We start from the raw sequence: 51,586 nt of genomic DNA, 5'->3' as shown, positions 1-51,586 counted from the left end.
GCGCCATAATCAGGTACTGTACAGGAAGTAGGGGATCGAGATGGTGCGGGGGCTAACGTACTGGCTTCCCACCCTGAGGGCGCGGGTTCAAATCCCGGCGGTGTTGAATATTTTTCAGAGGTATCTCGATCCCTACTTGAGGTGCTTTGTGGAGGGCACTTTGAGTGAGTACGCCGTCCGTCGGATGGGATGTTAAACTGCGGACCCCTTGGCGCCTTTCGTAAAGAGCAGGCTAATGCCGACGCCGGGTTTCTCTCCACCCTTCATCCTTTCCTGTCCATCCCCTATGGCGCAAATGACCTTAGCTGTCGGTCGCCTCCCCTTAAAACTACTACTACTGTACAGGAAGTACCTGATGATTACATGCAAGCATTGAAACTAGTAGGACCCAAATAAAGAAATGGTGAAATATATTGTTCTTCTTTCCATGTTTTCTACATGCATATTCCTTCCATCTCTCCGGCTCAATAATTTTCTTCCAGACTTCTATTTTATGGTTACCACAGATTTTCCCTTCTTACTTCCAGAGCTTTAATGTTCCTGTACAGTTAAGTAGTTGCACCATTCCCTGTAAACTTTCCATATCCTTGCATTTCCACCATGCTTTTTTTTTGCTATTTCCAGCCTGTTTATGATTTAACTTTAGACTTCCTCCCATATAGCTCTTGTATTTACATTCTTCCAATCTATCTTTCTGATCATCTTGTCCATAAACCATGGCTGCCTTGTCCCTCACTTAATTACTGTTCCTATAGTTTCATTTGTGTCTGTTTGTAACCTCATTGATGATCCAATTTTTCATCAGCAATACCAGCACACTTCCCTTAATCATGATTTTCTCTGAAGTGTGTTGGTAGTCTTCTACCACTGTACCTTATTAGCACTTCTAAATTTCATATCCTCAACCATTTTCAATTTTTTAATTATATAAAATTATGAAGCTACAAATCATGATTACTAAATCATAATCAGAGCACATCTGATCCCAGGAAATTTTGCAAATTATTCACTGTTCCTAACCATAATTTAGTCAAACTGATGTTTTCTAGATTCCCCAGACATTTTCCATGAATACCTATGCATTTTGTGATACCTAAACCATTATGATTTCGTGTAGAACTCAATTGCTTTTTCCCCTGAAGTAATTTCTTTATCGTAATACCCCACCACCTCCTTCATAACCCAATCTCCATAAAATTTCTCTCCAGATATATACTTGTTCACTGATTGAATACAATCATTTACTACCTTCCCATGGCAGCTTCACAATTATACTCAGAAAATGGTTTGGCTTTAACTTACACTGATAAAATCGGTTGCTTGCTGTTTTCAAAGAATCTTAACTTTTTCACATTATTGTCTTTCCTCACTGGCAGTCTTACACTCGACTGAGCATTATGTCACTCCAGTAACCCCTGCTAATCTACCATCTCCCGAGTGATCCTACCCGGAGCAAATTTCATTGCTCCAACCCACACAGCTGTAAGGGTCATCAAAATGCACAACCCCTTTCCACTTTCAATGTCAGGCTTGAAGGTAGGCGGAATTGTTTTCCACAAAATATTTTGCAGCAATTTTTTAAATAAAAAAACAAATGCCCTAACCAGGTGATATGATTAATGAATGCCATCAGAATCTATTGCAATACATCTAAAGTAATTGGAATTGAAAGTGGCTGTCAGCGTATACTTCAGATTAGAGATATTTATGGAAGTGAGAGGAGATTGAAAGTTCCGTACAATACTTGGACAGCCAAATTTGCATTTATAAAATATCATATGGAAGCTACTGCAAGTGCACACACATGGATACTAACACCCCAGTGAAAGCCACAAGAGGGATGTTTGTGTTGAGTCAGTTAATGAAACTTGCATTATCTGGGAATTTGGAATCGTGCAATCAGCAGTTTTGAAAGGGAACACTAATCTAAGTTATGTATGAACACCACATTAGAAATCGGAAAGGTATTTTAAAGCTCTAATAAATTCAAACGGAGGTATTTCCACTGCACCCTATCTAAATTAAGCTTCCACGCAACTTTTAGTCGATCATTATAGTTTCTTAATTTTTGCTGGAAATTTCACTAACTGACTTGATTTCTTGCCTTTAGACGATCACAGGAGAGAAAAGCCAAAAAATATATTTGAATTTTTTGGCTAAGACTGACAGTATCACCTTACCTTTGATTATAATTGTGAATAAGTATTCATTGATATCTTATCTAGTAGTTCTACTATTCTTTAAGTGCTCCTTTATTTTTATCAGTGTACAGCAATCCAACATACACAGACAAGCAGGAGTGGTAACAAGACCTCAGGGGTAGAAGAGGAGATAAAAAAAAAAACAAGCTGCAATCCAGGTTTTAAAAAGATTTTATTTTTACAGCAGATGCAATAACTCTAATCATCACCCTTCTTGGCATCGGTTTTACCTCCACGAATCCTACCAGTACGTCTGGCTGCAATGAGACCAACCTAGAGGAAGATAACATGCAATTAACATCTGCCAATTGTAATTTTATAAAACCATCGAACAGCTTAATTGATAATGGCACTCAAACGTTTATGCTTTTCTTAAATGAATATTCTTGCCTGAAGAATACCACCAATATTACCTTTGTGAGTGAAGGCAAAATTGATAAACCATGACTACTAACAATATTGTCAACAAACCACATTATTGAACACATTTGCCACAGGAAATGTTGCCCAAGAAATTCAAAATATTACAAAAAAATTCTAAATTAAGTTGAAAGTAGCATCTAACTTCTCCAGCTTACTATATTCCTAATTCAAAGCCAACGGTACGGTATTAAGTTTGGTATATTATAAAAAAAGATCTAAATTATAAAGGTCTGGGCATGAACATGACTTAATGGGTATATTTCAACATGAATGTGGGTTTAGCATACAGTTTTATTTGATTTAATGCGTGGTGACCTAACACTCCCCACCACATACCCTTGTGGTGGCTTGCTGAGTACTATGTAGATGAAAATTTAATTATTTGTTTTGTAGGAAGTCTACTAACTTAAAAAGTAGATAGTTGCCACCATTACATAGCAACATACTTTAATCCCACTAAAATCAGCTTTGCATAAATTTTACAATAGTAAAATTAATAATGTGTATCACAGTTTCATTTGTACTCAACCTTTGATTCTGAAAGTCATTTTCCATCACCTCTATAACAATAGCAGGCCACAACAATATTTGACATAATGATAGAAAAGGGGAACGTCAAGGTTTCACTATCCATCAATCTGCATTACTGCACTATATTAGTTTTCTTTACAACTGTTACTAACTCCAAAAACTGCAAGTAACTCCATTGTTTTTAGAATATATATTGGATGAATCGATTCATGCATGAAGATGTGTACAGAAAAAATTCAGAGTTTTTAACCCTAAAAATATCAAAGGTAGAATATTAGATCAAATTTCTCCAAGAAAATTTGTGAGAAAATCCGCAATAGGGACACAAGTAACACATAAGAAGTTATGACTAAATCCAAGTTATAGGTTCAAATCTCTACAAAAAATGAAATATTGGTGACACAAGGAATATAAAATCCACCTTCTCTGGCGTTTAATTGATCTTACAATCGGTCAAATCCAATGTATTTGAAGTTCTTAATCAATAATATTCCCTAGGATGCCACCCCTAAGGTTTTTTCAAGAGCTATGTGAGTGGGATGTGGGCGTATCATCGTATAGATATCTTGATTAAAAGTATTGATCAGACCACATGACAGGTAGAGCAAGTCAGATTTCGACATTCAAAGAAACTATGACATGGGGCGAGGAGTGACGAAATGTCTACTCGCATGGGGCAAAAATAGACACCACAACCAGGAATTTGATCTATGCAACAAATCAAGAATCAAAACAAAAGTAATAGCATGCGCAGGGCGTCATACCAAACATCTCATCGCAAAAACGAAGATTTGATTCAATGTTTCCCAATAGGCCAATTAAACATTAGTTTTTAAATCAATTACGGGATTATCAACAATTTATCACCCGTCTATCAAGTGATACCCACCTTTCGTCCAGCACTTGTTCCTCTCTTGACAGTTGAAGCCTTTCCAATATGCTGGTGGTTACCACCACCGTGAGGATGCTCCACGGGGTTCATCGCCACACCACGAACCTTAGGCCAGCAATTACGTTTGGCCTTGTACTTGAAATAGGCACGACCTGCCTTGAGCACTGGCTTGTCCATACGACCGCCCCCAGCTACTACACCTGCAGTTAAAATTTCCAATGTAGTTTCTCTAAAACCCGAGTAATTACGCACACTCAATCACGGCGATAACTTACCAACCATCGCGCGGTTCGCCGATGGCATCACTTTCTTAGCTCCAGACGGAAGTTTCACACGGGTCTTCTTCGTGTCAGGATTGTGGGCGATAACAGTGGCATAATTACCAGAGGCACGAGCCAATCGACCCCGATCCCCAGTTTTCTCTTCCAAATTACAGACAATAGTACCCTCAGGCATGGCGCCTACGGGCATTACATTTCCTATGTGTAACACAGCTGAAATTGATAATTTTAAATTGAAATTACGAATTCCAAAATATAATATTTAACTACACTTACAGTGAACATTTCAACGAAACAGGATTAAAGAAACTTACCCTTCTTCCCACAATACAAAAACTGCCCAGTAAACATTCCTTCTGGTGCTATAAAGAGCTCTTTCCTAGTTTTAAATCGGTATGGGTCGCGAAAATGAACCACTGCAAGGGGTGCACCACGGCCAGGGTCGTGGATTATTTCCTTAAAAGCAATGTATCAGTCAATATACACTACTTTCAACATGAATTACCAGACATTCAGCAACATACTCAGTATTAACTTAAAAAAATATCTTCACAATAAATCTGTTCAAATGTCTGCAAGGCATCATTGTTTGCTTCAAAACTGACGAAGATAAATATGTGTAGTACCTTAACCACTCCTTTAATATAACCATGTCTTTCAGCAAAATCCAAGGCCCTCAATTTTGGTGCGCCTTTCCTATGCTTAGAATGGGAGCGAAATACGCTCCCTGCACCTTTTCTCTGGGCACGGATTACTCGTCCCATTTTTAGACTGAAAGAAAAACAACAATTTAGCAATACTTCTAGCAAGATTGATATTACACGATTCCGGTACTTAACACTATATTACTAACTATTCACGTTGAACCACGAAGAGATAGATAAGAAGCCTTAATTTATTTGGCTGAAAATAGTTACATGCACGGATGATGAGTAATAAACACGATATTTAAGGATTACTTATACGTAATCAAACAACTAACACATACCTCTTTCGCCAACGTGGTTGAAGGAAATCGAACACCGTCGACCTATCGAGATATCCACCTATCGCAACTGATCGATGTGTAGATCTACATTATATCGAATACTTCCATCGATCGCTTGTCCATGGCTCTTCGCTCAAGAAAATTAATATATACAATTATGAATTTGAAGTTTGTTAGCATGTGTAAGTAAATGTGCAAAATGGCATTTATTTAGAATAAAACTATTGGACTGTTAAAAAAAAATCTTTTAGTCCCATACATATTCCCGTTATATTTGATGAAACAAATAGAACACTTGGCTCAAAGTTAAGAATTTGCATGGAGTAACACATTTGCCATGCTATGAAAACATTTCATCAACTCAAACCATTAACCTCAAGTACGACCGTAATCTTGGTTGAAATGGTTTTCATATACGACTTCCAAGAAATCACAAAAATCATACTCATAATGGTCGAACGACTTAGATATAGTTTTTGAATAATTTAATAGATAAGAAAGTGGAAATATTCACACCATAATTTATTAATTGACACAAATAATAAATTCAATACAATTTATCTTGATTATATTTTATGAGTTATCAGATTTTTTTGTTCAACAGATGTGATTTGACTGACGTAGGTTTCTCTGACAGACCGTGTGACGTCACCCAGTATCCTTTGTGTAAAATCGACGGGGTCGGTAGACGTTTATAGGGAGAGCTCTCTAAAAATCGTTTTGTTTAGTAGTAATATGAGTAATGTACCCAACCAAAATGGCACAGGTCTAGAGCAGCAGGTAAGATAATTTTTATTGCATTACTTTTTGCGTAGTGGCCTTAAGATTTTCTATATATTCCCTGCGTGACGATATTGATTATTTCCATGATTGTTTCGATTAATAATGAAGTATTTAAAGTTAAACATATCCTGCATCTATTATTTACTCTGTTTTCGCGATTTTTATTATTTTTCAATCCCAGTGTAATGCTTCGTTAATTTTGCTAGGTTGTTTCCGCATAATGGCGGATCTTCGTAGACATTTAATGTGTTGAGATTACAATTCAATAAGAGTTGTTTTAAAGTTTTCAAACTACCTCTTGTTAAAAGTTAGTCTCAGATGTGGTATTGGTTGTGTTTTACCGAATTGAGGTGGTCGTTCGTGTTAATTTTGTTCAACTCTTGGCCTCCATTTTGTATTGATGTCGTGGACGTTACCGTGTATCAAAATTTAATTTCAAGGTATAACTTCCATATTTCTGTTAATGCTTCATGTTTTAATGTGCATTTGAAAAAATAAGCAGGTGTTTGCATTTCACGCGGATTTCGCTATAACTAATTTCTGGTCTAAACAATTTATTTCATCTTCTGCCGTCTTTTTGGCAGAATTTAAAGCGATAACGTTACTGTTAATTATTCGTTATCAAATATTTTAGTTTTCGTTTGGGATTACTCTATCTCGTTAGTTTTTCATAGTTGGTCGACGGTGTTTAAACTATTGAACAATCTATTTCGCAGTTTGCTGGTCTGGGCTTGCAGGGTGGCCACCAGAGAAGTGGTCGCTACATACCTCCTCATCTTCGTAATAAACCGGGAGGTGGTAAGTACCAATATAAAATAAATAATCAACGTTCCGTATACGCGGGGCTCTTTAGGACCATTTTATGCCGTATAACTATGTTCTTATTGCAATTTTGAATCTCATATAAATTTAGAACTTGAATTATCTTGTATGTGATACAGGATAAATTGGCATAGTGGTGCGAGATAGATACTCACTCGTGTAGTCGTTCAAAGCCAATTCATAATTTCATTTGTTGTATATCATTTACTAATTATATTGGCACTATTCTTTCTTAATTATAACTTTCCTAATTATAATTGGTTCTGCCCAACTTAAAGTTTTATCATGTTTTTCTTTGTATTTAGAACTTCCAAATTTGTCATTCCTCTCAATCGTGCGGCTCTTGCAATGAATTTTGTCATTTTTCGCCAATTTATTTAGATATATTCACAATAAAACTCCCTTAAAGTACCGATGTTGCGGATTCTGCTGAAATTGTCCAATTAGCATGCGGGTTAATGCATTAGAGGAACCCAGAAAACAGGAACCGTCGCTGCATCACAGTGCTATAAAAGCCTTCAGCAGAAGCCTCTCGCATAACTCTTACAAATATATATATCACACAAATTACTTTAATGTGTTCTGACCAGTTGGGCATAAATTGCTAGAGAAATATAAAACAAAGGTGATAATTTGATACAATTCAGTAACAATTAAGAAATTCTTCCAAATATTTTGATACCTGTATCTAAGCTGAAATCCACTACTCTACCTTCTTTGGGATTGCTATATGTATAATGCACTGTTTAACATTACTTAAGTTAAGAGTTATTCATTAGAAGCTAATGCTGTATGGAATTCAATGAGTTTATCCTGACCAAAATAGCAATGAATTAATCAAAAAGGTCATGAGGGTTCTGTTCATAATTGCTTGATGGACTAGTTTTGAATGAAATATCATCTGATTGATGAATATTGACAGAAGTATTTTTAGAGATCAAATACTATTTAGAATACTTTTTGTCAATGTAAAAATCCAAAATTCAGTAGGACCAAGAAAAAAAGATGATCAAAACTGGTTCACAATTCATTTGCGCACGTTTCAAATTGTCAACCAAGTAAAATTTCACACATTTACTTCCTGATCAGTACCAATTAACTTGCCCCAGAACTGCGTACATTTTTTGCATTTTGGCTTTTTGAATTAGTGTATATGAAGGGAAACTGGGTAATTCATTCGGTTTGAAAGATTTCGGCAGCCCTTAATGTCTCATCTGGCTGCATTAACTCTAATTTAAAATTAGCATAATTTCGTTTTCAATATGTGGAGACATGCTATAATGTGGTCGTTTACTGGTTTTTGTAATGTGGTAGGTGATTGGTGTTATGTGATAATGAATTGAACTTATGAAATTTTTCCCCTATTTTAAAATCAGGATCGACTTATTTCACTGTAAGTGATTTCAAAATTGAAATTGAAAAATAACCAACTTGGCTTTTCCACAACGAATTTCTATGTGGAAAAGTCAAGTTGTTTATTTTTCGATTCAATGTGTAGATTTTCCACCAAGTCACGCCAGAAACATTTCTTTGTAAATGATTTCATAAAATGTTCCATATCATTCCTTGGATTTAATATTTCTTACGTAGTTTTGTTTGAAGTGATAAAGTATGGCTTGCCCTTGTGACTTTTCTAGTACATTGGGTAAAGATGGTTTGTTGCCATAGCTGATCAACATGAATGAACACTATGAATTAGGAGATTGAGGCTCACAATTCTGGCCTAATCAAATGGCCATTTCATGACAAGTACTTCTACTGTTGTTTTATTGTTTTACTGATAGTATTTTTTAAATTCCATCCTCATCAAAGCAGAACCAATTGGTTCTATGGTGAAAAAGTACTGCTACACCTGTGAGCTACCAATGAAATCTTCTGATAAAAGTGTTGATAAGTTGATCGAAACTTATAATTTGGCTTTAACTCATTTGAGCTGATACTAATGTTCACTGTGACTCTAAACTTGTCTACCCTTCTATAATCATCTGCTTTTAACATGCCTATGTTTTAGTCCGTGAAGTGTGGTGTTCTCACTGTACATAAAATGCAACCTCACTTTTCAATCTCACTTCATGCATGGCATCAGCCCTTCTTACCTGATGCTACATTCATAATGGAAGGAAACCAGTTCTTTTAATCCATTACTGTAAATGGGAATATTTTGCATGTGGAAGGCTGGTGTTTCTATTTTAGGTACAAAGATATTTATCAATTTTCAATCCTACTGGTCCCCTGGGTTTATTTTGTAAATTACTAAGTTTCTGCAAGTCATGGCTCAAGGACAGACATTGATGGTAGCGAATTGTATTTATTGTTCTCAATTCTTTCCATGCCTACTATGGGCAGCTCAAGTGACCTGCAGCTCAGTAAAATATGTCAAATAGCCAGGGAAATGTATAAATCGTATTATTGATAAATAAAGGATAGGAGGAGGCCTAATTTAGCATTCTTTAACGTTCCTTTGTCCCTATCCTCTTCACTTACTGGAAAGATACTCAGGTTTCTATTTTTTTATTTTTCTAACAGTATTGCTAATACTTGTAATGGCTCTCCATTAGTGGCACTGTTTGGGTAAGGGAATCCAACGAATGCAAAATCTCATGAAAACCATCAATTCTATTAATTGGAATAATATGAATATCTACATTTTTCCTACTTTTAAATCAGCTGTTTCCAGCTCTACATTGTGGAACTCACGTGATTATGATAGAGTTAAACAATATTTAATGTTTTCATGTACTAATAATTGGAGACTTAAATTAGTTTACCCTATTATAACTTCCTCCACTCTATTGGCAGACCTGTTTTCTCTCCCTTCTCTCGAACAGCTAGTAATTGCTATTCTTCTCTATTTTGAAGATGAAATCCACTTTGATTGTGATCATTTGCAAATAATAGCTGAAAATGCTGCAGTTATTTTAAATTGTGTGCATTGTAAAAGTATAGCAAAGTTGCCTTGAAGTTAAGGAAAGTAGATTTGTAAACTATAAAGAGTGAAGTTTTGCCTACCGTTTTAAAGAAGTGCTAAAGTTTTAAGAGTTTTTGATATATCTCTTGAGCTAATTCCTACCAAAATTGCTGTGAGGGTTGGTTGAGTCACCAATCTACGACATTTGGTGGTACACAAAAAGTCAACACTAAAGAAAAGCACACTTCAACACTGTTTATGTGGATAAACAGATGATCAACATTTATGTGGAATAGCAGGTGTTTTTCTTTCTTACATATCATGGAGGAGTTCCACAAAATAATGGCATCCACAATTGCCTAAGTTGAAAACTCAATATATTGAAGGATAAGGTTAGCAATATTTTGGTGGGTCACACAATCACATCATAGCTTAGAATTCCACTAAGCATGTTTCAGCTACTCTTATGGTCATCATATATCATTTTTTTGCCTCTTTCAAATATACTGTTATCATAATTACGTCATATAAGAAGAGTTTTTGTTTCATTTCTGGGATTTTGTATCGTAATCAAGGTAATCAACCTTATGGATAGTTTTGCTCACACATTGAGGAAGAAGGCCTGCTCCTTTACCTTTCTCACAGGACTTTATTAACTAGGAAAATACTCATTCAGTTTTGGATAGGGTTGTCTAAAGGATTCACCTACGCTTTGAACCTGAGACCCTCTGGTCAGTAGCACATTGCTGTATCCATAAGGCCACAAAACCTCATTTTATTTAAATCCACGCTAATAAAATTCAGCATCTTTTAGCAGTGGCGAGAACTTAATTTAGTATGAGTACAATGAGTGTTAGTTGTAACGAAGTAGATCAAATTAAAGTTATATGATTCACATATGCACTGGCAGCTCTTGTATCTTAAACTTTCCTTATTTATGCATGTACCCATAGCTAACATATATCCGTATTTTTGCTTGGTTTTCCTTACTGGACTTCACAGTTTATATTCATAGTGTATTAAATATTAATGCCAATGCACTGTATTACCTTGCTAATGATAATATTTAGTGGATTTTCACCATTTCATCCCACAATTTAGTGGACTCGCTTATATGTGCCTGCTCCTTGTAAAAAGTCATCGATTGAGATTTACTAGAATTAGATGCTGATTGTGAGATAACATACACCTTAAATGATTTACAATGTCATGTTAAATTATTTTGCGACCTCTTCCATTCACTGAAAATGAAATTCATTTGTGGTCTTGTCATTTTTACGTTTGGACACTAGCATTTTGCCCTTGTGCCTTGCAAAAAAATATTTTTTTTATGGGAATGTGTATTCATATTGTTACATTATGGAGTATTATACCTCTTACCAGGCAGTGTATTATTTACAGCTTTATGATTTGTGATTTTTGCTGGTTAAAACTAAAAGATGGCATGGAACCTGAAAGTCTTTACTAAATGATAAGTTAATGCTGAAAATGGAAAAGCTTGCCACTCATTATTATGAGTGATATCATTGAGGATATATTTTAGTTTTGGAATTTGATAATTCTCCTAGGTTAAGATTAATTCTTTAAATGCCGACCCAAATTCGATTGTTTAATTTTGTTTTGTAAAATCGTTCAATTTCAATGTATGTACTAGTATTGCTTATTCGAAGCTTTTTTTTTAGTATTTCTCCTTGTCTGTACCAAATCTGAATATAGTAACAATGGTGCAAGGCAATAAGGCTAGATGACTCGTGCATTTTTTCATAATAGACCCAATGAATAAGTATCTGATAATTACAAAAAATGTATTGGAATGTGTAGCCGAGCTGATCCTTAGAAAAGTATTCCCTAAAATATGCTGATACTATTTTGTGCCAATTTACTTATAACTTGATGCTTTCCTTCTATCACACTGTAATGACTCCACCTCACAGCACAATACTTTTTATGCTCTCACATATCATCATAACAAATGCGTATTATGTATAAAAGGAAATTACTGTGATTCAATATATTTTGAAAATAAATTGTGTATTAGGGACGTATAACTTTAAATTTTGTGAGAAGAAAGTGTACCTGGTGTTTTGATTTTTCCACAAGTCTTGCCACTAAAGTCAATATAGTGTGAAGTGGCCATAGAAGTGGATTATTTTTGAGAAACTGAATGTCCTGCCAGTCACTTTTTGAGCATGTACGTGCATCACGTAGCTCTTGAATTAATATGGCTGTGTTGGGTCCTTTGCTCCATTCCCATGATGGATAGCCAAATTGAATGTCTTTTTTCTTTATTTAGGCATTTTAAAAATTTCATCTTTTTATATCAATTAAATGATGAACCAATTTCGTGTAATTGGCCTCACATGGTGTCTTTATATTGATATGATATTTGTTATCTCTGTTTATTATTCAATTACCAATGAGCTGAAATCATGGTTGTGGCTGGCTAGTCTGAACTTTCAGAATTTTTATCAAAGATTTGATGACAAAGTAAACTCTCTATTATCTGTGTGTGCATTATCCAAGCTTTTCCTTCTAGCACGTTAGAGGTTTAATAAAATTGCAATCGTAAAGATAAATAACTGCTTTGAAACTTGGATATACTTCATTTTAAAATACAAGTTTGAAATACTTGAGTTTTCTTTTAAGTTTTTTTAATTTCTCAAAATAAAAAGTTTTCAGTTGTATTTAATTTTTAAGTGTAAACAATTTTGTGCTATCTATACTTTCCCATTATTGTTTCCCTTGCATTTACTGGCCCTGAGAAATCCATATTCTTTTAAGGCGAGCAAATGCATAGCTTAGCTATGCAATAAATAAATCATAATCTATCTACATTGCATTATTTTAATCAGTATCATATGACAATTATGAATCCTCTTTAGCAATCCTTTTCAATATTTGTCATTATCCAGTAATTTGTTTTTCCTGGGTATGAGGTTTGTTTAGCTTTCTTGGGGAAATGCATTCTGCAATTAACTTGGTGATGATTCGTGTGTTATTGTATACCTATAATTCAACCCTTATAAAAATGGTTGAAAAGCATAAAATAATTGTACTTTTGATTGCTAAAAAATGCATATGAATCACTTGTAATGAAAAAGCAGTCTCTGTGTATATGTTTATATCACAGTCATAATTTATATGTATTTTGGTTATCCACGTATTTCAACTATCTGTGCTTAACCATGCATCCATTGGCATGGATAATCAGAGTTAACTGTTTATGTAATGAATGACCATTAATAGAATTGCCATGGTTCATACAGCACTACTGAAATAAAAATAACTTTCCACAATTGCCGGTTGAAAGAGTTTTGGACTTGAGGAACATTAGTGTTGTAGAATATCTTTTTGGAGTTTGGAGTCAAATTCTTATTTTACTGCTTTGATTTTTTAAATGTGTGCAATCAAGAATACAAATTTCCTTAGCCTTACCTTGCTAACTGTAATGGTGCTTCTACATCATTAATGCAACAATTGTTTTACCTTGTGCCAGTGGTATGCCTGAAGTGTGGTGCATATGTTTATACATTTAGTTCATGGAGTTAATGGACTTTTTTCATGAAATTTTGTAATGGCTTAATTATATTCAATTAATATTTTTACATTTCTAGTAAGTTCTAGTGACATTTCATTTTTTATAGAGGCTGAAAAGACAAAATTTATCTTCTTTGGTCAGAAAAAAACATTTCATACCTTAGTATGTGTGTTAAAACTAAACTTTTTCAATTCAGTTCATTTTCGAGTGAAATTTGCTCATGTGATTTATTGCTTCTATTGGAGAAGAAACTAAACTTCATGGTAATATTTTTCATACAGAAGATCACAATGTATCTAAAGGATTCTGGTTCATTAATGTTATCCTATCATTAAATGGTGCGAGGGGATTTCAAACTTTCCAACCTTTTAAGAATTAGCCATGTTTTGTCCTAAAAAATCTTGCTGTTTTCTATACTGTGATTCATTTAGGGGTTTCAATTGGTAGCCTTATATTTCAGGGAGTGTTTAACATAGTTTTTTTGTGAGGGAATTGTGTGGTAATTAAGATTTTTTCTTCCATCTTGGTCATACTTCTAACTACTAACTGCAGCCTCTCCTAAGCCATTATACTTGTCCATGTTGCTTAACTAGTCAATCTACCCCCAAAATATCTCAGCAATGCTCTGACCTGCATCCAAACTGGGTATATGCTATTTGAACTATCCATGATGGACATTCACCACTTCCTCTTGTCTGTTGTGGTTCATACTGTTATTGCATATTTCATGAAATAGGACCGTGTAACACATCATTTCTGTAAATCAATGCCATTAACCATGGTATTTCTCCCAGAAGTGAATATTTACAGATTTTTTTGACCTGCTTAAGTGTTTGTAATTGCTTTTTAACTTACTGATTGCACCTGTTAAGACAGTAAATTCTTTTGGCATTTCTTGCATGTGGTTTTTTTTTAAGTTTGTGAATATGGGATGAAGGGTATATAATTTGTGTTAAAGTGTACCATTTTATGATTGTCTTGTAATTGTAGTAATTATTCAATTTGTAAAGAGTTAGCATGCATCTCCTGTGCTAAATTTTTATGATCAGACTGCTGCAGCGAGACCTGTTTACTTTAGCACCTTTAAGCATCAATTGAATCCATGTTCTAAGTTATATTATTGAAGACTATTAAGTACCTTAAAAATCTTTGAATTTCCTTTGTTCCTTGCTAATATTTTCAAAATAGAACAATTTACGTTTCAATTTTGTAAGTTTTCAAGTTATGTATTTTCTCATAAAATGCATAATCAATCTTTGCACTTAGTTAAAGGATTATTTCATGCCCAGACACTAGAAAAAGTAAATTGTGAGCATATACTATGCTATCTTGTCTCAGTATAAATAATAGCAGATATTTTATGGCTGATATAGTATAAGGGTGTACATAATTGAAATTTTTTTGACAAATGAATTGATAGGATGATGATTGTGGTGGTTTTATGCTCTAACAAGTGTGATTCATTCATATCATCTCTGCTGTTAATATGTAAAACCAGGAGAAAGAAGACACATGGAAACAAAAAGTAAAGGTTTGCTGGGACATCCGTTTATATTGTTAAAGCTATTGATTCTTGATAGGAAAATTTAAAACTAGAGAAAGAAATATCATAATTTAAAGTACTATTACCTTTTACTATAAGTTACGTCATAGAGTTGTAGAATTTTTTTATAATGCATGGTTTTTTGTTTTCTCATTATGCCTGTTTAAAGTTATCTTTTGTTTAATAAATTGACCAAAGTATGTTAGACTTTTTCTTCATCGATTGTGAATACGGTAATGTTTTTCTTCTTGGTGCACTTATAAGGCTTATGTTTTAGGGTGTGGTATTCTTGTTGAAATCATTTATGTATGCTGGTATGAAAACTTGCTTTGTAAAGCATTATAGCTTTCATTTTGAATGTAGATATTGTAGTAGTATGCAGCCCTATCTACATGACTCGATGGTTGCAGGTGTTAAAATAGCACATTGTGTTTGAAACATTTTGGCCAAAATAATTTCAATAGTTTAATCAAATGTGTAATGTAGACTTTTAAGTTTTTGATTTGAAAAAATTCCATTGAATTATTGGTGCACATGACTCCTAAATGTGTTCACTTTTGGTGAAGCCACTTCTCATTAAAAATGTGAAAGTTTTGTCCTTTATAATACCTATTTTCAAGGCATTTTTATTTACAACATGAAACGTGTTAAATTAAGTGGAGTCACTTGACTACATTGACTTAAAGCCATGAAAATAAAGAGTTAGCATGTCTTTCATATAGGTGTTTGAATCACAATATTAAAAAGTTTGTGTACAAATAAGTTGGATTTTGGGGTTATTATCATCCGGGCCAATTTGACTTCACTGAAAAGCTCCATCAAATAGTAGTGAGAATTCACAATAAAGACATAGTGTGCCCTGGTATAGATAGCTTTTGGAACTTGGAGTGGATCAAAGAGGTCAGGGTGCGTAGTTTCACATTTAAAGGCTATTTTTGTTTCATTTCAGTAATTCAGCTAAATATTACTTAAATATTGAATATGGTGGATAAGTAGATGAAAGGCATGATTGTCGGAATATAAAATAAAAGTTGTTACAGAGCAAAAAAAGAGAAGGCATGCTAGGAGAAAAGAGGGGATGGAATGTTTGCTGATTGTGTGCAGAGTTTATTGTAATTTGAGGTGTTGGGATGTGTCAGAGATAGGAGTAATTAATCGTGGAGCATTTAGTCTTTGTACATCCAAAATCCACCCTAAACAGTAGATCACCAAATAATAACAGTAATTACATAATTATCTGACTGTACTTTTGAATACACTATCCTGGGAGCATAAAATTATTGACTTCACTGTTTTCTCTTCTATAAATTAGCATGGTTAATTTTCAGTTTTACATGATTACAATGTTTGTCTTTAGGAGAGATAATTATAAATCGTATTGTTTTCTTGCATGAAAATGGTCCTCTTGATAGAATTATTCTGGATTTACTACCACACTCTAGACAGCAAACAGTTCCTCTGGTAGAGCTGGAAAACGAAATAAGCTTGCATAGCTGTTAATCAATGAGTTTATACAATCTGTGAAGCTTCCACACTGCACTGTCTTATGGCTTAAAATACATACAGTTTGTTATTCTTGTTGAGGAGAGAGACTCAATCTGATGTTTAATTAAATGAAGACTATCATTCTAGACAGTAAAGGCAGCTTGAAATTTCATGATTTTTGATTCCAAGGATTGGGCAAGGCTAGGCATAGGCTAAAAACAACTTAGCCACAGGCCCAAATACTTTGATCAACTTAATCCTGAGTAAAGACATTCTTCCCTTAGAATTCTAGTTCAAGGTCAAGGGAATAGTCCTGTTTCCATTAACCTTTACTGCTGATGTGGAGTCATGTGCACTGGTGTAGGTTCAAAATATACTGTATTTATAGTATACTCGTGGAGATCATGCAGAATGAATTATGCGCAATTATTTTAATAATGTACAAACTATTCTATATTTATTTTATAAATTGTATTTGTTGTAAAAAAACTTAAAAAGGAAAGCTAAGATATTTTAAGGATGTTAGTCCATAAATCATATTGATATCATAACACTAGGCAAATGGATTCAGTAATTTTTGTTACTTTATAATATCTGGAGTCGACTTTATCCAAAAATATTGTGATTAATGTAGCAAAAAGTGATGGGACCTGTTATTCTTTTCACTTATATACATATTTTTGCACTTAAGAATTGTTTAGAGATAGTGGGAATAATTTCATCTAGTTAGATATTAAAGGCATTTTATAAATCCATGCAGGTGAATAGAACTTTTATTCTGGTTGTTAATTTGAAACTATAATTGTTTGTTAAAGTTTTTGTGTATATTGCACAATCATTGTAATTTTAAAAAATCATAATTTTGTTCTGAATTAATTTGTTAATTTAGTTTCTTTTGCTGATTTTTAACTTTTAAGTCTGTTTTCTACCATAAATATTCGATACTAAATAATAGTCATGAATAAGCATAAAATTAGAAACGACGTACAAAATGATGACCATCAGGTTATATTGGGACTTATGCATTGAAATGTGTATTCTCTTGGGCTGGACTTGTTCTAGGCACCTGTGATGCCTAATTCACTTATATTCTATTGTTTCAGGCTTCACTTCGTGGAAGTAATTGATATCCATTATTGAAATAGAAAGAAAGACTCGTACTTTTCCACAGATTTTATTACCTGATGATGCCGCAAGTCGGTGAAACGCGTTGTGCCGTTTAATAAAATCTGTGGAAAAGTACGAGTCTGTCTTTCTATTTCAATAATGGATACCTAATTCACTTTCTCGTAATTAGCTGCATTGTAGTAATTTGTTGCTTAATTATTCCTTTTGGTCCAATGCAATGGGCAGTTATTCAAGTTTTGGAAGGTTGTTATAATTGGGATGGAATTATTTAGATAAATATGGCTTCTGCTCTTTTGTTCCTGGTAATATATACAAAGTCCACCAAGAATGTTAGTGGGGAAACTGGTTTTATCTCGTTGAATCCATTATTTATTTTTATGTTTTCATTTGATTGTAACTTAAATTTTTCTGTCTTGGTGCAGAATATCGTGCAGAGGGCCAAGAGTTTGGTGTGTATGATAATCGGGATCAAAACTACCGAAGCTATAATTACTCGAGAGGTAACTGAGATTTAAATTTACATAGCTTTAACTAAGGAATGCTGTGATGTGACTAACTTACATATAAATTACCTCCTGGCTTCTTGTTTTTAATTAAATTAAGCTTTTCATTTGCAATTTTATTCATTTTGTATGCTGTTCACTTTTCAAGTAGTATAAATAATGCACGTCATCTTTGTCAATTGTTTCCTTAGCTCATCAGATTTATTGAGGTGTCACTGATTAAAAGTTCCTAGACCTTTCACTGTGTATTTTAATCTCTAATTCCTATCACTTTGATCATGAATTTGCTTAAGAGAACTTAGATTTTGACCCAATTTTGGTGCAATTTGTAAAACAATGTAGCTGTTTGTTCTATAATTATTGTGTTCATATCCCCAGTCCAGGGTCTAAAACTTAAAGACTAATGCAGTCTTGGCAGTGAATGAGTCAAGTTTATTTTTTCATATTTATTTTCAAAGAGCCATAAATGTAATAATAATTGATTGGTTAACAAGTAAATGTATTGCATTATTTACGATGCTCTTTCCGAATATATTCTTAAATATTGACTAACTCAACAGTATTAAGAATAAGGTCATTCATATGGTGTGAGTATTCTTAGAAAGCATTCCAATTTCATTTTCTCCCATAAATGTTAAGGTTGGCAATGAATTTTGGTGGTACATTACACCCATTGTACTTGTTGGGCCATAGGGCTGAAAGAACACTCGAGTTATAGATGTTAATCAAAAGGGTGTCTCATTAGAAGTGTGGTATAAACTTTTGTTACATTTATAATGCATCCGTACGTAATTGCATATATTTACAAATATTTAGTGACTGTATTTAACTAATGTATTGAATTCAGATTTTTTGTGCTATTATCATTATTGATGTTGTTTTAGCCCTTTGGGATTGATGTGAAGTTTCATATGTGATGCGTGTGTTATTATTCCAAATTGTTCTGCATCAAACTTGATGTTGTTGATTCTAACAGTTTTAAAAATAGATGGGTATTACTTATTGGTAGGTGTAGAAATTTCAAATTGATCATTGAATAATGTAGCATTTTAACAGATAAAGAAAATATATTGTAGTCGTATGTTTGGATATTTTTTATGAATAATTAAATTTTTTAATACATTTGTCAGTTTTTACATTCTTTCACCCCTGGGATATCTTCATTAATTTCCATGAATATTGGTGAATGTTATCTTATTAGGCCCTTGTGGTTAATGTGGTGTTTTGTACCATCTAATTGACAATTACTATTTTTAATTTGATTTGTGATATCTATGTAATATAGTGACCTAAGTTCATTTGTAATGATGGAGTAATACTTCAGAATATAAATGAAGAGACAATAGTCAACAGAAACAATTCTACCCAGTTTTTTATGCAAGTTTGTACTTTTTATTACATTAAATTGTGTGGAATCTGTAAATATGAGCAACCTTGTAGTAAAATCATTTCTAATTCTCACAACCACTTACTCCTGCAATATTTGAGGGCCTGTCCAATAGTTTTCTGTTGACCAATGCATTATCAATGTCATATCACTTTTTATGCAGCATTTCAATAATCCTTTTATTACAGATTGTGTCAGTACATGTTGTCATAGTGTTTCCATCCAGAATACATACAAAATAAGCCATCCAAGCTGTCATTACTTGTCCAAATATTTACGTTAAATTGTGTATTTTGTTCATTAAAACATGTAGAAATCCATATTTGTGTGTTCTTCTTTGTAAAAGAGTACATACTTTGCCATAAATACACATGACACCATACTTTTTCATCGTGCAAATACATCAATTATTTAAACACACCGCTCAATTCATATTCTTCATCTGTGTTGTTCTCTTTATTATTGGATGGATATGCCAGTAGTTACTATCGTTGAATTTTCTGGCATTGTACCCAGCCTACCTAGTTGACTATCATTAATTGTAAGAACTGTTGTGTGATAAATAAATAAAATAATAATTTTTGTAGTGTTCAGCAAGGTGTGGTGACTTAATAGTTAATCTCTGAACCTTTCTAACCATGCTTTGCAAAGGAAACCAAGGACGTGGAGGTGATTATGGTAACAACTATCCGCAAAAGAAGGCCTATGCTGACCCAGCTGGTGAGTGGCCCAACGTGGGAGAGTCGCAGGCACCGGCATATGATCAGCGTTCCCCACCCCCTCCTCTCAATGGGGCGGATAGATGGGGTGGAGACCGTGATGGCTACCGAAGGTTTGTTCATATTAATCTTAAAAGAGAAGTCCTACTCAACCTATAGTACAAGGGTCATCCGGAAAGTAGTACCCGTTCGTGAAATAAAGACACAAAAGTAAATATTAACAAACATAAAAAATTTTATTTGAAAGAGGATACTTTAAACTACTTCTCAACATAATCTCCAAGCAAATTAAGGCATTTGTCATAACGTGTGACAAGTTTCTGTATTCCTGCTGCATAGTCCTTCGCCGCCAGCTCATTGAGATACGCGAGGGACCCATCTTGCACAAATTTTTGCATAATGCAGATGGTGTTTAACAATTTCATGAACAATTGTTCGAGAAACATTGGGAAAATGCTCACAGATGTCATCAATTGTGACGCGCCGATCGTTCCTCACGAATTCGTCAACTGAGCTCACCAGTTGGTCTGTAATGACAGACGGTCTCCCCGAACGCTCATCGTCGTGTGTGTTCCCCCTCCCCATGTTGAAGTTGCGACACCACCGCCGAACAGACGACTCGTCCATTACATTGTCTCCATACACCTCCTTTAATTGGCGATGAATATCACATGGGCGAACGTTTCTTGCATTGAGGAATTTAATCACTGCCCTCACTTCACAACTGGCGGCGTTCTCAATTTTTTTAAACATTGTAAACAATCACAGAAACAACACAGGCAATGCTAGCGTCACGCAACTTGGCTCAGAGAAGGCAGACAAGCCACTGAAGCTATCTGACCTCGTCCAGCGGCTACTCGCGTCGTCAGCACTTCATGCGGCACGAACGGGTACTACTTTCCGGATGACCCTCGTAGAATCCTAATGTACCAAGTGTTGTAAACTGTTGATAAGTTACCTTATATCCTTCAGGGCTGAAAAGTTATATAGTTATGTGAATGGAGAAGAGTGAACCTCTCAATTAAAATTTTGAACTGGAATGTTAATGAATTAAATGTGTAGCTCTTAAGGTTATGCTTAGTGTAATTTATTTTAATTATCCTGCTTCCAGCATTTAGTATTTACTGCTATGAAATGGTCCTCCAAATTTTAATCCTCATGGATTTGGAATTAAATTTTGCTCAAAAATGAGAGCTTAGTTAAGAGTGAAAATTAATCAATTATTTTGGTCAAAAATGAAATCAAATTATTTATATTTATTTTCTAATGTAACTTTGCTGTCATATTAGGATCTGCAGCTACTTTTTTTGTATTAAAAGTAGGTACTACTTGGAGGGCAGTGTTATTTTTGCTGTATTAATTTTACTTCATGAAGTTCTAAATTTAAGTATGACTGGACAAAAGTTGCTGTAATAATCATCTCTCACAGATCTCTCACACTAAAGACTAAGTCCCCAAAAACGAGAGGAGTGGAGTGTATGAGTTAAAGTGCTCAGATTGTAGCACAAAGTATATTGGGCAAACAGGACGGAAATTTAAAGAAAGGATTAAAGAACACCAAACATGTGTAAAAAATAAGAACATAACATCCCTCTTTGCAAAGCACCTCATCGAAAGTGACCACAAAGTGACTTTGTGACAAAAAGTATTCATTTTAAAGAAAAAGGTCAAAGGCTCGATGCTTTGGAGCAGTTAGAAATTTTTAAATGTGTCCGTTGGAAAGATGATCTTGCCAACGAAATTTTGTATCCCTCCCACTCCCCACTCCTAGACCTACCACTCTTCCAAATCAAAAATGTAATTCTCTTTTCTTCCCAGCTACATTGTAACCTTTTTACCCCTCCAACCTCCCTCTCTGACCAACCCCCCCCCTCCTATGATCAGAAGGTATATATAGCCAGCGTGCTTCTATGAGGACCACCTGATGATGACGTTCAACGTCGAAACCTGGGTCGTGTTTTTAAATAAAGTGTGTGGAATTACAAAGTCAATTATTTCATTACATTTCAATATGTTATGCAAATTCCACAAAGTTACGCCTGAGACAACAAAAAAAAATAATCATTGAAGTTTTTTGATTAAGGGGGGATGGGCTATCATAATTTTCTGGGAGATTTTAAATTATCTCATCATATAATAAATTATGAAGTCTTACCACGTAATTTAATTCAGTAGGACAGTTAGTGATAAGTTTGATATAGCCACTAAATGTAATGAAAAGTGCATTGATCTTCAAATTTGTTTCCCATAAGTTCATTATAGTATAAAAAATAGGAATTAAGCATGCAAACTCAAGCTTATCGTGATTTAAGTTTTTGCTCAAATTTTTTGAAGTCCCTTTGTCGTACCAATTTTCAACAAAAAACTTTGATATTCTTAAGTAATGCGACTGAATTTGTCACTAGATAGTGCAAGCTTGGTTTGAATTTTGAGTTTAATCTTGTCATCTGATTGGTCTGTAGTTTTTGAAAGAACACTATTGTTGATTTTAGTTTTATTATCACCCTTAATTTGATTAATTTTTGTCTTAGGGATGGATGGAGTGGGGGTGGAGGCAATGGTGGCGGCCGCTCAAGTGCAGGTCGCTGGAATGACCCCATGCCAAGGGGGGGCAATGGTGGTGGCGGAGGAGGGGGGGGTCGCTGGAGCGACAACACCCCCCTGGCCCGCAATGACCGTTGGACTGAACCACCGCCTCGCAGCAACCGCTGGAAGGAAGGGGGAGGATACAATGACTGGCTCACTCCAACCGCCCGGGATGAGCGTCTGGAGGTGGAACTCTTCGGCACAGGAAACACAGGGATTAACTTCAACAAGTACGAAGACATCCCTGTGGAGGCGACAGGGGAAGAGGTGCCCCCACATATCAGCAGTGTAAGTATTGCCAGCAGTTAAACTGCAACTGTTAAAACTATTGGTTGTGCAAATGTGCCAGTCTTGATGTCATTTGCATCAAATAAAATGGTTTTATTGCATGTTTCTGAATTTTCACTCATTGTGGTTTGTCTGTGAAGTCAGATGGCCTTGTATTCTGAAAATTTCAACCTAATCCCATATTAAAAATAGCTTGAATCTTTTGGAAATTTTAGAAAATTTTCCATCATTTCCCTATAGTTACTTCTTCCGATGGCATAAATCTCAAAATGGTGTATTATGTTTGTATCTTAAGTAAAATGAATAGCTTGCTATTTAAAATTTGCCCTTATGAAGTTAAAATACCATTCTAACCTAAGGTCATACAAATTAAGTTGCTCACATTAATTCACTGATAATAATATTTTTATGTTGATGATTGAATACATCTCTTCAAGAAAAGTTGTTGAATGCAGTCCCTGTCATAGTGATGTATGCCCATATTCACTGCCATCAGTACAACCATGTTATGTCATTGTCATGATCTTTTAATGATACAATTTACTGTTGTGGTGTACTGTGTGTATGAAATGGAAATAAATACTTCCATATGAACTTGACACCATTATTAAAAAATTATGAAATTTTTATCCTAGCCATCATTATTGATGTGTAAATCTTTCTGATATTCCATATTATTCATAATCTTTTCAGTAATTTCTTTGTATTGGTTGTGCACTTAGATGGTGCTATCCATTTGTAAAAGGAATGATCTCTAAGCAAGAAGACTAAATTGATGTGATCAGTGTATTACTATTGGTATTAAATATTACCTTTCATTTTCAAATTGATTTTGATAGCTTTCTATTCTGGTATTAGCTATAATAAAGGGAAAATATTTATAAAATGGAAAAAAATATTTGCATATTGACTCAGAAGCCATGGTAAAATCAGAAAACTGTTTTTTGGTGTATTTAAAATTGGTTTCAATCACCAGGATCAAATAATTTTCCTGTAAGTTGTGTCTCACCATCTGATCCCATGAGATTTTATGGAATACATCTCAAATGAAAATGTTTAAGTTGTAATACATAATTAAACAGAAAAAAATGCTTACAAAACTAAATTCTAAGGCTTAATGCTCAAATTTAATCTTTTAAGAGTAAATTTCAATTAGTGCAACTGAATAATTGACTTTATACTTCCCATTATTTTTGGCAAATACACCCATATGCAAGAAAAGATCAGCTAATTTTTGTTGGCTGTGATTTTTATTGATAAAAAATATAAGGGTCATTTATATTTTTTCAAAGGACACTGGATGCGTCAATTCATTTTATTAATGACATTTAACTTCCTAAATTTCCTAAATAAGTAACCTCTCAAAGTTATAATTTAAAAAAAAAATCCTTTCATCTGATTTAATATTATTTTTTACTTCACTTACAGTTTGAGGATATTAAGATGACGGAGATAATTCAAAACAACATTGCGTTGGCTAGATATGACAAGCCTACTCCTGTACAGGTAGGTCATTTATTATTATGTTGAATGCTCTCTGTTGGTACTGTTTGAGTGTTTATCAAAATTGATGCTAACTATTTGATCGTTTTTGTTTTAGAAATACGCAATACCCATAATAATGGGCCGCCGTGATCTCATGGCTTGTGCTCAAACTGGTAGTGGAAAAACTGCAGCCTTCCTTGTGCCAATTTTGAACCAAATGTATGAAAATGGTCCATCAGCAAATGCAAGGGTAAGATGAGTAAAATGTTGACTGTCCCAAAATTAAATTTTTTAAGCACTAATACAAGTATAAAAATGTATTTAATAATATTTGTTGACCTAGACGCATGCAGTGGACTCTTAATGGGTTCATTTTTAAAGCCACCCAGGATACAGAACATACTAACCAGCAGAATTTTCAATCCAGGTTTAACCTTTCGTAGCAACTTGTAATGTTGGTAGTGTAAAGTGTCGGTAACATATGGCCTAGTAGATAACTTAAAGGGGAGTACAATATGAGCAGTAACTTTTTACTTTTGCTCATACCTTTTGAGCCATTTCCTCCACATATATGTTGAACAGGATGTGATAATATACGCTATTCTTCCCAACATTATCCATTCTGATCCAGCACCATTTGCACCTGAGCAGTCTGAGACATGTACAGATAATGAATGAGTCTCCTATCCTTCCATGTACTTGTATTCTTTGCAATACATTCATTAGTTCTATCCAATTCAATCTATTGAACCCATTCTTGAACTCTAAGAAGCGCATGATGAATACATCCTGATTATATTCTCTGTTCTTCTATATTGTAGACCTCATTATTGCCATGGCATCCCACATGCCTTTCTTCTTTCTAAACCTAAACTGATCATCCCTTAAGTAACAATTTACTCTGCACTCTATCCTCTCATTGTTCTAGTCCTAACATATGACTGCCTCTCCCTTTTTTGCTATAGGAAATATGATACGAGGGATTTCTGTTCAATTTTCTCTTTTGATAAATGCTGTAAGTTAGTTCATAGAAATATACCTCACATAATCTCATAAATCTTTTAATAGTTCCATGACGATGATGGTGGTTACTCCTACTGCATTATTTGATTTCAATTATCTTAATGCCTTTTCTATCTCACCATCAGGTATGCCCCATCCTAAGCTATCTGCATCTGTCATACCATCTTTCTATGGTTAATCTTGCTAGCCTAATGTGTCTACTATGTATCTATATACGAGGAATCCATTCCGATTGCAAAATCCATCCGATTCCATCTCTCTTTATTCTTTCCTGGTTCAATTAACCTGCATTTCCTGATTTACCTTGTTAGCAATGATTTTCCAATTTAACTTCCCGACAGGAGCACCCAGGATTATATCCTATTTAACTGATCATATACCCTATAGACTTCTTCCTCCCTATGATTGCTAGGTGACATGTAGGCCTAAACATTGAACAAACTCATTGGTTTGGCTCCTACTTTAATAATATTCCATAAGTCACTTGCCCTGTTTACTATGCTTCCTATACCTTTTGTTCAATACTCCTTTTTCCTACCCCTCCTTGTGCTCCTGTTGTATGTCACTCAATAATATTGCTCCAGTTATTCCCTTTATCCCGTCAGTTAACATCCATGAACCCAAAAATAATTATTTCATTTCTCCTCTCTCTCAATTTGTATCTTCTAATACTGTCCCTAACATTCCTAGTCCTTATTCCAACTAGTTTGGTTGTCTTCTGTGCTGCTGTTGTCACTTCCTCTTTGAAAGGATTTTGTGCGACAATTGCTGCAGGAGCAGTGACTTCCCCATTGCTTGGCATGACCCATGGCCAATGAGTAGTTTTTTAATGTGACACTATCAATCAAATGGCCACCCCATTGGGGTCAGAGGGCTTTGCAGCCACCTCACTGAGAAACAGACACTACATTGACTACATTTCTTCTAGTTCCAACCCTTCAACTTATCTGGTATGGGTGACCCTACCAGGAGTAATTATCATTGCTCCCACTAGCACAGCTCTAGGGGGTGTCATTAGAGTGCATAGGCCTTTCCACTACATCAAGGTTGTAGTCCATGGGAATTAACCTTTGCATGGTATATTTGTGGAAATAAAATTGTTCATGAAAATACAATAATTTTTTAATAAAAATGCTATTTACTGTAATAGTGTTCAAGAGGAATGTTCAGCATTGGCAGATATCCTGAACACACTGATGACAATTTACCTGGCAATGGTCATTGTGTTGACAGAAATTTCTGATAAGCAAGAAATTCAAAGTAAAAAATAAGTGAAAGCAAAACTGAAACATGTAAATTATTAAAATTTCTTAAAGCTCTCCTACTTTACCTACACAGTATATTCTGAATACTTTTCAAAATAATATTTTTCGTCCTTTTTTCCTTATGTCAAACATTCAAAATAAGTAACCAAAACGTGTCGACTGTAATTGTTTATGTGAATTGAGCTGAGATCTCTCAAAGGAATGGAAATGTTGAAGAGGAGATTGTGCTTCTAGGGAATATCTCAATGAGAGTCCACTGCAATGAGACCGAACTGTGAAAATAAATTTTATCAGAAAATCATATGTAGTGCTTCTGGCAATTTTAAGAGGGCTTAAGCGTTATATGCCTGTTATACAACATGATGTTTGCCTGGAGTATCATTTACTTCATGTAATGATTGCCAATGTTTTATTGTTGAGTGGCATAGTTAAAAGAAACATTGTGGAACTACTTTTTAGAGAATAATTGCTAAAATACATGCTAGTATTTGGATTACTTTAATCTATAAATGTAAACAGTCTGTGTGTGTCGACTGAATCCACTTCTCTTTTTCTACTTGTTCAGTCTTATCCTAGGAGGAAGCAGTATCCTCATGCTTTAATTCTGGCTCCAACCCGTGAGCTTGCAACCCAAATTTGGGAAGAAGCACGCAAATTTGCATATCGTTCCAGGCTGAGGCCATGCGTTGTGTAAGTATATTATTTTTACCCCATGGACCTTGCTTACTTTTGCCTAATATTTCCAATTGTTTCCCATCTGTTCTCAAATTTGGTAATGAACTGATAATTAGGGTGAATTTCCATTAATTTTTGGGCCATTCTTAGGGGAAATAGTATTAGTCAGGCGAAGTTATTGTTAATTTTTCTGCATCCTTTTTATGACCAAAAAAGGAAAACTCAGTTGGTCTATTAGCATTATGCATTAAAACCTAGCTCTGCATTTTTATAAAATATGTTAAATGTAAGAATCCAGTCTTTCATGTTCTTATATTTTTATGGGCATAGTTGAGAAAATTCGACAAAATGCTTAGTATAATGTAGTACAGGAATAACTTATCAACCTGGATTATTCAATTCAAATGATATATTTGAATGTCCAAAATTTGTATCTGCCTCTTGTTTATGAACCAATCGTTTACTAAACTGTTCTTGGTACATTACTCATTAAATTTAGATTCCAAGTACAAGCCTTACTCATCATACCAGGATTCCTGTAGTTCTATCTTTGGGGGCCTTCAATGATTATTAAAATATTACCAGATTGTGTGTATATGCATTTGTGAAGATATTTCATGATGAACTAGTAGTAGTTATTTAATTCTAAATTAATTGTGGAAAATAGATATCAAAATAAAAATATTTATATCATTATCAATATTTGCCGTTAAATTTTTTTCCTTTGATAATTTATACACAACCCTCAATTTTACACAAACCTTGTTACACACATTCATACACTGGTTCCTTCAAAGATGTTTACAAGATTTCACTGTATGGTTTCTCTCCATCTTTTTTACAGCTATGGTGGTGCCAATGTAATGGAGCAGGCTCGTGAACTGGAGCGTGGCTGTCACCTGCTTGTTGCTACTCCTGGTCGTTTGGTTGATATGATTGACAGAGGCAAAATTGGTCTTGACCAGTGCAAGTATGTAATTGATGCTTAATCTTATATCAATTTGTGCATGTTATCCTCGAAGGAAAAAAGTCAACACTAACAAGTCAATTACTAACAAGTTCAGTATTCACATTAGCTGATGTAATACCATTAGCCCCTTATTCGTTCCCCATATTGCTGAATTTTTCTTGGAAAGAAATGAAAATAAACTAAAATGTATTTGAGAAACAATGATAGTATATTGAAAAAGACTACTAAACCCTCCCATATTAATTGTTATCTAATATATTTCCAAGCACCACCATGCTAAAATGTACGTATGTAATTATTTTTCAGATTTTTAGTACTTGATGAGGCTGATCGTATGTTGGATATGGGGTTTGAACCTCAAATTCGCCGCATTGTGCAGAAAGACACTATGCCTGCCACAGGGGACCGTCAAACCCTTATGTTCTCAGCTACATTTCCAAAAGAAATTCAGGTAGGTTACTTGAAAAAATTAATTAATATTTGAAGGTTAATGCAGCCTTGCTCCTAACTCCTCAAGGGTAAATTCTTCGTGCCAATTGTCAAGTAATCACAATTTCAAGTTATATTGTGCATTAAAAAAAAAGTTTTTGATTGTTTCAAGGCTGTAAGATTTTAACCAAATGGCTTGCACCAAAAACTGAAGTCCATTGCACTTGGTTTCTCCAGGGTTGAAGAAATGTGATTAAAATGTTTCGTAACATCTTGCATTTTTTTTATTTATTAAATTCCGTGTGTGGGATTGTGAATCTCTTTTCATCCACCTTCTTGATGATTAATGATCTCGGAGGTCAGCATAAAAGAGTATAGCAATGACTTGGGTAGCGAACATTTTGCAAAAAAAATATATTTTGCAAGTGTGACTTCTCAAGCTACATTTTTTCGTGATTTTTTTCAGCTGCAACAATTTTGACTCCAATATCCATCAAACATTATGATGAATATAATATTAATTTTTCTTACGTATAATTTAACATCTTATAATTCGTGTACTATTGCATCATAATTTCTTACATACATTTCTATTGATATATTTTTTCCAAGCTGTTAACTGTTTTTAAATGACAGTAATGATTGTTGTAATTTTCAAGCATTAATTTTAAGACTTTGAACTTTTTGCTACCCCTTCTATAATGAGTAATGCTTCTTCAGACTATTAGGTTAAATCTTTTAAAGGAGACAATGGCTTGTGGTCTGTAATAAATAAGTTTTAAAAATATAATTCGTGAAATTTTGTGCTTTTGAATGTTAATGTTATGTCACGTTATAGTATTTTTTTAGAGGTTCTTGAAAAATGAAGGAATACTCAAATATTATTTTAAGGGTCACCCAGGGAGTGAAATATTAAATACTAAAATTTATATCTGCACTAACTTAAATCTGAGTGTATGCATTTTAATTTCTTTCTAATGTTCTAAAAAAACTTGTGTATTCATTTTTCTGTAGATGTTGGCTCGAGAATTTTTGGATAACTACATCTTCTTGGCTGTGGGCCGTGTTGGATCCACTTCTGAGAATATCACCCAGAAAATTGTTTGGGTGGATGAAGAAGAAAAACGCTCTTTCCTTCTTGATCTCCTTAGCACCAATAGTAATGAGGAGTGTGAGTCATTTTATTCATGTTTTGGTTGATGTATTATTATGTGTGCCTGTCACAACGTGGCAAAATATTTCATTTTTAGTTTTTTGGCTATTTTGGAAATAAAAATAGTTAAAGGACTTAAAATGCACCAAATCCAAAGTAAGCCTTGGCAAGTTTAAACTGGAAAAAACCTTTGAAACAGCAGTAGTGATGTGGGCATATAAATCCTCATGGAAAGTGTGTCCATCAGGCATAAATAATGTGAATAATTATTGATTAAAATTCTTAATTATTCCTACTGGTCTTTCACCCACAAGAGGAAGTGTCTACTCAATGATTTGCATTACAATTCAAAGCTTTTTTATAGTTTTACTAGCTGTTTAAGTTAAAGGGTTTGAATTTGTGTTGTTTATGTGTTTTCACTTCTTAAAGTTATGTCCTGTACAGCCGAAGATTCCTTGACTCTGGTTTTTGTGGAGACCAAGAAAGGTGCTGACCAACTGGATGAATTTCTCCACCATCACCAGTATCCTGTGACATCTATCCATGGAGATCGCTCACAGAGGGAACGTGAGGATGCTCTCCGCAGCTTCCGTACTGGGTCCAAGCCAATATTGGTTGCCACTGCTGTGAGTTCCATTTCGTTTTTTGCAAAAGACCCTCTGAGATTCTCTTTCTCCTGTTGGATAGTATCCCTCTAAAGATGATGTTCCAAACCAGCTGTTTGAAAACATTTTGCAATCTTTTGAGATTCAATTCTGCTTGAACTGACAGGATGTAATTAAATTTTTAAGGTAATGTTATTAAGGAAGAACTTTCAGGCTTGAATAAGTGGTGTGTAAAAAATATGAAATTAAATGACTGGGCTTGTCCCTGAGCAGGAGACATCTGTACAGGGTTCGTCTGGAAAATAAGTGTACTGATTTTTTCCCGCCGCTCCAGGCGCGCCCAGCACCGCTCTGATGGGCTGCGATTGGAGGGGGGTATGTTGGCAAGCGACGCTGAAAAAGGCAGTCGGCTCTGAGCTGTGGTGTAGTGAGGAGCTCTATTAACGCGAACCTCCACGCTCAACCCATGTCACGGAACGCAATGCCGAAGTTTTTGGAGCAGCGTTATTCCATCAAATTTGCGGTAAAGCTTGGGAAATCGTCTACCGAAACTGTCAGTATGATTAACCAGGCTTACGGGGAGTCAGCCATGTCCAGAAACATGATCTTTCGGTGGCACAAGATGTTCGTGGAGGGCAGAGAAGAGGTCGACGACGAACCACGGCCTGGACGCCCATCAACGACACCGACAAAAATGTGCGAAAATTTCGCGATGTACTGAACTCTGATCGTCGTCTTAGTGTTCGGATGATAGCAGAGCAGTGTAATGTGCCAAAAACAATAGTGCACGAGATTATTAGGGAGCAATTACAGATGCGAAAAATTTGTGCAAAGTTGGTGCCGAAAGCGCTCAGTGATGATCAAAGACTCAATCGTTTGGAAATCGCGACACAACTTGCGGATCACTGCAAAAATGATCCACATTTTTTAGAGAATGTTGTTGTTCCCGAAGATAAAGAGGAGTTTGAAAGGAACGCGATACGGTACTTTGGATGCCGTCAAAGAGGCCGTGACGATGTCTCTTCGAGAGGTTCCCGATGATGCCTTCGCGGGAGCGTTCCAGGAATGGGAACGCCGCTGGAACAAGTGTATCGACTCACAAGGGTCCTATTTTAAGGAATATTAGCTTAAGATATGTAAAAGTGTAATAAATTTTTTTCCCTGAGCTCAGTACACTTATTTTCCGGGCGAACCCTGTACAACAATCTTAAGTTCACAAAATCAGTGCCATTAACGTTGTCCAATGAGATATTGAAATAGGTTCATTTTTGAATGGAATATGTCTTTTCCATTGTTCGCTCTAGCTTGAGTTGAAAATTGTGTAGTGAATCAAACTTCCTTTTCAGCATTGACTAGGATTGGCTCCTTCGTTATTTCTATCAAAAAGAAATCCTCCAATCTGCTTACAGTATGCTATTAATTCATCTGGCACTGCATAGCATGCCTATGCTACATTAAAATTGTTTTCACTTAGTTGATTGCATGATTCAGGGTTCTTTTTTATTTTCTGCAGTTTTTTTAAAATATGTATCCCATAACTTATCACAATTTTTAACTGTGTAAAGCAATTTTTTTCTATCATTTTTGGTTGAAAATAATTCATTAATGTATAAACTTTGGAAGTAAAGAAATGGAATATGATTTTTTCCTTTCAACTTAGGATAGAAATGTGTAGCCGTTTGTTGTTTTGATATTCAATACATGTGCATTATAAGCATATTCCACCACGAGTGCTATCAAGTAATTAATGCATCATGCCCAAGATGCAAGAAGCAACTTATACATCGTGTGTTGAGTAAAAGATAGCATAAGAAAAAAGAATTGCATAGATTATATTGAATTGAAAACATTGATTTATGATGTCAAGTTTTTTCCAATCCAGAATTGAGAGAGGTTTAGTGGATTGCATGTGTAAATAATAAAATGAAATCACCTTTATTTTTTCATTTAAGATTTGCTTTGTTGCCTCTTAGTGGCTTGATTCCCTCTTATCACAGATTTCAGTGTCTCATTGCAAATCAAAATACTCTTCATTCACCTTTATCCTTCATCCTTTTTGATTTATATAAATAAACCCCTCTCCTTCCCTCTTACCATACCTAGTTGCTCTTCATATTGTTTCCTTTCTACCCATTTCACCTTTTCCATTCTCCTCAAAACTGACATTAAAGTTTTCGCTACTCTTTTCTCTTACTTTGTAAAAGCCTCTCATTTCTTTTGTCACTACTGCTTTTCCTGTCTTAGTTCAAAACACTGGCCAAACTGCTCTACTTTTTTGACGACTTATTGTAATCATAAAGGTAGCCTTTCTCTTTCTTGACTACTTCAATATTATTGTTTTGCTTACATTGAATCTTATCCCATACCTATTGCCCTTGATTTTTTAATTTTTTTGAGCAATGGCTGTTACCCTAGGTATATTTTATATGCATTGATATTTTTGTTTAACATTGTGTAATTGGTTGTTCTTCTCATAACAGGTTGCAGCTCGTGGTTTAGACATCCCTCATGTGAAGCATGTTATTAATTTTGATCTACCATCTGATATTGAGGAATATGTTCATCGTATTGGACGTACAGGAAGGATGGGAAATCTTGGTAATTAAATATTTTTATTTTAATATAAATATGTATAAAATGTAATTGTGTATTGTTGATAATAATGTCATAATCTAATGCACACATTATCCCATACACAATTTACTGGCTGAATAGCCCAGCCATACACTTCGTTTTTTAATAGCCTGCATGGTTGTATTGTTGAAAAAGTATGGTTACCTGAGCATTATCATGTACAGCTAAAAAAAAAGCTTAATAAATATATTAAATTCTGAAGTGAAATAATAAACCATGTTGTTTGGGTGTTATAACAAGTCATTTTGGGAATTCATGGAATGCCTTGCTGAAAACTCATGAAAAATCAAAAGCGTCAAGATTATCATAAAACAGCCTCATAATTATTATGTGAAGTATCAGGTCAATTGATAGTTCCTCTGTAAACTCGCATAATTGCAAAAGGCTCTGTGTAGGGCTCACTTATTCACTTAACATAGTTAACGTACTTTTGATAGGCTGAAGTTATGTAGGTTCTGTTTGTATTAATATTCTAGAAAAATAAAAATTTAAAGACTAAATTCTTATTTAATGTGTTGATAAAATTATGATTGAATATTCAGAATAAATTTAATGAAAATGTGCCAAAATTAAAACTTGGACATGGTAGCAAATTTTTAGTAAATCTTTTTCAGTTTGTCGCCAATTACTATGACTGGTATTTTCAGTTAGATGTGGCAGTAGTTTCCAACCAAAAGTTTCAAGTTAATAGCTTTTGATAATTGGCAATGTGTCTAATTTGCAGTTCAATTCTCAACAGGATTGGTAATATTTGATTCACTAAACTAAACTTATGCAGTATGAATTGGAAAGAAATTTAAACATGTATTTTTTTACTAAAACACAGTGCACAAAATTGTTTATCCACAATTTGCTGTGGTGTGGAAATGTTAAGAATTAACTTTTTCATGTAGTCAAAACTTCTCTTTACATCCACCTTCTCAAGCTTCTATGCTTTTGAAGGTCAGCAGAAAAGAGTAAAGCAAATCATCATCAGGTCTCTAGAGTTTGTCACTGCAGTACTATCTGCAGAGCATCTCAACCTGATGTTACATTCATCTTACATACATTGCAAATAATTTTGAAATCAATTCTCTACTGCAATGGAAAGGAGTATTAATCAATGTAAACTCTATTGCAGGACTTGCCACTTCCTTTTTCAATGAGAAGAACCGCAATTTGGTACAGTCGCTTGTTGACCTATTGACGGAGACCAAGCAAGAAGTTCCTGGTTGGCTGGAGAATATGTCGAGGGAAATGCAGCATTCCTCTGGAAGGCCTCGTGGAGGTGGTGGAAGTGGCCAAAAGAGGTGGGAGAAAAATTTGTGCTATCATTCAATTAATAGTTTTAATGATTTTTATATCAAGGAAGTGTTATGTACAAGTATGGTTAAATGCGACCAAAATGATGGATAAATTGCCTTAGACAACATAACTTTCATAAGTTAGAGGCGGGAGTTAGATGGCAGAGATGTTGGGTAAGGACATTAAGAAAAGATAAGTAAAAACTTTGATACGGAGTATAGTTTTGTACAGTATGGAAACTTTATCATTGAGGCAAGATAATGGAATTATTTTCTTTTAAGCGATGTATTTAATGTTTTACAAAACATCCTTATCACCTTCAAAGTACTCTCCATTTTACTAAATACATTTGTCCAATCTTTAATTCCATTCCTGGCAACATTTTTCAAACTTGTGTGGTGTGATTCCTAACAACTCCTGCCAATTTTTTTTATCACTCCACATCATCCAAACGTTGACCTTTCATGTCTCTCTTCAGTTGCAAAAACATAAAGAAATCGCATGAAGCTAGGGCAGGTGGGGCAAGGGAGTCGTTTTGTTTTTGACTAAAAACTGAAATGGCTGTCTGAGCAGGTGCATTATCATGGTGGAAAAAACAAGTCCTTCGTCTCTCTTTTATCTTTTTAGTCACACACTGTTATGCAATATTCTTAAAACCTCTAAACAGTCTGTTTTCTGAAGTCGGAATGGGTGGGACAAATTCAGAATGCACTATCCCTCTCACATCAAAAAAACTAATGAGCATCGTATTGAGGTTTGATTTTTGACTTTGACAAGCTTTTTTTTTTGGGTGAGGGGACAATGAAGTGTTCAACTGGCTTGACTCTTGTTTGGTTTTGGAGTCATAACCATAGTACCATGATTCTTCAACAGTATTGACCTCGAGGAAGAAATCTGGTTTGGAGATGGTCTTTCAATGAATGGCAAATATCAATTCAATTCCTTTTTGCTGTTCAGTCAGGACCCAAGACCCAAATTTTGCTGTGGCCCTTCTCTTCTTCAAATCTTCCGACAAAATTTGCTGAAATGAGCCCCATGTCATTTCAAATCACTTGAGATTCTCTTTTAGAAGTCTGTCGTCGGTCCTCAAGCAATTGCGTGAACTTTTTCAACATTTTTGTCAATTCTCAAAGTTGACAGAATGTCTGAATGAGGTTAGTCAGAAAGTAACATTTCATCTTCTTTGAAACTAGAAAACCATTGGTATAATTTGGGTTTTTTGCGTAGCATAATCCTTGTTAGCTGTTGTTAACATCACAACAGTTTCTGCTGCATTATACCCAAGGGGAAGCAAAATTTCACGAGGGTGTGCTGTTCGCTTAAATTCTCCATGCTGAAAAATGAGTATGTCACAGGCCATGTATGTCAATTATGTGTACATACATGCATAGTTGGCATGATTTTAATGGGCAAAAGCAGCTTAAATGATAATAAGAGCTTAATCATATTAAGCATTACTCTCCATGAATTACTTTAGTTTTCCTTGGCAATCAATAATGCCCACTCATTCTTAAAATCTTCATTTTTACCATCGTATTGGATAAATTCTCTGTAATTTTAAAATGTGCCATATATTAATGGGAATCTGTTTTTTGTTTAAATATTTAATTAATGTAACATCTCTAAATATACTTTAAACCTTTAGATTAATACAGAGCAATTTACTCAACATGCCTTGTTGAATTCTTTTATCTCTTTTTGAAAAAAATCAGAACATGTATCTATTGCTATTTATGTAATTTCTTCATTTCTCTTCTGTGTCATTTATGCTCATGTTTTAAAAGTGTGAAAAAATGTTGCATGTGTTCCCTGAATTACTAAAACTATTTAAAGTATCTATTCTATCAAGCAGGTAACACTGAAGCTATATTTTATACCTTAGTTCTGATTTCAGAGATGTTTCCCTAGTAAAAAATGACTGCCCTGATTAACTGATGGTGCATATATTCAGAATCCACTTCTCCACGTGAATGTTTTCCTTTTAATTAGAGTTAATTTTAAGTTTGTGTTGCATTTAACTTTAAAAAGAGAGGGTATTTTTGGTGTCAAGGCATCTTGATTGAACGATTAGTTAATGCAAGTTGCATTTAATGTCACTCCAGGTTCAGTGGAGGTTTTGGAGCCAGAGATTATCGTCAAATGAGTCGTGGTGGTATGTCAAGTGCTGGTGGTAGATCCAGTGGATATGGCGGTTATGGCGGACATGCTGGTAATTATTGTTTTGAGAAATCATTTTGTTTTAAGTGTTACATGTATGTACTTGGAGAGCAACTGTGGATTATTGTGAACTTAGTGGTCGCATATTTGAGTGCATAATTTTCAGGACCCATTGAAAAATTCCTGATATTCCTTTTCCAATTTTGGTATATTACTTCAGTTTTTTGCAATTGAATAAAAATCATTCAAGTATTCGGATCAAATGAATTTCAATTAATTGATAAACTTAACATTAAGTTTTATATGTGATAGATAATAATGATTGTTCCAGGATGGGATAAGGAAATATGTGAACCAATTTTCGATGCATCACAACTTCTTTTAAAGAACACTGCTGAAGTGCGTTCAACTTTGTTGCTTATCTTGCTCTTTAGTTAAACTGGTGGATAGAGATCACCTTTGTGGGCTATGTTTATTAAATGTTTGACAAGGGTGATGAATTTTTACAATTAAATCAGAACTTCCTTCCAGATTGCTCTATGTCTAGTAATTAGGGTCGTAGAAATTAAGTCAAGCCTATTTAATCCTTTTGTATTTCCCATAGTTAATTTTTTCTTTGTAATTGTCATTATTATTATGGTTGAGGCTTATGTGTCTTTTGTAATCGCATTCCTCATTTCCATTGCACTTCTGTTTTTTCTTTTTGGTTCGCTTTACATATTTCATGCAGTTTACTGGATAATATTCCCCTCAATAATTTGAAAGTCATTGGGACTTAACCAGTGTTCTATGAATGTTTGGGAAGACCTGGATCTTGTTCAATGATGCTTAAAGTCTTGTCAAAATTTGAATTTGCTTAGTCAGAAACTAAAGCTACTATTATTCTCATTCGATCTTACCAAGGAAAATTGTAACTAGTAAGTTTTCATTCCTCAAGTTGTGTTAGTTTTAGTAATAAGTCAACAATCCTTGTGATGCACTCTTTTGTCGTTGGTTTTTTTTACCTGCAGTGAACTGATATATTCTGATAATCTCTTTGAAACATTGACTTTCTTAAATGGAATGTGTACTGGAGGCCCCCCGGCAAGGAGGCACAACTTCCCCATGATGAAAATTATAAATAATTACAGTAAAACCTCTATAATTATTTTTCAAAGTTAGGAGAATCTGAGATGTTTTTCTGTCAAATCAGTGAACTTTTACAATTAAAGCCTTAAATACATATTGTTCGTAAATTAATAATGAAAATTGATTTTTGGAATGTGCATTGTAGTTATAAAAGACAATTCAGAAAGAAAATTTCAGATTAGTCAGTTAGCTTCACCAGAGCAGCATTTATTGCCGCAATTGTTTGAAGTTAGTGATTGCAATATTTTTCCATATCCTTGAGTTGTTTTTGAAAACTCCATTGAATTTTTGATGAGGCGCTAATCACAAACTTGAAATTAAAATTACTGTATTTTCCCATCGATAACTGGCATCCAGAACTTTGTAGTTATCATGAATTTGTATAGGTAGTTGAAATTTATTGCGAACTACAGAAGTATCAGAAATTAAACAATATTCCCTGGCCAACACAATATGCCGCCTTATTGCTTTTTTGCTATGATTCGTTTGTCAAAACGAGGCTTAGTTTTCTATCCCCTTTGATTTGCCATGTAATTTAACTCTCAGCAAATCAAATATAAAAAGAATAAGAGAATGAATTAAATGGAATTTTCTTGGTTTGTTTGCTATGCTTTGCTTTGTTAGTATTGGCACTCAATTCAATTCGATTGATGTACCTATCCTATCATATATTTATACATACGTGTATATTATACGACGTAGTCTATGCATACGTGAAGTACTATATATTAAAATAAAGAAGTATTACGTATTAGAATAAATGAGGTATAGATCTTCTTTTTCTCATGGATTTATGAGATAACCGTAACAGTAGCAGATCTGTATGTAATAAATAACAATTAGAAAGGCATGCTTCCAGACTAATTTATTCTTGTGAGACACTACTTTAAATAATTGTGGGCATAGGTATGTTAATGCTTGGATTTTTTTCAATTTTCATTTTACCTAATGCCCATTATCATTCTTTTCGATCATATGAACATTTTTGTATAGGTATTTCATGCGTGATCGATGGGAAAATATGGTAATTTGAGTTTGCTAATTCAAAAAAAACGACTTAATGAGTTCTCATGAAATCTCGGACATTAATTTAATGACAATTTCATCTCACTTTGCTGGTTAAATAAACATAATATGCAAACTTGAAGAGGTTTTGCTGTATTTTTTGAGAAAAAAATGATTCCAGGAAATTAACTGCAATATACTTGGCTTGTTTTTTTATTATTTGGCTATCTCATTTTGATTTATTTGTGGGGTTTTGGCTCTTTGCCCAAGGGTCTCAGATTTAATTCTGATGGGATCCATGATATCTACACTATTTGTTAAAGGTCTTATGCTTTCAGGTGGATTTTATGGTGGAGGAAGCGGGTATGGTGGGTCATACAACAATTCCCACAACCAAGGACCTGATTGGTGGGGCAGTTAGAGCCTCTTGGTTTTAACCGCAACCTCTGCTGCATCCTCATTGAGTGTTTTGCGTTGATAGATAAAAGGGAAAGGATGGGAATCTTGCCAAATAATCCTCTATGTAACTGAGGTTGGTGGAAGATTCAAAGAGGATGAAAAGTAATGGTGTTGGAGGTGTAATAGTTCTGCTTTCGGTCTTGTGACAGTTAAGCCAATATGCATGGGTGGTTGTGTACACCTATTTAATGCCTTTGGCTCTCTTTCCTCCTCAAATTTGCTGAAGAAAAAAAATGTTAGAAAAAAGTCACTTCAAATAACCATTCCTCCAACAAATTGCAGCTTTGAAAAAAAAATGGCTTTGAATTTTGCTCTTGTCATTTCGCATTCTGTTTCCCTACCGACCTTAGTATGTTAAACTCTACAACTGAAAATTTAATGAAATAGAAACTGTCCCTTTTTTATGAGTGCATTTCTTCTTGGAAAAAAATCTCAACTACAGATTTATATTATCCCTTCTAATAATTAAGTAGTATTAATGTGGTTTCCCAGAATAGTTCACATACTATCAGTTCTTGTTTAATCAATTTTAAAATGATGAAAAAAATCAGGACTCATCAAAAAGAAATGTTTGCTTTTTTACTGTGTTAAGCTAGTAAGGGTTTGACTTAAATTAATGGAGTTGTTTTCCATAGAAGAGATATTAGTTCTTGCAGCAGCTCATTTCTAATGAAAAATTGAATCGTGACAATAGAGTATTTTGAAACAGTAGTCATGCCACGAATCATTCCTGTAGTTCTACAACAATCTAAATTAATTGATGGCTTAAATACATAGATATAAAAAAGATGGGTGTACACTGGCGGAGCATTTGAAAATGGCCACAAAAATTCATGGGGAATACAGTAGATGGGATGCTTAACCATATGTTCTTTAATTGCTCTTCTTCTACACTTACGAGATTCATAAGTGCAATAAAAAATTATTTACTGTCCATGTAGAATCTCCAATGACAGCCCAATTCTTTGCATTGTATGCAAATGCATTAGCCACGTAATTGGGAAACATCTCGAGAAAAACGTATTTTCTTAATCGACAGTGTCGCCATGAAAGATGATGATGATGATATGTGCTGCTTTATACGTGAGCATAAAAGAGGTGAAGTCTTTCTTCTCCATTTTGGGTATTACTTAGTGGCGATTCTAATGGAAAAAAAATATGCCACTTCAATGATACGAGACAACTTTGCAGTTATTAAGGACCATTAACAGCCTCATTCAATTTATATTAGTAAGTAAGATGTGGAATTGAATTGGTATGTTTAGGAGTCATATGTTTTTAATTCATGCTTAATTGTGCATTGCATATATTGATGAGCTGCTTGTTGAAAAAGTTCCAGGAATGGCCACTTGGTCCATGAACCTTTGAAAGAGAATATGGAGCTGTTGCATCTGTTACTTGGTGTTCTATATTCCTAAGTACTAATTTACACCTCTGTAAGGTGTGTACGATAGAGTTTAGCCTTGTTTTTTTTTTAATCTCTTCTTATTTGTTTTAATTTCACCTTGGTATTTCATGTCCCTGACTGTCTTTGTGGAAATGTTCGTACATAGTAAATCAGGCACTGAGTGCTGGCTTTTTTACATGGGAAGCACTTGGCTGAATGATTTCGCCTGGCGACCTGCCACTTAATTAAAACGAGAGCAATTCACTGACTTTGAGCTAGGACTGTTGAGTGAGGGTACAGTGTGCTCCAGGACCTCAGCAATGCTGACACACACAGACGAGACAACTCGGGAGTTGCATGCAACATGGAAAGTGTTTCTACAAACTCTTGATTGATAATTGCCACGAATGGAGCCGGAAATGTCATTCCAGTTCATTTGAATCGAAGTACAAAGGATAGCAGGTGTTTTTCTATGAATATAATATTATGCATGGGGGTGTGGAGAACTTTCATCAGTTGTGGAAACAAGGTATGGTTGAGCGTACAACTAGTGTTGCTCCTAAAACTACAAATCGGCGGGTAGGTGTAATATAGAGTGAAATCATTGCATTAGTTTTATAACTCCTGCTGGTCAGGTTGTCAGTATTTGCATTGCCCTGTAATCATGTGGAACATAAGTCTTGTTCTTCATTATGATGCATATGAGGTTTATTTATTCTCTTGGGTATAAACCCCCAACCCATTTTACTCCTTGTCCAAAAATATTTGTAGAAAGAGAAAAAACAAGCTTTTTGAGGCCTTGAATGAAATTCCTTTTTTTTTTCGAAAAAGCATGTATCATGGGGGTATCATTATTTGAAGATGTATGGAAAGATTTCACAAAACGTGACTTAGTTTCATTGTGTAAGAAAGCAGTCGGGGACATAACATAGAAACAAAGAATGATAATTATTATAATTATAATATATCTATTTAACCTCAAGAAAAAAACCCTAGAGCCATATTTGCATGAAGTGTAGTTTTGATTCCTACAGTGTATCCTTAAGAAAATGCACACTTTTGCCGTCCCTGTTGGCCAAGGCAGTATCGCCCCCATTCGACCCTACGTAATGATGGTAATGGGTGCTGGCAGAAAGTGAGGGTCATTGCGTAACTCTCACGGTTTCTCCCTCGTTAAAGGAGGCGGGAGAAAAAAAAAGGCTAAAAGATGATGAAAAAGACATTCCCATATTCATCCTCATGCCAAGTGCAACTTCCCACAGTGGAGATGTTTGCCCTCTTTGTTTAAAAGCCTACCGGGCATGGAACTTAGACGAAGAATTGGATGCCTCTTCGATTGTGATTCTTCGTGTAGAACATTTGACGGCACGTGGGGTCGTGGGTTGCCATTAATAATACTGCCATCATGTGTGTTAAGTTCTTTTATAATGTTCCTTCTCTGATAGAAACGAGGGGGAATTTTCTGTGTATCAGTATTTTTTGAGCCTCAATTGAAACGATGGAACAGGTGTGAATGTGTCCACGATCAGTGTATTTATGTGCAAGCGTGTGATTTTTGTGTAGTGTACAAGTTGTGTGTCTGGAGCGATTATGGTAATTAACGTGATAGGAGGAGGTTGTTACATGATTACCTCTGCTGTGGCAGAAAAGTGGAAGTCTGAAATCACATGAAACTTGATACCTGGGTCATTGTTTTACATAAACTTAAGGTATTTAAAACCTGTAAAAAAAATGGCTCAAAGAATGCTGAAATTTTTTATTGAAACACGTTGCAGTTATATATATATATAAACATAAAAATATATTTGAAGTGTATTTGCAGTTTTACTGGGAGCTCTCTCTATTCATCTGAATACCGTGCTCTGAAATGTCGAGTTTGAATACGATGTTGAGCCTCAAATTCTTTTACATAATAATGGTGATTACTTGGATGTTGCCATTTGTACATCAAGGTGTTTATTGGGAGAAATAAGCTGCAAATCGAGATGATCTTTACTCACCTTCATTTTTTGCTGCTGCAAGCTATCGTGTGTCTGTGTGAGTGCATGTGGTTCTGGATCTGTGATATCAAATGGTTAAGGGCTGACATATTGTTATTTTATTCAATAGATCTGGCTTATCAAAACATTCAATCATTGCCGTTTCCATCATATTTTGTTCAAGTATCAACAGTTCATCATGAGTTATTCATGTCATTATTTAAAAAGAGTATGAAGATTGCCTTTTTGTCAGCAGCATTATAATTTTTCAGATTCTCTTTTTTTTTTGTCTCTCAGTACCATTTAAAAAAATTGTTTTTAGTCTTGTCTTGTGTATTGTTTCCATGTCTGTAGTCTATAATGAAATTATTAAAATGAGAAATCTTAGGTTTTGTGACACATCCAGAATTGTTAACATAAAATTCTGATTTCGTTGGAAAAGTTAGCCCCTCAGACTGTACCTGAAAATTGTATTGGCAGTTGATTAAATGCTACAGTGTCTCAGAAATGTTAATATTTTACCACCTACGTTGGTGGTGGTAAACTGCTAGTATTGGATTGTTTCCTTTACCTCTTACAGAGGACCACGCACATTTTCAAATGGAAATACTTAACAGGGTCTAGAGTTTAGTCAGGTTTAATTATCATTCCAGGCTTCCAAATTCACTGGATTCATTAATCCTCCTACCTTCCACAGTAAAAGTATCAATGTCATCATTACTTTGGTAGCTAATATTTCTGGACGGTGAAATTTCCCCAGTAGTTTGTCGGGGTTGCAAAAAGCTCACAATCCATTGTACGTACGCGAGGGTATTTGAATAAAAAAATGACAGTCATGAAGGATTTTTTAATTGGGATTATTATTACTAAGCAGGTTTCAATCCTAGGGGCGTCATAGTCGGTTGATGGATTCATTCAGTTAGGCAATATTTCTGTAGACTTATATAATTTATTATTTTTATAATCCTTTTTTGTGATTTTCTTTCTATTGCACGAGTTAGATGGATGAATTTAAAGATTTTTAAGCTTTTCCTGTGATATACAAAAGTAGCGCAAGTCTGTTTGCTTTGACTTGTTTTTTTTTTAAATGTGGCATAATTTGTGTGGGAGTGCTTACTGGAGTGATTGAGTATTATGCATGGCTGGAAGATTTTTGTTGATTTACCATTGAAAAGTGGTCGGTTTTTAATTAATACTTGGTCTTTTGAGCTGTCTCTTTTAAATGGACAGCAGGTCATAATTTTATCTTGATTTGAAAAAAAAAGCTGGAGTTTTCCTAGTTGGGCTGCATTCTTGCATCTAATTTCATTTCCGGCTGCATAAATCATGCCAAAGACTCATCATTTAATAATTAATAGCTTACAATATGTGCTCTAACCGTAAAGTACTTTTGTTTAATACATTTTGTTGGGAATTCTCTCAATTCCTGATTGGCTGTGCATAATGTGATACCATGATGACAGTGCACTGGCAGTACTGGTCCAACTCAGAAGCATAAATTTTTTTATTCTCAGGAGAAAGTTTTGGCTTAGTATGTACCAAAGAGTCTTAAGGTCTTCCAGCTAAGTGGGTGTTTCGGATTCTCCTTTAACTAGACAAAGGGATTCTGGCCATTTTTAACAGACTAGAGAGCGAGGGTAACATTTGGAGTTCCATAATAAGCTGCTTACATTATGAACTACTTTTGGTACTTCAGTGTTAAGGAGTATATGTACACAATTTTAAATTCCATTGAGGGTGACGGAGATATTTGATTTTGATGCAGCAGGAGTTGCTTGTTTATATGAAATTTGGAGGTTGTTTTGCTCTATAAATTATTGAATAATGTATCTTTTAAAAATGTCTGTAACATTTCTAAGAAATTTTTACTTGGTATTCTGGTCGTATTGCAAACTAAAACGGTAACAGATGATTGAAATAAAGAGAGCTTTAACTGCAAATCAGTGGCTTATTTGCATGATGTGTGGACTTAGGGATGGCAAAAATACTCCTATTATAATGATGAATCTTGCATTTAAAATTTCCTTGTTTCTTTGTAGAGATGTAAGTCCTAAAAGCCAGAAAATAAAAATTTAAACAAAAGTTGAATCTTTCTTTTATATTTCCCTACCACAACCTCCAACGTCTTCATTCAGGTTAAGTTGCAGAATGTCTGGTAATCCTATTCTATTACGAATCTTAGTGTGAGACTTTTCTTAAGAAATTTACAAAATTTTGTATTTTACACTTAAAGGTTAAAATCTATTAATAATTCAAAAGGTGACAGTTGAAGATGGGTTTTGTTTCTTGTTCTTAATTACTCCCAAGAATGTTTTTTATTAATAATTTGTCTGCTGACCTTAATCTTATATGCGTATAAGAGTCTTCGAATGCTGAAAAAAATGTTCAATGAATAATAATCTGGAGTAGTTTCCAGAATATCAATTTTAAATTGCATTTTATCACTTTTTTACAATGAGTGGTTATGTGTTTCTAATTCTAAGACCCACAACCATTGGACTTCAAATTGAAATTGTGGAATCTGTGGGTGTTGTAATGATTAATAGTTGATTTAAAGTGAATATTGCTATTTGCGTGAAAGATATATTACTTTAAATGAAGATGGTTGCGGAAAATATTCACATAGATGGAATAGTAGGAAAATAAAATTTGTGGAGTAAGGGCCTACATGGTGTCCTTGAAGCAGCACTCATCTAATAACCTTTTTTTTAAAATAAAGAAAACAACATTATAACCAGAGCACTCACATATGATGCCATGAAGAAAAAATGGAATGATACAAGAGATGGGATACATCTAGAGAGAAGGTGTTATGCAGAAACAAAAGAGTAAGCAATTTGGAACAGATTTACATAAATATTCCACCTACCAGCTTGTTGATTAAGTAGACCATAGAACTTGATGTTGGATACCCAAATCTTTAGTTGTTAAAATTTATATTAATACCCTCTTGCAAGATTGCTTGATTAAATGTGAGGACCTGTGTCCTGCCATTTAAATTTGTTGTGTGAACACCAGTCCCCACCACTGTCCAAGACCATTTGCATTTTAACCAGAAACCTTCAACTACTTCTGTCAAATTATAGTTTGAATTGTCAGCAAATATTATGGCATTAATGCTACGATCATTTTTATATAATGATGGTAGGTCATTGATTAACAACAAAAATAAGATCGATATCAATTTAGCCTTACAGAGCTCCCTCGCTAATTGGATAGGAATTGAATATTTTACAGATTTTGATGGTATTTTCCCTCCGATCTTGCAAATTAATAAGATTTATTATAGAAGATGTTGGTATGACTTGGCAAGTAGATCGTTTGCCAACTTGTCTGCTATTTGGTAAATCAACTTAAAAATCAGGAATGTGACCATGGAATGCAATAAACTGTCACTTGTAAGGAAAGGGTTAAGTAAGGAGATACCCCGATGAGCTACTGAGAGTCTTCGCCTCAAAGCTCTTTTCTATTATGCATAAACTGGAGTTAGAAATATGTTATGCAATTTATGAGCAGCATCACATCCATATGGGTATGACAAGATAATCTTTACCAAAGTCAATTAGCTGAGGCTTAACTGTAGTAGCATGAGCAGGCTTAGAAATGTACTGGTCATGTATGAACTTCCCTCCCCTGTCTTCTTCTATCCATCTCTCTTTCCATATTCCTGGCAATAACAATTGACAACCAATTAAGGATAACTTAATTCAAAATTTTAAGGATGTAATTCTTAACTTGAGCCTATCTTGATTTTTTTATTGCTCCTGCATATGTTAAGTGAAAATGTGTATTAGAGTAAGTAGCTGTGAGTGACTACTATTGTTTCTAAAAGTCCTGGCTGCTATGGATGTGTTGACGTTTGGGGAAAAGCACAAACGTAAATTATGATAGGATTCGATGATTGGTGAGCACCTGGTTTCCAATAGGTTTTTATTTTGCCCTGAGAGGCTAGTCTCCCACTGGCCATTGGATACCAATGTAATGACCATAGTTCTTTGTGAGCCAGTTACCTTGGAACAACTCTATTTTTGGTATAAAAGATTACAATGAAGAAGTCTTCGATCCCCTGCATCTCATTATAATCAAGTTAGTCCACCTTATTCTGAGGTTATGAAGAATTAAATCTTAACCCAAGTAATACATGAATCATAAAAATTATTCCTGTAATCCAAGAAAAAGTAACATTGTCATTTGTACTGTGTTATACCCAATTTTATAATTAGGGAAAATTCCAAAAGGAGCTTCCTTTTTTTTAAATATAAAATAATAAGTTAAACCATGGTAAGCATAGCCTTTAGCTGTTCATTAAGGTCATTTCCAATGAATCATGTGTTTTTGATATGACAAGAAAGTGAATGCTTTTAACTATAAATTACAATCTGCAGAAGAGCTAAGATGGCATGAATTTTGGCAACATTTAAGGCTTGAAATAACTCTTTTGAAAAATACTTGCAGTATTACATCAAGTGAAAAAGAGAATGAATTTCACCATGATGGCCTTCAATGATTTTGAAAATGTTAGCAGATTGTGTGCATTGGTATTTGTGTAGATACTTTATGATGAAATAGCAGTAGTTATTTAATTCTAAATTTATTGTGGATAAATAGATAACAAAATACAAATATTTATATAATTAATAACAGTTGCTGTTAAAAATTTTTACTTTGATAACTTATATAAATTTAATTTACAAATTTGCAATTTCCAGCATTAATGTTCTTTGTATTAATCCTGTGAGAGTTATTCAATTATTAAAACATCAATGTATGCTTTGAAAATCTTTTTCCCTTCCCAACCTCAATTTTACATAAACCTTGTTACACACATTCCTACACTTGTTCCTTCAAAGATGTTTACAAGATTTCACTGTATGGTTTCTCTCCATCTTTTTTACAGCTATGGTGGTGCCAATGTAATGGAGCAGGCTCGTGAACTAGAGCGTGGCTGTCACCTGCTTGTTGCTACTCCTGGTCATTTGGTTGATATGATTGACAGAGGCAAAATTGGTCTTGACCAGTGCAAGTATGTAATTTTTGCTCAATCTTTTATCAATATGTGCATGTTACCCTTGAAGGAAAAAAGTCAACACTTTTCCATTTGGTCAATTACTAACCCTTGTAAGAAAGTCCAGTTTTCACATTAGCTGATGTAATACGAGGTATAAAACCACTAGAGGTAAAAGCTGAGCAAACAAAATTTGTTCTCGTTCAAGTCTACATACTGACAAGAAATCTTTGGAAGGTATAAACAGTGTATATGATCAGCTAGAGGAAATAATTGTGGATGTTCATTGAGGGAATCAAATGACAGTGATGAGGGATTGAAATGCAGTGTTAGGTGTAGGGAGAGCTGGAGGTGAGAAAGGAAAAACTGCGGGGAGAAAGCAGTCAAGTTTTGCAGGATAAAAAAATTAAATGATTACCACTGGTTTTAAACACCACAGACATACTACGAGGGTCATCCGGAAAGTAGTACCCGTTCGTGCCGCATGAAGTGCTGACGACGCGAGTAGCCGCTGGACGAGGTCAGATAGCTTCAGTGGCTTGTCTGCCTTCTCTGAGCCAAGTTGCGTGACGCTAGCATTACCTGTGTTGTTTCTGTGATTGTTTACAATGTTTAAAAAAATTGAGAACGCCGCCAGTTGTGAAGTGAGGGCAGTGATTAAATTCCTCAATGCAAGAAACGTTCGCCCATGTGATATTCATCGCCAATTAAAGGAGGTGTATGGAGACAATGTAATGGACGAGTCGTCTGTTCGGCGGTGGTGTCGCAACTTCAACATGGGGAGGGGGAACACACACGACGATGAGCGTTCGGGGAGACCGTCTGTCATTACAGACCAACTGGTGAGCTCAGTTGACGAATTCGTGAGGAACGATCGGCGCGTCACAATTGATGACATCTGTGAGCATTTTCCCAATGTTTCTCGAACAATTGTTCATGAAATTGTTAAACACCATCTGCATTATGCAAAAATTTGTGCAAGATGGGTCCCTCGCGTATCTCAATGAGCTGGCGGCGAAGGACTATGCAGCAGGAATACAGAAACTTGTCACACGTTATGACAAATGCCTTAATTTGCTTGGAGATTATGTTGAGAAGTAGTTTAAAGTATCCTCTTTCAAATAAAATTTTTTATGTTTGTTAATATTTACTTTTGTGTCTTTATTTCACGAACGGGTACTACTTTCCGGATGACCCTCGTAGATACATGTGGGAAATGCCAGCCAAAATGGATTTAGACCCTCATGGAAAATGCCAGGAGATATCAGTTAAAGCCATTAAGGTTTGACACAAAATGGAGCACTTGACTTTGGACAGTGCCTGGTGCACATTCTTCCTCCAAGTTCAAGTTCCCTCTTTGATTTTCTCCCCGTTGATGGTCACCTGGTGACCGAAATACCGGTATAGGAGTTCTTCGTAATTATTTTTATTGGCCTTAGGATCTTCTTCCTTGAGATTAAAGGTTTGACACATTTAGTGATCATGAAGTGCCATACCAGATTCTATGAGATAAAAATGGAAAGTATTATCTGGTGGTATGTTGAAGCTTTAATGTGAACTAAGGAATGGGTACAGTAGAAGATAGGTGGACATACCTTAACTTTGGGACAAAAAAGCTAAAAATAAAGCGATAAGAATAGGAAGCCATGGATCACAGAGGAGATGGTTTGGAAGATAGATGAGAGGTGAAAATGGAAACAAAATTCGCACAGAATTAGGAAAGAGACATACTAAGACATAAATAAACAACTAAAATTCAAAACTAATAGCACAAAAAAAGAGTCATGGAAAGAGCAGCATGAAGATATTTACAGTTAACAGAGACTGAGTAAAATGGATGCGATTTTTAGGAAAGAGAGAGAACTATCGGGTAGTAAGAAAGGAAAATCCATTCACAGCATCAGTAACAATAAGGCAACACAGAGAAAATACACAGTGTACTACACTGTGAAGATGTAAAGCCATTGAGTTAAGATATAGAAAGAGATTACGTAGTCCAGGACAGTTGTGACATTCACATCTAATAGTGAGTTAGAGAAATAGAAATAAAGCTAAAGCTAGCAAGAAAAGAAAGAGTTATGACATGGCTGTGGAGATAGCAGCCCTGCAAAACTACTCAAGGTTTATGACAAACATGAAAGAAGCCTTTTTCAAGGATCATTTGCAGCGTATACATAAGGGAAGAATCTGAACAAAACACTTAATTGGTTTAGTATTAATTCTTGTCCCATTAAAATTAATGGTAACAGTAAACAAGGATTAGGATGACAACTTTAATTTTGCATCATAATCAAAATAAAAAAACCAAGGTAATTTATACCTAGGATAATCAACAAAAGAATGTAAAATAGGGCAAATGATAACTTGGGGAAGATTTAATTTACAAAGAGGAGTACAAGTGATGCTGTAGCAGTAATGAAGTCACAAAGGAAGGAAAAGAATGGAAACGGGAGATATTGGTTTAATGAATTCCTAGGTGAATTTTGGCTGCGTAACTGTAGTATTATTGTCAATTAATGCAGGGGAAGATAGTAGCAGACTGGAGGGAGAGATGATACTGAGAACCTGTTGTGTCTCTGACAGCACAAGTGCAGATAGTGAATGAAGAGTTTGGATGGCCAGTGTGAGGTAGAGCAGTGAGACAGGGCTGCCCATCACCTGTTCTTTTCATTATATAAATGCAGAGAATGAGGAACTTATGAGGTATGCACCAGAAGAGCTAGAGGTGGGAGTGGAAATTGGTGTAAAGTTCATTAAATCAACGAGATTTGAGGGTGACCATGCATTAGTTGGCCAAAGGATAACAGTCTTCCCTTGTTATAAAATCTAACATAACACTACAGACCATTAATTGTACTTATGCATATTCTTACTGTGTGGTGGGTGTTGATCTATAAAATTTTCATTCATAGTAGTAGTAGTTTTTTTTTGAGAGGCGACGGACAACTGCCACTCAACTGCCACTCGTCTACCCATCATTTGTGCCATTAAGGATGGATGGGGAAGGAAGGGTGGAGAGAAACCCGGCGTCGGCATTAGCCTACTCTTGTCGGAAGGCGCCAAGGGGTCCGCAGTTTAACTTCCCATCTGACGGAGGTGGGAGGGTTGGATGGAGGGTCAGAGGGGAGGGGGAGGGACGGTTGAGGTGAAGCAGCATTGCCAATCCCGCCTCGGAAGTGCGATGAGTCAACTGAGTCCCATCCGACGGACTGTGCTATCCTTGGGTATCATTCACTGGGATGGTATATCCTTGGGTAGCATTCAATTCCTCCTTCGCGGTGACTCTATCTTCTCTTTGGTTGGTCTCAATCCCCCTACCCTCGTGCGGGCAGGGGCATTGAGAATTCTCCCGCATTATATCTGCCTGTCGTAAGTGGCGACTACAAAGGCGGGGAGACGTACCCAAAAACTAACCCCTAATAAGAAAGGGATACTTCCAAACAGTCTAATGGATATACTGTCTGCTGCGTACGGCCATACCATCCGGCCTGCGATCCACATGGGTGTTTGACGCGCCTGAACACCCGCAAGTGAGAGAAGGGGATCTCCGAGGGTTAGCGCTCTGGTTCCCAACCCGGTTTTGGAAATCTGGTATAGCCCAGGGAGTAATCCCTGGGCTATACCATCTCTTCGGCCCTGGATTTCGTGAAATTCGGTTTCCGTGGCCGACCCAGTCAATTGGCATTCGTCAAGTTAATATATGTTGAATATAAGATTGGAAGTGGGACCTCTTTTTTTTCGAAATTCTTTCACTTGCTCCTCCAAAGTCATTGCTTCAAAAATCGAGCATAACGTTTCTGAAAATTCCAATTCATGATACGAAGAACGGAATGAAAACAATCGTGCTTTGCCCATTACAATGCAATCAAAATCAGAATCCACAGTGTATATACAAGTACAATTGAGAGCATACTGGTCTGAAAGTGAGAACATGGAG

At 35.0% G+C, this 51,586-nt stretch overlaps 2 protein-coding genes across 5 annotated transcripts; one reads left to right on the top strand and one right to left on the bottom strand.

The window, feature by feature from the left end:
* Positions 1–2,354: 2,354 nt before the first annotated feature.
* RpL8 (ribosomal protein L8) lies at positions 2,355–5,432 on the bottom strand. The gene is made up of 6 exons (XM_071599426.1): positions 5,317–5,432; positions 4,955–5,099; positions 4,643–4,784; positions 4,323–4,541; positions 4,045–4,247; positions 2,355–2,474 (listed from the first exon to the last, which is right to left on the bottom strand). The coding sequence occupies exons 2-6, from the start codon at positions 5,090–5,092 to the stop codon at positions 2,400–2,402; spliced, it is 777 nt and encodes a 258-aa protein (XP_071455527.1). The 5' UTR covers positions 5,093–5,099; positions 5,317–5,432; the 3' UTR covers positions 2,355–2,399.
* Positions 5,433–5,968: 536 nt separating this feature from the next.
* bel (ATP-dependent RNA helicase bel) lies at positions 5,969–44,726 on the top strand. Of its 4 annotated transcripts, none has more exons than XM_071599420.1 (16): positions 5,969–6,096; positions 6,816–6,897; positions 17,946–18,023; positions 20,065–20,245; positions 22,664–23,006; positions 24,435–24,512; positions 24,607–24,741; positions 27,345–27,469; positions 28,299–28,424; positions 28,731–28,875; positions 29,868–30,024; positions 30,451–30,632; positions 33,092–33,209; positions 34,366–34,534; positions 36,632–36,738; positions 39,143–44,726. In XM_071599420.1, the coding sequence occupies exons 1-16, from the start codon at positions 6,052–6,054 to the stop codon at positions 39,238–39,240; spliced, it is 2,169 nt and encodes a 722-aa protein (XP_071455521.1). In that variant the 5' UTR covers positions 5,969–6,051; the 3' UTR covers positions 39,241–44,726. The 4 variants fall into 4 exon arrangements, with proteins under 4 accessions (XP_071455521.1, XP_071455524.1, XP_071455520.1 ...); XM_071599423.1 differs by having other exon boundaries at positions 30,436–30,632; positions 39,158–44,726; XM_071599419.1 differs by having other exon boundaries at positions 30,436–30,632.
* The last annotated feature ends 6,860 nt before the right edge of the window (positions 44,727–51,586 follow it).

Source organism: Hetaerina americana, unplaced genomic scaffold, assembly GCF_022747635.1.
Source record: "Hetaerina americana unplaced genomic scaffold, ioHetAmer1.1.p SCAF_11, whole genome shotgun sequence".
Classification (NCBI taxonomy): domain Eukaryota; kingdom Metazoa; phylum Arthropoda; class Insecta; order Odonata; family Calopterygidae; genus Hetaerina; species Hetaerina americana.
Note: the sequence above shows the minus strand (reverse complement) of the source record. Positions and strands in the feature narration are given on the sequence as shown.

Bases quoted from the DNA above. Each gene is read 5' to 3' on its own strand.
- bel (XM_071599419.1), top strand. From the start codon at position 6,052: ATGAGTAATGTACCCAACCAAAATGGCACAGGTCTAGAGCAGCAG. The intron at 6,898-17,945 runs GTAAGTACCAAT...GTCTTGGTGCAG, and splicing joins TCGTAATAAACCGGGAGGTG to AATATCGTGCAGAGGGCCAA. The intron at 28,425-28,730 runs GTATGTAATTGA...ATTATTTTTCAG, and splicing joins ATTGGTCTTGACCAGTGCAA to ATTTTTAGTACTTGATGAGG.
- RpL8 (XM_071599426.1), bottom strand. From the start codon at position 5,092: ATGGGACGAGTAATCCGTGCCCAGAGAAAAGGTGCAGGGAGCGTATTT. The intron at 4,785-4,954 runs GTACTACACATA...ATTGCTTTTAAG, and splicing joins ATATTAAAGGAGTGGTTAAG to GAAATAATCCACGACCCTGG. The intron at 4,542-4,642 runs GTAAGTTTCTTT...TATCAATTTCAG, and splicing joins TTTGTATTGTGGGAAGAAGG to CTGTGTTACACATAGGAAAT.